Source organism: Bubalus kerabau, chromosome 4 (assembly GCF_029407905.1).
Source record: "Bubalus kerabau isolate K-KA32 ecotype Philippines breed swamp buffalo chromosome 4, PCC_UOA_SB_1v2, whole genome shotgun sequence".
In the NCBI taxonomy this organism is placed as follows: domain Eukaryota; kingdom Metazoa; phylum Chordata; class Mammalia; order Artiodactyla; family Bovidae; genus Bubalus; species Bubalus kerabau.
Window position 1 is genome coordinate 58608479 of NC_073627.1, and position 72089 is coordinate 58680567.

The following is a 72089-nucleotide window of genomic DNA, read 5'->3' on the forward strand; positions in this document are numbered from 1 at the left end:
TAAAGACCTATATATAGAAAACTATAAAACACTGGTGAAAGAAATCAAAGAGGACACTAACAGATGGAGAAATATACCATGTTCATGGATTGGAAGAATCAATATAGTGAAAATGAGTATACTACCCAAAGTAATCTATAGATTCAATGCAATCCCTATCAAGCTACCAACAGTATTCTTCACAGAGCTAGAACAAATAATTTCACAATTTGTATGGAAATACAAAAAACCTCGAATAGCCAAAGCGATCTTGAGAAAGAAGAATGGAACTGGAGGAATCAACCTACCTGACTTCAGGCTCTACTACAAAGCCACAGTTATCAAGACAGTATGGTACTGGCACAAAGACAGAAATATAGATCAATGGAACAAAATAGAAAGCCCAGAGATAAATCCACGCACATATGGACAGATTATCTTTGACAAAGGAGGCAAGAATATACAATGGATTAAAGACAATCTCTTTAACAAGTGAGTTAAGTTTTACTTGAGACAAAATGAGAACTATAGCCCAGGGTTCAGCCTCTCAGATATCTCTGAGGAACTGCTTTGAAAAGTAGGCAAGGGAGGTCAATATATATGTGATTTTAGTGAATGGGGATACAGGAAGTCAAGCAAACATTTTGGCAGAGGGTTTCCACTAGTCTCAGAAAGATTGCTGCTATTCATGTGGAACAGATGTCCAATAATAGTCTTAGTCATTTTCTAGATATAAGAAAAAGCAAGAAATTGGGCTAGTAAAATGTTCTCCTGAAAATATCCAACTATGCAAAAATCTGTTTTGCCAGAACTTCCCAGAGCACCGAATGCTTCATTCCTAATTTCTGCCCTGAACTCCTTGCAAGGTCTACTGAAGGGCAGTGACTGCAGTAACTGGGGACTTCACTCTTGTAGTGCTAGGTGGCGAGTGACAATTTTAGTTGGCAAAGAAAAAAAAAGGATTCATTTTATAGATGAAGGAATGTTTTATAGTAATTTAATTGGCTCCTATAGCTGAACAATTTCTTGGTGAGAAGTTTGGGCATAAGTTCAGTTCAATGCAGTCACTCAGTCGTGTCTGACTCATTGGGACCCCATGAATCGCAGCACACCAGGCCTCCCTGTCCATCGCCAATTCCCGGATTCATTCAGACTCGTGTCCATCGAGTCATTGATGCCATCCTGCCATCTCATCCTCTGTCATCCCCTTCTCCTCCTGCCCCTAATCCCTCCAAGCATCAGAGTCTTTTTCAATGAGTCAATTCATCGCATGAGGTGGCCAAAGTACTGGAGTTTCAGTTTTAACATCATTCCTTCCAAAGAAATCCCAGGGCGGATCTCCTTCAGAATGGACTGGTTGGATCTCCCTGCAGTCCAGGGGGTTCTCAAGAGTCTTCTCCAACACCACAGTTCAAAAGCATCAATTCTTCGGTGCTCAGCTTTCTTCACAGTCCAACTCTCACATCCATACATGACCACTGGAAAAACCATAGCCTTGACTAGACAGACCTTTGTTGGCAAAGTAATATCTCTGCTTTTGAATATGCTATCTAGGTTGGTCATAACTTTCCTTTCAAGGAGCAAGTGTCTTTTAATTTCATGGCTGCAGTCACCATCTTCAGTGATTTTGGAGCCCCCCAAAAATAAACTCTGACGCTGTTTCCACTGTTTCCCCATCTATTTCCCATTAAGTGATGGGACCAGATGCCATGATCTTCGTTTTCTGAATGTTGAGCTTTAAGTCAACATTTTCACTCTCCTCTTTCACTTTCATCAAGAGGCTTTTTAGTTCTTCACTTTCTGCCATAAGGGTGGTGTCGTCTGCATATCTGAGGTTATTGATATTTCTCCCAGCAATCTTGATTCCAGCTTGTGCTTTTTCCAGCCCAGCATTTCTCATGATGTTCTCTGCATAGACGTTAAATAAGCAGGGTGACAATATACAACCTTGACGTACTCCTTTTCCTATTTGGAACCAGTCTGTTGTTCCATGTCCAGTTCTAACTGTTGCTTCCTGACCTGCATACAGGTTTCTCAAGAAGCAGGTCAGGTGGTCTGGTATTCCCATCTCTTTCAGAATTTTCCACAGTTTATTGTGATCCACACAGTCAAAGGCTTTGGCATAGTCAATAAAGCAGAAACAGATGTTTTTTCTGGAACTCTCTTGCTTTTTCGATCATCCAGCGGATGTTGGCAATTTGATATCTGGTTCCTCCGCCTTTTCTAAAAGCAGCTTGAACATCTGGAAGTTCATGGTACATATTGCTGAAGCCTGGCTTGGAGAATTTTGAGCATTACTTTACTAGCGTGTGATATGAGTACAATTGTACGGTAGTTTGAGCATTCTTTTGCATTACTTTACTTTGGCATTGGAATGAAAACTGACCTTTTCCAGTCCTGGAAAAGGCCTGCTTTTCCAGGTGGCCACTGCTGAATTTTCCAGGTGCCACTGTTGTTTTCCAACTTTGTTGGCATATTGAGCACAGCACTTTCACAGCATCATCTTTCAGGATTTGAAATAACTCCACTGGAATTCCATCACCTCCACTAGCTTTGTTCGTAGTGATGCTTTCTAAGGCCCACTTGACTTCACATTCCAGAATGTCTGGCTGTAGGTGAGTGATCACACCATGGTGATTATCTTGGTGGTGAAGATCTTTTTTGTACAGTTCTTCTGTGTATTCCTTCCACCTCTTCTTAATATCTACTGCTTCTGCTAGGTCCCTACCATTTCTGTCCTTTATCGAGCCCATCTTTGCATGAAATGTTCCCTTGGTATCTCTAATTTTCTTAAAGAGATCTCTCGTCTTTCCCATTCTGTCCCCTGACCTCGGACATGGGGTAGTTCCTCTCGGATGCGGTCTGTGCACCGTCGCAGCTGCCTGCGCTCTGTGCCCGGTCCTAGCCGCCCGGGCTCTGCTCTGCACTTTGATGGAGCAGCCGTGAAGAGATACCCCACGTCCAAGGTAAGAGAAAACCAAGTAAAACAGTAGGTGTTGCAAGAGGGCAGACACACTGAAACCATAATCACAGAAAACTAGTCTGTCTAATCACACTAGGACCACAGCCTTGTCTAACTCAATGAAACTAAGCCATGCCTGTGGGGCCACCCAGGTGGGTCATGGTGGAGAGGTCTGACAGAATGTGGTCCACTGGAGAAGGGAATGGCAAACCACTTCAGTATTCTTGCCTTGAGAACCCCATGAATAGTATAAAAGTTTGGGCATATAACCAGATTAAAATGAGGGTATTTTCAGTGTTTTTGTAGCACCACTCAATTGTCCTTGTAAAAATAGGTTTATTTACCAAATATTATCCTAGATCACATGAATCTGGAAAATATTTGGGTTAGTTTCTATATTTCTGATAGTACACTTGATTTGTGTATTTCTTGTTGAACTTCAAGTCAATTACTGGAGCCTTTAAAAATAACTTTGGAAATATCATTCAGAAATACAAAAAATTCACTAGAGCATATAGATAGAGAAAGAAATAAACAGGTATGATAATATGAAACTCAGTGGTTTATAAAAGAAGATATGGGTCCATTGTGATTCTGGAAGATGGAGTAAATCAAGGTTATCTGCTCAGATAGTTTTTTACTACTATTTCCCAGTGAGATTTTAAGATTTTTCCTGCTCCTAATTATCAAAATGGACTTTTTTCTCTCCTTCTTATGAGATTCCTTTGTATCCTAGGGAAGACTATGTAGAATATTTATATGTCAAAGACACAAAGAAAGGATGGAAGTTGCACCAAGGACTTTTGTTCCTTAAGTTCATAACTTTTAGAATATCTGCAAACATTTTGAGATGAAAAGGGTACATTTGGGCATTGGTAAAAAGGACAAGTGGGCTTTGAATTCTTCCTAGAGCCTCCTTTTCAGTTATAATAAAGGCCTGGTTTGTAAGATAATATAGGTTTCTTTAATTCCTCAAAGAAGTGAATGGCAACTTGAACAATATGGAGGACACCCCACCCATCCATCTTTATTATCCTCAGTTTGCTTCTTTACATCAGGGAGAAGATCTGCAACGAAGATGGAAATCAAAAGATTCCTATGTTCTCAACCTAGAGGGGTGGGATGGGGATGGAGATGGGAGGGAAGTTCAAAAGGGAGGAGATATATATATGTATATACCTTTCATGTTAAGGTTTGACAGAAAATGACAAAATTCTGTAAAGCAATTATCTTTCAATAAGAAAATATATTATATATAAAAAAAGATTCCTATGTTCTTGATTTAGAATTGTATGTCTTTGGAGCATTTTGGTAAGTCCATCCAGAAAGACTTCTGAGTCTTTCTTCAAGGGTTTTCCGAATCTGACCCACATTCTACAGTGAAACAAGGCAGTGCATCGCAGAGTGGGGAGAATGGGAAAGGAAGCCAGGCATCAGGCTGGCACCCTTGGGCACAAGGTGCTGGAGAGTGTGCAGGCTTCTGAGATGGAAAAATGACAGACATGCTGAGCAGCAGAAGTTGCGGCACTTCCAGGGACATCATTCATGAACAAAAAGCTCCCAAATCTCTCATAGGTTCTCCTCTGGTACCTCAGGCAGGCATCCTCCAGGTCAGCCAGGAAGCCAGGAATTCCATTCTGCAAAGAAAAGGAGATTGTCATTACTCTGTCCTAACAGCAACTATTCTTGATTCTCAGGATGTGGCAAAGGTGAAGGAAGATGCCTTGGGGAATAATAAATATGAGAATAGGGCTCCTGGTAAGATTTCAACAGAATGTTGTCACTGATGATGAAAAAGGTAAGAATCAGGGCACAGGTAAGTTTGGGGCCACAGTTTTCAGACCTTGCATATTTTAGCTTTTGCTAGTAGAAAGCTAAGACAATTCTAAAACACTATTTTTGAAAAGAAAAAGAAAACTCAGGAAATGGGACTGGGCTGGGCTGCGTGATTCTTCCAAAAAGATGAAAGAAAGGACTTGCTTCACAAAATTAGAAATTGGTAAGAATTGGGAGCAAGAGGCAGGATATGGCATTCTTTACTTAGTGTTTAACATAGCCCAGACTTTCCCCAAATGTTGTTTTGGATACTCCTTCTCTACATTGTGGAAATATCCATCCCCGTTTTTTGGAGGGGAGAAACTGATAGATTCCCTAGATTACATAGTCAGAAGTAGGGACCAGAACTCAAACTATGATGTGTTTTACTCAAGTTTGTGTACTTTTTTACTCTCCCTGTGAATTGGTGAGCCCACCAGGCCATAAGTAGGACCTCAGAAAGCAGACTGAATGGTCTCCAGGAATGATCTGCATACCACTGAAGTCCCTTCTCCTTATAGAAAGAAAACACAAAAATGAAACTGGAGGCTTCCCCAGGCTAGAGCATATCTCATTGTCTCCCAAGCCATGTTGGCCTAACTCCTCCATAAGCAGATACAGGGTCCACAAGCACCCTTGTTCCTACAAGGACCAGGTTATTGTCCAAAGGTTCCAGAGAGTGATGCTGGCGGGATCTTGGTGGGAAAGTAGTGGAGAGCTGATATTCCAGGTAAAGATTTTAGTCTGTTGTCCCAACCTCAGTCTTGGATGTTGGCAACCCCAGTCCTAACCAGTCAGTCAACCATGCTGCTTCGTAAAAGAGCTTCATGAGGCCTGAGATTGCACATCTCTTCAGTCTAACAGGCCCACAGGGTAAGTCAACATTTGTCAAGCACGCTTCCCCCCTGCCTCTGGGGGTCTCACCTTGACAAGCAAGTTGATGAGCCAGGATGGAATCCAGCCACCAGGGTTTATGAAGCAATAAATTAATACTAGAGAGGGAAAGAAAGGATGATTTAAAAGGAGTAAAAATACAGCAGCAAACATCCAGGTTTACATTCAGGCCAAAAACTAAGGAGGGAGGTAACACACAATTCAAGTGGACTCTCCCATCTCCTCATTGGGAGACTTATATACACACTTTGGCAAACAGTCAAAGCACATTCTGCTGCTATTTATTAAACCCATGGCAAGTGCTAGATGGGGAGGGCATGGCAATCCATTCCAGTATTCTTGCCTGGAGAATCCCCATGGACAGAGAAGCCTGGGGGGCTACAGTCCATATGGTTGGACATGACTGAAGTGACTTAGCATAGCATTGCATAGCATAGCATAAGTGCTAGATATTTGGATATGTATCTCACTTATTTATTTCTCTCAATTATCTTAATTATAAAAGTTGATAAAATTAAACTCCAGTTTATAAATGATAAAATTGAGACTTAGAAGACTGGGGTGATGCATCCAAGGTGGCAGATCTAACACACACCAGAACAACTGATCAGATTTTCCTGCAGTCTACAGGCCACGCCCATTCCAGTCCAGCAGGTGGCCACGTAAAGCCTCCCAGATTCTCTCCTGAGTATGGAACTCAAGGCAGACAGGTCCTGAGCCATTTAGTTTTTGTTGAGTGAGAGGTACCTCCTCAGAGATGGTCCCACCGGCCTTCCTGCTCACCTCCAGCCAGAATGTGCAGAACAAGAGCAGCCTGAAGTCAATTCCTAAACCTTGTGGTTCACTTCCATGTTCTGATTTCATTTGCACAATGCAAGAGTAAGTAAAAAATAGATTGATCAGATTTAAACATCCACCTTGCATTGTAGCCAAACTTCAGGGGTGGATTGAGTCTCCTCTGTTTCCTTTGGAGCCATGCCCAGTTCTCTGACCTCAGGGGAAATGCATCCTGCATTTTCTGAGCCTCACAGGGCGTGCCAGCACACCAACCGCTGCCTTCTTTTTACTTTTGCTCCGGTTACAGCCAGGATGAATCCCAGGATGATCCCTCACCCGGATGAAGCCTGGAACTTCTCTGGAAACTGTGGCAGCGAGGTGCTCTTGACCAGGACCACCTGAATCTTCCACCCTCTGAAGTCCAGTTCTCGCCGCTGCTGCACATAGACGCACTACACTGCCAGTGAAGGCAAGGCCAGAGTCAAACCTCTCAGATGGATAAAAGGAAAGCCCACAAGTCAGAAGCAAAAGGCAATTGTTTTGTTGCCTCCACTTGGTGTTTGCTCCCTTAATCTGCCAGTTCACTTCCTGCTTGGTCTGCCTAACTTCCCTGCAGAGCCCTGTCACTCCCACCTGCTGTTCTCTTTTCATAGCAGGCGTGGTGTACATATTCAGTTCCCAGCTGGTCTCTGACTCTTTGTGACCCCATGGACTGTAGCCTGACAGGTTGTTCTGTCCATAGGATTTCCCAGGCAGGAATACTGGAGTGGGTTGCCATGTCCTCCTCCAGGGAATCTTCCTGACCCAGGGCTCAAACCCACAGCTCTCCTGCATATCTTGTACTGGCAGGCAGATTCTTCACCACTGAGCCCCCTGGGAAGCTCAAGAGCATGCATTACCCACCTATCAATGATTCCTTGCTGCTCTAATTATGAGGGGAACCCACTCCTCCTTTCTCCAATAAAGCAATGAGATCTCAGAGGATTGGTCATTTATCAGCTGTGATCCTGGGTAACTTAATTTTTCTGAGATTCGGCTTCACTGTGCAAGAAAAGAGAGGAACACTGCCTGTAGACAGGCTTGGTGGGGGCATTGGAGAAAGACTGGAGCAGAATCTCACGCAGGAAACAATGGGGTCATTGCTCTCTGTCCCCCCTTAAGCCCTAATCATTGACCTCTGGGCACAGAGGATGGTCAAGCAAGGTTAGTTCCACCTGGTGACCACAGGAAGCTATGTGGATATCCAAATAGTAGTAGGCAAATGTCCTCACTGGTTCTGGTTCACCAAGAGTAATATAATCATTTCATTGCAATAAAGATTCACAGACCAGCCACCATGTCTAAGGCACTATTACAGGGAAGGTAATTCAATTTTAAGAAACTAAGCAGGAAACACACACACACAGGGTCCAGAGCCAATGCTGGGGGAGGAGGGGCAGTGGATAGAGATGGAAAAGTGGGGCCCGAGTTCCATCCCCGAGTCGGCTGCTCACCGCCTGACTGTGCGCCTTGGTCACCATAACTCTCTGGGGCCTGGCTTCCTCCTCTACAGACTGAGGGAGTGTATTGAATACTCTGAAGGAAAAGTCGTTTTCACGCCCCCAAATCTGTGGTACAAGGATTTTCTAGGAAAAATCTCAGGAAAGTATGAGCTGCCTTCCCACAATTATAGATGCTCCATGTCGTCAGACCCAGAAATCACACTGAGATCTCTGAAAGCTACACAAGAAGCAACAGCTTTAGCAGATGCTTATGCAAGAGTCAAAGACAATGTTGTGCACACCTTCTGGATGTACCCGCATTGAGTCATGGCCATGAAGAGCAAAGACACTTATAAAGCTGAATAATAGTATGCATTCGAAAAGGATACATCTCTGCTGGATGTTGGCAATTTGATTTCTGGTTCCTCTCCCTTTTCTAAAACCAGCTTGAACATCTGGGAGTTCATCGTTCATGTATTGCTGAACCTTGGCTTCGAGAATTTTGAGCATTACTTGGTAGCATGTGAGATGAGTGCAGTTGTGCGGTAGTTTGAGCATTCTTTGGCATTGCCTTTCTTAATGATTGGAATGAACTCATACATATATATTAATCATTTAAAAGTGTATTGCTGAGTAATAATTCATTGGTGAATATATCACAATTTGTTTTTATCAATTCACCCATTGAAGGACATTTTAGTTGCTTCCAGTTTTTGGCTATTACAACTTAAGATGGTATGAACATTTATGTCAATATGAGCAGTGGTAGTTTTTTTTTTTTTTCTTGGATAAATATCTAGGAATGGAATGGCTACATTATATGGTAGGTTGTATGTTTAACTATTTTTTAAAATTTATTTTAATTGGAGGCTTATTACAATATTGTGGTGGCTTTTGCCATACATGAATCAGCTATGGATGTACATGTGTTCCCCATCCTGTATCCCCTTCCCACCTCTCTCCTTATCCTATCCCTCAGGGTCATCCCAGTGCACTGGCCCTGAGTGCCCTGTCTCATGCATCGAACCTGGACTGGTGACCTATTCCACATATGATAATATGCATGTTTCAATGTTATTCTCTCAAATCATCCCACACTTGCCTTCTCCCACAGAGTCCAAAAGTCTGTTCTTCATATCTGGGTCTCTTCTGCCGTCTCACATATAGGGTCATCGTTACCATCTTTCTAAATTCCATATATATGTGTCAGTACACTGTATTGGTGTTTTTCTTTCTGACTTACTTCACTCAGTATAATAGACTCCAGTTTCATCTACCTCATTAGAACTGAGTCAAACGTGTTCTTTTTAATAGCTGAGTAATATTCCATTGTGTTTATGTACTACAGCTTTCTTATCCATTTGTCTGCTGATGGACATCTAGGTTACTTCCATGTCCTAGCTATTGTAAACAGTGTTGCGATGAACATTTGGGGTACACGTGTCTCTTTCAATTCTGGTTTCCTCAGTGTGTATGCCCAGTAGGATTGCTGGGTTGTCTAGATAGCATATTCAAAAGCAGAGACATTACTTTCCTGAATTAGATGAACAAAGGTTCATCTAGTCAAGGCTATGGTTTTTCCTGTGGTCATGTATGGATGTGAGAGTTGGACTGTGAAGAAGGCTGAGAGCCGAAGTATTGATGCTTTTGAACTGTGGTGTTGGAGAAGACCTTTGAGAGTCCCTTGGACTGCAAGGAGATCCAACCAGTCCATTCTGAAGGAGATCGGCCCTGGGTTTCTTTGGAAGGAATGATGCTAAAGCTGAAACTCCAGTACTTTGGCCACCTCATGCAAAGAGTTGACTCACTGGAAAAGACGCTAGTGCTGGGAGGGATTGGGGGCAGGAGGAGAAGGGGACGACAGAGGATGAGATGGCTGGATAGCATCACTGACTCGATGGACGTGAGTCTGAATGAACTCCAGGAGTTGGTGATGGACAGGGAGGCCTGGCGTGCTGCGATTCATGGGGTCGCAGAGAGTCGGACACAACTGAGCAGCTGAACTGAACTGAACTTGGCAGTTCTAGTTTCAGCTTTTTAAGGAATCTCCATACTGTTCTCTATAGTGGCTGTACTAGTTTGCATTCCCACCAACAGAGTAAGAGGGTTCCCTTTTCTCCACACCCTCTCCAGCATTTATTCTTTGTAGACTTTTTGATAGCAGCCATTCTGTCTGGTGTGAGGTGGTACTTCATTGTGGTTTTGATTTGCATTTCTCTAATAATGAGAGATGTTGAATATCTTTTCATGTGTTTATTAGCCATCTGTATGTCTTCTTTGGAGAAATGTCTGTTTAGTTCTTTGGCCCATTTTTTTTTTTTATTGAATCATTTATTTTTCTAGTATTGAGCTGCGTGAGCTGTTTGTATATTTTTGAGATTAATTTTTTGTCAGTTGCTTAATTTGCTATTATTTTCTCCCATTCTGAAGGCTGTCTTAACTTTTAAAGTAATTGTCAAACTGTTTTCCACAGTGTTTTTTCCACTTCCATTCCCACCAGCAATGCAGGAGAGTTCCATTTCTTCCACATCCTTGCCAACACTTACTTTGGTCAATCTTTTTAATTTCAGCTATCTAAAAGGTGCATATTCATATTTCATATGTGATTTTAACTTATATTATCCTGATAATGAATGATGTTGACTACCTTTTCCTGTTCTCATTTGCCATCAGTATACATTGTTTGGTGAAATGTCTGTTTAAATCTTTTGCCCATTTTTACTGGCTTGTTTTATTAACGCATTTCAAGAAATTATTCCATTAAATGTAACATTCACAAGAGACTTAATTAGTTAATATCTCTTATCCACTTCTAAACAAAACCCTGACTTTGCCCTCCGCCCGCCCTGCCCACCTTATTTCTGTTTTTTGCTGTTTGAAATTTTAGTTTCATTTTGTTTCCATGTGTCTATTTATCTACTTCTCCACCCATCCATCCTAACATCTCTGTTCTCTTTTTGTGAAACTCCAGTCAGAAATGTTTTACCTATCAGTGTGACCTTCATGTCTCTTAATTAATCTTTCATGTTTTCCAGTTCTTTATATCTCTGTGTCCTATCTCTGTGTTGCTTTCTGGGGAATTTTCTTATAGTCACCTTCTTATTTCCCTCTTGAACTGTGGCAGGACAACTACATTACCTCCTCTTTCACACTTCTAATTGCAGAAGTTTCATTTGTAGGCAATAGTTTGGTTGTTTTGGTTCTTTTTTAGATTCATTTATCTTTCTGTTAGTGTTCTATTTCTAGACCTTCTTTTACCTCTTAAATGAATTTATGTATATTATGAATACATATTCAATAATTATTCTCATATCGGTCTGTTATCATGGTTCTTTGGTTCTGACAGTTCCGTTGGCACATCTTCTAACTTTCTGACATGGAGAGTTGTTCCCTCAGTTCTTTGTAACTCAATTTTTGTACATGCACCTTCTGTGGGTATTGTTTTCTCTTGGATAATTTCATGGGTCCTAGTTGTGAAAGTGTCACTGGCTTTGATTCTGGCAGAGTCCCAGGGGTTTCAAAGGTCGTTTGTATTAATTTATCTCCTGTGACTCCCATACAGTTGCTGGTAATGTAAATTTGAATTCCATCTCTGGCATAGGCTTGGGGTGTGATTTCCCCTAGTTGCCTTTCTGTTTCTTTCTCCTTACAGCTTCAAGGAAAGCATGAGTTTCCTTGAAGTCTCCATGGTCTACAGGCAGGGGATTTTCTGGTTTCATAGAATGGAAGCAGCAGCTCCTAGAGGAGCCAGGCTTTATGAAGGAGTCCCTGAGCCAGATTTCCACCACTATGGCCCAGCACTATATCTTTAGCCCACAGTGAGAGTATTAGAACCCTAACTCCAGCCCTTGGAACTTTTGTCCTTTTGGATTTTCAAAAGTGAAAATGTTAGTCCCTTAGTTGTGTCTGACTCTTTGCAACCGCAGGTTCTGTAGCCTGCCAGTCTCCTCTGTCCATGGGATTTCCCAGGCAAGAATACTAGAGTGGGTTGCCATGGCCTTCTCCAGGGGATCTCCCCAACCCAGGGATTGAACCTGGGTCTCCTGCATTGAGGCGGATTCTTTACCATCTGAGCCACCCGGCAACCCCAAATATATTATTCTTCACTTGCCTTGTTGTTGGAAATTCCTCTAGAAAGTGTTTTTCACAAACGAAACAGGCTGGCCTATTACAACAGACAAGTCCTGGAGAAAAACAGGTCTTTCTGGACCCCCTTCCAAGTCTTTTTCAGACTTTTGCCACAAAATAGAAATTATTTTATAATATGATTCTTTCCTTCATTATCTGTAATAAAATAAACATTGTTGTAAATCTCAGTATACTCAAATACATATACATTCACCTTCTGAATTTAGTAGATAAGCACACTTTTAAACACGTGTAATAAATACAATTTAAACTTCCTACCTTATATCTTTCATAATACTATTTATACCCTCATGGTTGTCTTCATTAACCAATTGGTATAAAATATATAGGTGGAGCCTCATCAACACCCACCTTAAAAATAGAATTCCTTGACAATATATGAAAATACTTCATAGTCAATGGCTTTTGAAGAAATTCATGTTTCAAAACAATTGAAATTTTGTCTAAATATGTTTTAAAATAAAACGACTAAACTTAAAAGGCATTACCAAAACAGTAGTCTCTGATCTTTCATGCATTTTGTGTCAGGAACTACCACATCCCTCTTTCCATCCTCATGAAGCAGAACAGAACCAGCATGGAATTGAATAAAGGCGTAATTCATTTATGCTGCCAAGTCTCATTTTATTTCTCTTCTTGGAAATGGGCATAAATGTAGAGTTTGCCATCAACTTCCAAGTCTTCCTTTCAAGTATAGAAAGAGAAACATTTCAGTATAGTCATGTAAGGCAAGTGGAAATTTTTATAAACATGTACTTTGATAGGCACTGTGCAAACATGTTCTATGTTCATCTTATGTGGTCACCTCCTCAATTCTAACTGGTGGCACAATTTTACCCCATTTTACAGATTACAAAAGGGTTGCGAGTTTTCTGGCATCCGTGCGGTGTTATCTGATTTGACATTTAAACTGTCCACTTTATCCAAACCAAAGTACAATGTGGCGGTAAGAAATATAGTAAAACAAAGGGACTTGAGGGAACAAAAACGTCTTTGAGTTACAAAAGATTTAAATTATACAAGCAGCAGAAGTCTTGGATGGACACCACGATACCTTTTGAGATCATCTTTCACCCTCCCGGTGCTGGCACTGTACTATTATGGAATAGGGTTCTTAATCGTTTTTGTACCATGGTCCCCTAATTTAGCCTTCTGGGGAATCCCATGGACCTCTTCTCAGAACAATGTTTTAAAGTGCATAACAGAGCAAACGGAACATTGCTGTAGCATCTGACCTCTGAAATTTTCAAGCATTTCCACTCTTTCCATCTCACCTCCCACTTCTACTCAACTGCTCTGAGACCTTCCCTAACCTTCTTCAGAGAAAGTAAAGGAGAGACATGCAAGCAATTTGGAAAGTATGCAATTTGGAAATTACGTTTCTGAGATGTAGTAGTGTCTTCTTTTTCTCTTCCTGTTGAAAGCCTCCCCATTTCCCAAGCCCTTCACCTTTATGCAGATCAAGTCCGACCTTTCTCTAGTTCTATTTGCTTTGCGTTCCCGCGCAGCCCTGGGTCCGCGGAATCCTCGAGGCCCAGCCCCCTCGAGGCCCTCAAGGCCCCGCCCCTATAGGCCCCGCCCCCAGCCGCGTCCGGGTCCCTCTCTGGTCCCTGCCAGTCGGGCTGGGCCACTCTCTCGTCCCGCCTCCGAGCATGAGCCCCACCTATCCCCTCTTCCTTCCGGGCCCTAGGGCCGCCGCTGCTGAAGGATGGAGCGTGGGGCTGGCGCCTTCTCGGAGGAGCAGTTCAGGGAGGCCTGCGCCGAGCTCCAGCGGCCCGCACTCTCCGGGGCCGCCTGGGAGCTGCTGATGGAGACCCAGGGCATCAGCGTCTACGGGCTGTTGGACCAGGTAGCTGTCCGCCCCTAGAGGAGCGCCGGGCGGGCGTCTGCGGGGGGCAGGGTGGTGAGTGCTCCCCGGGGGTGGGGGTGGGAGTGGGAGGTTCTCCCGGGGGCCTGGGGTGGGGGGACCAGACAGGGCAAGTGTTTTGTTAGAAGTTGATGGCAGAGTGAAAACGTGGGTCTGCGGATTCTTGCTTAGCCCCACCCACTTGCCTGCAAGGGAAGTGAGCCTCTCTCCCACGTGGGTGCCAGTGGTATCTGTGTGGCGGGGAGTATGTTCAGATTGAATCCCGGAAGAAAAGCGACTGGGCTCTTCAGAGAGTGGATGTACAGGGTGGTATGTGTGGTGTGAGGAATGTTGCTGAGAAGGGACCTACCGTCGTCTAGTCATTTCACTAACTTGCTCCTTGGAGTGCTGCCCCATTCCTTGTAAATTGCACCGAATAGCTTTAGCCTGAGAAAAAGTGTGGGGGAAAAGTTGAAGGGTAGGAGGAATGGAGTTGCGGGTGTGCCGGCAGGCCTTTGGAGCCGGCCAGGTGGAATGATGGTCTGTCATCGGTTGCTCTGTGTGCTAGCTGCTGCGTGGTGACTAGGTTAGAAGTCGCCTTTAGGCAAGGGAGTGAAGTGCAGGTTTCCTGGCAGAGACCAGAGTCTGAAACTGTTAGAGTAGGGAGGAGCTCTGAATGTCTGTGTGGCCCAGGGTCACTGGGTACAACAGGATGAGCGGGAAGCTCAGTGTAGAGCAGGCAGAATTAATTTCTGAGTGTCGTTTAAGCATTTACCTGGCTGCAAAAATGGACATGTTTTCAGAAAAAATCCTTTGATGTTCTGGATAAAATTGTTTCATTTTCCGCACCCGCCACATCCAGGCATTTGCCAAATGTTGGCAATTCACAACTCAAATGTATCTGATGTCTGGCCCCTTCCCCTTCCCTTTTTTCCCTGACCTTTGTCACTCTGAGTGCCACCTCTTCCCTAGAATTGCAGTGATCTTCTGACTTGCTTCTTGGCCTTCCACCCTTTCCCTTCCATTCTGCACACCTGAAATCAAACACCTGAAAGAGATTGTGATCTTATTGTTCCCCTTCCAATGGCCCTGTTGCCTGCGTAAAATATAATACCTACAGTCATAGCTAACTTATTGCATGCTGTCTTATGCTCCAGGCATGGTTAAGTGCTCTGCGGCACTGACTTAGTCCTCACATCGGTGCCATGTTGTCAGGCACTATATAGACTATCACCTTAGTTAAGCTGATGGCTCAAGACTCACTCTGGGGTTGGAACTCAGCTTTCTAGCTCCAGACCTATGCTATGATACACTCCTCCACTGACTCTGAGAGGGCAAGTATGCCAGGTGGGCTCTGCTCGGGGGACTAGGCTGGTCCAGGGCCCATGGCTCCTCCACACCGGTCCTGTCCTCCCGTCAGCCCTGACCACTCCCCTCACATCCCCTGAAGGGCTTGTGCTCTTTTGCTTTTGTGCTTTTTATCCCACAACAGCCACTGCCTGAGCTGAGGCAGAATGTCTGGCTTTCTATTGTTTCCATTGTTTATTGATATGGAACAGGGCCCACCTCCCTCCTGGGGGGAGGATGCGTATTCAGAACAGTTCCTATCCTCTGAACCATGATATAAGTCTTATTTCCACCTGTTCTGGGCATGAGGGCAGTTATAGTACATTGATGTAAGCTACAAGTCTTTCCAGAGAACTCGCATAAGTTGGAGGCCATAGGCATGGCCTTGAGCCCCAGCAGCTAGGCTGGGGGCCACTGCCCATGGCCACCATGATCTGCATGTGTATTCAGTGTCTAGGGACCCTGTTGTGTCAGGTGTGAGCCCTTTCCTAGAACCTTAGTTGCACATCCAGTGTTTTTTGCTGCCTGACCCATTTTGCTAGATAGAGCCTCATTTTCATTCCAGGTTGACTCCCATCCTTTACTTTCCTCCTGGAAGAGAATTCCCTCGAATCCCTCAGTTAGTAAATCTTGTCTTCTGAATGCCACTCCATAGCCAAGTGAATTCAGCTTGTCCTGGCCTGCCTAGACCTGCACTTATCTCCCCTAAAACCCTGTGCCCTCTTCGGTCTTGTGATCCAGTGTGGTTTCATCCACCATGCATGCTGTTGATATTATGTGACTCTGTTTCCTCTTCCCCACACTTCCCTGCCTAGAGCCACTGTGCATATGGCCTTGGGTCCCCAGGTCCCTGACTGGAGGTCCAACCAGAAAATCCTGGCCCCTCTGTTAATTTTCACCTTGGTTTACATACCAGACTATTGCCCAGGTCATTCCAGGTCAGGGTTTTCATTGCAATTGTTATCATCTGGCTTTTTAAATTCTTCCGACTGGTGTACAGAGTGGGCTTGTTTGGGGCCCTTTAATGTTAGGGGACTAGCAGAGAGTCTTATTGATCCACCTGACTTTTGATGGAGTTGCATTAAGACCTTTCCTTCAGTCCCATCAATAGACACATTATTCATCTTATTTCTTAATAACCATCTACAGATTTCCACCCTGCTGGAATGAGTCCCTTGCTTCTTCCTGTCTCTTCCTATTTCTTGTTAATGTGAAACCCATAAGCAGAAGCTGAGACAGGTAATCCAATAAGGCTTCTTGAAATGCTTGATTTTGTTTCAGTAAGGTTACGTTTGGTACCCATACAAAAATAACCCTTTTCATCAAAGTTCTTGCTAAATCTTTGTTGAGTAAGGGACATGTTCAATGGATGAATGTTTGCATACAAATCATATTAGCCGTTTCATCAGGGGTGTACCATTTGGAATTTATGGAATAAGAAGAATCAGACAGTCTCCCTTCTCAGACTTTTCAGTGACTTTATCCAGTTGAACCAGGCTGGCTGTTCCACAGGGAATACCTGCTGTGAGTCTGAATCAGGGAGGTGTGATCATGATCTAAAAATGATGCTGTAACAAAGTTACTATCACATGATTTGAAAAGATTGACATAAGCATAGAGGTACTTGAAAGAGTTTGCAGTATGACAGATAAATTGTATTTTAAAGTAAAAAAAATTGTGGCTTCTTTTTAGTAGACTCCAATAATTCTGAATCTTGTTCTTGAACAAATGGCTACTTTTGATACTTTTCCATTTTCTCTTTTCCTATTAAATCACAGAATTTTAGACTTGGAAAGTCTCTTTGCAACCATTCTGTCCAATTACCATCACCCTTTCTTTTTGCTTTTGTCCTGCTTTCTTTGCCTACTCTGTTTCCTTGGTCTCACCTTCTTTTTCTCTCCCCAAGTGTAGTGCTAACTTATCTTTACATGGCCCCTTAATATACAAAATGCTATTACATGTAAGTTTTCATTTATCCCTCTCAACAAATATAGGAGATAGGTAGAGACAGGTTTATTTTCCTATTTTATGGATGGTAGTAAGACCCAGAGCGAGCCACATAAGCCCTCATAGCTAGTAATTAGACACGAACCAGTGTACTTGGATAAACTCAGTACCAAATATATAGCTTGCTTCCATTCAGAACTACATTCTTTTTCTCCAAGCTAAGCAAAGCTAAACCAGTCAATTCTAAAGGAAATCAGTCCTGAATATTCATTGGGGGGACTGATACTGAAGCTAAAATTCCAATACTTTGGCCACCTGATATGAAGAACTGACTCATTGGAAAAGACCCTGATGCTGGGAAAGATTGAAGGCGGGAGGAGAAGGGGACGACAGAGGATGATATGGTTGGGTGGCATCACCAACTCGATGGACATGAGTTTGAGTAAGCTCCGGGAGCTGGTGATGGACAGGGAGGCCTGGCGTGCTGCAGTCCATGGGGTCGCAAAAAGTAGGACACGGCTGAGCGACTGAACTGACCTGAAAGCGAAGCTAGGGCAACACTGCTGTGTGCTATGCTAGTCTATGTGGCGCTGTGGAAAAGAGCATGGATTTTGGAGGCAGACAGTCTTGAGTTATAGTCTCTGCCCTGTCCCACTGTCATTCATTTATTCAGGAGACATTCGCTACGTGCCTCCATGTGGTAGTGCCCTGACAGACACTGGGCATAAGCAGGGAGCAGGCAGTTGGAGCTGCTGGTTCAGTGAATGAGCTTCTTAAACAATAAACAGTATTCACTGAGGATAATAAACATAGTATATAATGAAATGACAGCTGAACATGCTACAGAAACAGTAAAGTGGGATGAAGGGATACAGAGATGTTATGGCGGAGGTGGGGATATCCAGGTGTGCTTTAGATACAGGGAATCTGGAAAAACCCTCTTCCAGAGGTTAACAATTGAGTGGAGATATAAATGAAAGAAGAGATTGCGTCCTGCAAATATCAGAGGAGAAATGGACCAGAGGGTGTTCCTCAAAGCTCAAGAGCTGTCTGGGGAGCTCTCAGGACACCTCTCAGCCCTATTAGAGCCCCATCGTGAACAGAGTTGGAGTGGAGCTTGGACGGTCCTTTTGAGAAGTTCCCCTTTGTCCTAGAGGCTGATTATTCTGTCCTGTCTACTTTGGTGTGTTTGCTGCTGCTGCTGCTAAGTCACTTCAGTCATGTCCGACTCTTTGCGACCCCATACACATCAGCCCGCCAGGTTCTCCTGCCCCTGGGATTCTCAACGCAAGAACACTGGAGTGGGTTGCCATTTCCTTCTCCAATGCATGAAAGAGAAAAAGTGAAAGTGAAGTTGCTCAGTCCTGTCCGACTCTTAGCGACCCCATGGACTGCAGCCTACCAGGCTCCTCCGCCCATGGGATTTCCAGGCAAGAGTACTCTAGTGGGGTGCCATTGCCTTCTCCATTGGTGTGTTTGAAATGCTTCAAAATAAAATATGTTTTTGTTGCTTCTTTTTGTTTTTTCATGTGAAAGCTTCCCAAGAAATTTTAATGAGCGTGCTGTGTTATAAACCATTGCAGTAGAGGGAACGCTGAGTGCTAAGTTCCAGAGCCAGGCTAACCTTCCTTCCTTTTCCAGGAGGGGCCAGAAGGACGCAGGACCAGGGTGAACCTGGTGTTGGAGAGTGGCCCCCACTTACTACTTGGGGGATATTGGCCGGCTGCTATTTCATTTTAAAATCTCAGCTTCCTCATTTGCGAAACAAGTATAATTCTTGCTTTTTAGGATCATTGGCTTCTGACAAACATTGAATGAAATGATCCATGGCAGAGTGATTCTTAACCTTGAGCATACACTAGACTCATCTGCAAAGCCTGTTAACATTCATCTGCAAAGCCTGTTAAATTCACAGTTAATATCCTACTCCGTTTCAGATTCAGTGGATCTGGGTGGAACTTGAGAGTTGGCTTTACATTTCTTTACTTCTCCTCCTCCTTCTTTTTAACATTTTGTTTTTACCGAATGGCCAGGTGATACCGAAACTCCATAGATTATTCTTTGCGAACCACTGATGTAAAGGGAGCTTCTCACATGGTGCTCAAGTTGCACCACCCCACGTGGTGGCACTGAGAGGCAGGAGAAGGAAGAGAGAAAAGGAGGACTATCTTAAGGTGGAAGTCATGTCCACGTGAAGACCATCTCTTCCTGGTTTTTAAATTAGTGGCCACTTGGGAGTGGACGTGGTCCGCTGAACAGCAGGGAGAAGGTTCCCTTGGAGAGAAGGGTCCTGGGTCATTTGCAAAAGCTTTCCCAGAGATATGCAGTCAGGTCTCCCTGGAGCTTTAGGCTGGATACTATGCCAGTAGACACTGTGACCTGCCTGTACATGGTGTGAAACTGGCATTTAGAGGCTCACATCATTGATTTAGACCCAGAAAATGTTGGTCTGGAAAGATCTGACTGAGGGCTTGACTTCTTACGATTTGAAACCAAGTGTCTGGCACTGTGTGAAGCGGCTGCCTTTGTCCTTGCAAAGGTCTTCTCATCAGTGAGTTTGGTCAAGAGCAGACAGTACTTTCCCAGGGACTGTTCTTTCCTGTGCTGTTGCCCTGCTGAACTACTGAGATCCTGGCCTTACTGGGAAAACTAGGTTCAGCCGTGCTGTGTCGAGAGATAGCTTGGCCTTTTGGAAGGAAGCAGTGATTAAACTGCCATGGAAACAGATTTACCTCAGTGGGAGAGAAGCTTCACTCTGATTTCCCTGATGGGATCGTAATCCGACTTGCATCACGGACCTCTTCACTTCTGGGTGCCAGGACTCTCTTTCCTTTTCCCATCCTTCTCGGTACCAACATGATCGATGGAGCAGTTGATGCATTGGGGACACTTACACAGCCATATTTACGAGTGGGTAGGACCACCTTGGCTTAAAGCTGAGCACCATGTGTAGCCTCCTTCTAATTTCTGCCACTTGTGGAGGTCAGCTCTCTCTCTCTCTGTCTCTCTCCTGTCCCATCGCCCCTCTGTGTAACTGGATAGATAATGTTGGAGCCTCAGTTCTCTGTCTCCTCACTTCTCTCAGGATGAGCTTGTGGTGTGAGGCAGCATGAAGATGCTCACCGATCGCAAGGTGCTGGTCCAAGATTTGGAGGCATGCCTTAGCGGGGACGGGGGAGCAGGATCCCCCATGCCTGTCTGCGGGTGTAAGTCAGACTTTGTATTCCACAGCTGGTTTGGGGCTGTTTGAATACACCCTAGTGAGAAGAAACCTCCAAAATACTGCATCATGACCCATTCAAGCAGTGTTTCAGAACTTATTGTGTACCTGCATTTTGGTGATGCCTGACGTATTCATTAGACAGAAAGTTCATACCTTCCACAAACTTTAAGACGATAAAATGGGCACCTTTTATGCAATGTCTATCTGAGTTCCTGACCTATATCATATGTTTTTCTCCCTGAAAAGCTTCTTTTAACATTTCTTCCAGAGCCAAGTCTGCTGCTGATGAATTCCCTGTTTCTGTTTGTCTGAAAAAGTTTTTATTTCTTCTTTACTTTTGAAGGATAGGTTCATTGGGTATAGAATTCTAGGTCAGTGATTGATTTAGTATATATTTCACCCTACCTTTTCTTTTTTTGCAGAGTGGTTTCTGATGAGATGTCTGCTCTAATTATCATCGGTATTCGTCTATAAGCAAAGTGATGGCCCATTCCTTCCTGACAGCTTCTTTTAAGATTTTTTTTTTCTGTTTGGTTTTCTGAGTTTGCATATGTTTTGTTTAAGAGTGTTGTTGCTTATCCTGTATGGTGTGCTCAAGATCAGCAGATTTACTTTGAAGAGTGGTCTGAGCTTAAATGGTAAACCCACATGTGATTTAAAATAAAACATAATATATTTGGGGTTTATAATGTGAAGATTCCTCTCTTGCATGTGGAGTAGCAGTATGACTCTAGTAATCCAGAGCTTTTCTGGACCGTATGTTTTCAGAAGTGGTGGCGGCAATGGTCTAAAGCAGGGATTGCAATTTTTTTTTTTTTTCTGTTAAGAGCCAAATAGAAACTACTTTAGGCTTTATAGACTAAGAGGCTGTATATTGACTTACATAACCACTTTGAAAACTAAAAACTATTGTTAGCTTGTGGACTGTGAAAAATAGACAGCATGACAGATTCAGTAACTCCTGGTCTAAAATACAGTTCTGATGCTTAATTGCTCTGAGGTTTTGGGATTTATGAACCTAGGGCCCTAGCTGAGTCTCAGCTTCCTCATCTGTAAGCTGGAGATAATTCCTTTCCTGCCAGATTTGTGCCAGGGATCCAATGAGAGGATACATTTTGAAGCCCCTAGTAAATTAAATGGTGTTTGCTGTGAGTAGGGTGATCTATGTTCTACTCTACCCTTCAAGACCTGCATTATGCTTGTCCTGGTGAAACACATGACAAAGCTCTTTCACTCAGAACTGTCCGCTAGAATGGTCAATCACACGGTCACCTTGGCCACAGCTCTGTCTACTCTGACAGCTTGTTATTTCTCTAATAATATGTTGGGAGAGGCCAGTGACGCTTGGAGGCGGGATCATAGGCTGTGAACTCTGCCGTCACATCGCTGGCTTCAGGTCCAGGTTCTTTTGCAACGAATGAGCTTCAGGTCATGCTCATTACTTGTGTGACCTTGAGTGAGTTTCCTAATCTTCTAGTGTTAACAGCTGTATTTCTTGAGGTATCATTTAAGTACCTCAAAATTTACTCATTTTAAGTGTATAGTTCACTAATTTTTAGTAAGTTTGTGGAGTCACACATCCTTCCCCGAGTCTAATTTTCAAATATTTGTGTTATCCCCAAAGAAACCTGTTCCCCATTTGCAGTCATCTCCTGTTCCCGTTCCCAGTCTTAGACAGCCACCAAGCTACTTGGTGTCTCTGCAGATTTGCATATTTCTGGGTGGTCTGGGGCAGGAACACTGGGTTAGGGACTGGAAGGAAAGTTTCCCATCCAGGTTTTGCCAGCAGGAGTCATCAGCTGCCTTTTGATGCATCTCTGTCATTTTTTACATAAGGATCTAAGACTCCTTCCAGCTCTGAGAGCCTGTGCCATCTTTACTGACATTCTTAGCTTGTCGTTGGAGCAGTGGCTTGGAGCAAGTGTGCGGAGAGAGTAGAGCCATATTAGGAGCCGTCGTGGGGAGAAGAAGGGGACGGTGTCCTCCTCTCTCTGGCTGTCCCCAGAGCCAACTGTAGAACTCGAGGAAGTATGCCATCTCTCTGAGCTTCATGTCATAGGGACATGACACCAGTGTCCCTGTTGATACCGCAGGGCTCTGTTGAGATTACACAAGATAGTGAACCTAAAACTGGAACCTGCACTGTGTTTAGAGAAATAAATGTTCGTATTATTGAAAGAGTTAGGGCAGAGTGATTGGACAGCTTCCAGCGCAGAATGCATGGCAGCTGTAGTGACGCTGACGGATCACCAAGGCAAATCCATTCTAAGCTGGAAAGCCAAGTGTACACCTTGCATGACGGTTTTCTCAGGCTCAAGAATATAGTGGGCCTATGGTGTTTGTTGCTGTTTTTTTTTTCCCCCTGTGATACATAGTAGAAGGAAGTGGAACTTTCTGTAATAGAGTGTGTGAAGTTTCAGATTTCTATGCAGAATTAAATATGCTGCAGTTCAATGTCCATTAATTGTGTCCATTATCTCTTATTTCTCTTCCTTAACTATTCATTTTAGTAATGCTTATGCATTTTTGTACTGTTTTAATGAATTACATAGTGTAGTATTGTGTACTATTTTAATGAATTACATAATGAATTACATAGTCTTACGTGCTTGGAAATGTTCAGAAGTCTGATCAGTACTATTTTGTCAGTCTACTTTAATGTCAAATAAAAAGCAAACCTGGACTTAAGAGTTGGAGGATATTGTATTAGGAAGAATACTTTGACCATAAGATCCGTGAGTTTCTCAGGAGAGAGGCAGAAAAGTCTTTTTTTTTTTTTTTAACAGAGAGAGAGGAGTCAGCAAGACTGAAACCGCATGTGGAGAAGTGAGATGAAGGTGGTCTTCTGGAGAATGGAACAGAATGTCTTACCCTGGGGCCAGTTCATTCTCAGCAGGGCTGGATGCTGCTTAGACTGAGGCTGGGCCAAAATTTAGAGTCTGGAGGAAGGAGATGCTTAACTAATTTGGTGAACAAGCGTTTTGTGCCTATTGATCCTTGGAATAAGTAGCTTAGCGGATCATTTGTGGGACCGTCAAAGGGAATTTAGAGGTGTTGTGTCTGGCCTTGTGATAGGTAAACAAAGGGTGTGTGTGTGTGTGTAAAAGTGATTCTTTTGTGATAGCTGTTTTTTGAAACACAAAGCATGGGAGAATTTCTTAATCTCTGTTGTTTTTCAGGATCACAGAGCTCAAATAAAATTCTCAATAAGAACCACTTGTAATATGTAGGATTGCTTGTAGCTGCAAGTAACAGAAAACTGGATTAACAAAGTCTTAAACAAGTGAAACGTGAAAGTGAAAGTTACTCAGTCGTGTCCGACTCTTTGGACCCCCTGGACTATACAGTCCATGGAATTCTCCAGGGCAGAATACTGGAGTGAGTAACCGTTCCCTTCTCCAGGGGAGCTTCCCAATCCAGGGATCGAACCCAGGTCTCCCACATTGCAGGCAGATTCTTTACTAACTGAGTCACCAGGGAAGTCCCCAAAGAGGGGTTTCTATTTCTCACCTAGCAAGTAGTCCAGAGGTTAGCAGTTGCTGGCGTTGAATCATTTGATCAACAATGTCAGTAAAACTCTGAATATTTTCACTCTGCTTTCTCATTTTTATTGTCTCTTAATCACAAAATAGCTGCTTCAGCTCTAGACATCATACCCATATTCAAAAGAAGAAAGAATTGCCTTATGGCTGCCTCTACCTGTAAAAGAGATGAGGAAAATTATCAGCTGTGCAATTTTCTTAGTAAGAAAGAGAGTATATGCTATAATGAATCTCCCGTTTCTTCTGGGAATTATATTCTACACATGGTATCAACTGATTCTCTACCACTGACTAATTCTTTTACCACCTGTGGTGTAGGAAAGCACAGTATCTTCTAATCAGTGAGTCATTAGAAAAGTATGTTGTTTTTCTGTTGTTCAGTCGTGTCCAACTCTTTGTGACCCCATGGACTGCAGCACACCAGGCTTTCCTGTCCTTCACTGTCTTCCAAAGTTTGCTTAAACTCACGTCCATTGAGTCGATGATGCTATCCAACCATCTCATCCTCTGTCTCCCCCTTCTCCTCCTGCCCTCAATCTTTCCCGACATCAGGGTCTTAAAAAATAGTGGATATTTGTACAAGTAGTTCACTTTGCTGTACAGCAGAAACTAACCCGACAGTGTAAATCATCTATACTGCAATTAAAAGTAATGTAAAAAAGAAAAGCATGCGTTGCATTTTACTTTGGATAAAGACATTGAGACATTCTTAGAAGTGTTTTTCTGGAGGACCTTCAGGAAAAGCCAAGCACCTCTTGAGTAAACTTGTTTAGAGTCATTTATTGAAATCTTACAACATTTCAAAACGTATCTGCAAAAAATTTTGCACCAGAATTACATCTCTAATTTGAAAGAGAATTACACATTAGTACATTGCCCAAATAAAACTAAGATTTATGCTTCCTCCTACTAAATTATTTGTACAAACAGTGGTACCCAGTCCTGGTGAGATGCATCTTTGCTACTGGTGAGAATATAAATAGGTAAAATTCTTTCTTAAAGATTTATAACAAGTATAAAGAGCATTAAAATGTTAATGTCATTGACCCTAAAATTGATCTCTGAAGAAGCATTTTGCTTGCCTAATGAGGAAGTTAGAATTATGAACCAGGTTTGTCCATTTGGAATAATTTTTCCAGCAGTGTTCATAATTGTGAAAATATATGGAAACAGAAATAACTTACAGAATAATAAAATTAGCTGTGATCACTGTTTCAAAATTATGTAGTTAAAAATAGGAATACAGTCTGTTTATACTAAATTACTCCCATTTTATAACACATAGAAATATTTATTTACTCAAAAAATATGCAAAATATTATCAGTTGGTATTTGAGGATTATGAAGTTACATGTTTTAGTTTTCTTTATTATTTTTGTCACCTACTATATTTCTCAATGAATATGACTTACTTTTATAATTATGAACATTTCGTTTTTAAGAGACATAAAGAAAATGTGAGTTTGTTTCCTTTGAAACAAACCCCTTCTTTTGAAAGAAATGAGAGGTAAAAAAATTGCTTTGACCCAGAATTTGAGTGGGGCTACTCGGTGCTTGAAAAGAACATTTTATGGATGGACTAGCAAAGGTGTCACCAAGCATTTTGCTTCTCTGGTGTTCTGGCATTTCTCAGTCCTGCCATGAAGGGAATGTTTAAAGGAAGTCGTCATAGTAGTTCCTTCTTTGGTATTCACGTAAGTCGCATCACTCTCTTTTTCTCTTTCTAGAGGGCTTTCTGTTTTCTTTTCTGTGGTTTTACTGGAGTGAAGTCACTAAGAGCAGAAACTGCATTCAGAAGGGAAGGAGACTAATTCCAGGAAACACTTTGTCTTCATGCGTCCAGATAACCAAAGCTAACTCATGGAAGCTGAGAAGATCTTTTTTTCTATGCATAATTATCCCTTTTGCTCACTGTATAGAAAATCAGTTCAGTTCAGTCACTCAGTCGTGTACGACTCTTTGAGACCCCATGGACTGCAGCACGCCAGGCCTCCCTGTCCATCACCAACCCTGGAGTTTGCTCAAACTCATGTCCATCAAGTCAATGATGCCATCCAACTATCTTATCCTCTGTCGTCCCCTTCTTCTCCTGCCTTTGATCTTTCCCAGCATCAGGGTCTTTTCTAAGGAGTCAGTTCTTCGCCTCAGGTGGCCAAAGTGTTGGAGCTTCAGCATCAGTCCTTCAGCATATAAGTGATATGCTATCACTTATATATGGAATCTAAAGTAGGACACAAATGAGCATGTTTATGCAACGAAAACAGACGACTAACAGATATAGAGAACAGACTTGTGGTTGCCTGGGGGAGATAGATCGGGGGTGGGAAGGATTGGGAGTTTGGGGCTGGCAGATGCAAACTTTTACATGTAAGATGGGTGAACAAAAAATCCTACTGTATAGCTCAGGAACTACATTCAATATCATGTGATGAATTAAAGCATAATGGAAAAGACCACAGAAAAGAAGATATGTATATCTATAACTGAGTCACTTTACTAAACAGCAGAATTTAATACAGCATTGTAAATCAACTATACTTCAATAAAAAATGGTAAAAAGAGAAGCAATATATCATATATTGCAGTTAGGGATTTGTGGATTTGAGCATTGCATGCCATTTAAATTTTCTTCACATTTTATAATATTTCTTAACGAATATGAATTACTTTTATAGTTATAAAAATTCACTTTATTGTTTCAAAGACAAAATGAAGTTGTGAATGTGTTTGCTGAGGTCCTCTTTCAAAGGAAATGATTCTTTGATGCAGGAATTTGGATGGGGCTGCTAAACACCTGTAAAGAACATTTTATTGATGGACAAGGAAAGATGTCATCCCACAATTTGTCCTCTGGTGTTTTGGCATTTCCCAGCCCTGCCATGAAGACAGTGTTTAAAGAAAGTTGTCATGATAGTTCATTCTTGGGTATTCACAATAATCACACTGTTTTATTCTTCGCTTCCTTGAGGGCTTTCTTTTTTCTTTTCTGTACTATTACAGGACTGAAGTCACTAAGGGCTCAAATGATCAATACATGCAGGAGGGCTGGGAACTAGTTCCAGGAAGCAGTTTGTCTTCATTTGTCCAGATTACCAAAGCTGATTCATGTGAAGTTGGGGAGATCATAATCTCTACAATAGCTATCCCTTTTGCTCACTGGGTGTAGAAAACGGGGCCACACTATTCCTGAACAGAAGCTAAATCTTTGTCTTCCCAAGCTAACTAAAACGTTTGTGGGTGTAGATGTGTGCTGGTATAAAGCCTCATCTTCTGTGAAGTTCATGGGAGGAGACAGGAGGAGGAGGGCTTTTCTCTTGAATCCCTCCCTCCTGTGGGGCATTCACGGCACGGCACGCGTGGAGGTCAGACCTACCAGTCTCTCATTTGCTGATTGGAGACTCTTGGTATAATGCCACATGCTCTCAGAGTGAAAGACCCTTATGAATTCACTTTCAACTTTACTTTCCATTTTCCGCCAGGTACTTTCACAGACATCTGAGATTCCTAAACTGAGAATTATGGTTATGCCACCTAAGTCAGGAGACCCTTGAAGCCTCAGGATCTCTAGAAAGATCTTCACGTTTACACCTTGACTTCACATAAGTTCTTGGAACAGTGTTTAAGGATGTAGGTTCATTCATCTGGGGTTAGCCATTAGGACTGCGTTAGCACCTGGAGGTGTAGGTACATTTAAAAGGTTCATTTTTGTTTCTTTTGTTTGTTTTTGTACTGGAATTAAGTCATTAGTTTAATCTTAACAAAGAACCCTTTGCCAAGAGGGTCAGGAATTGTACAATAAACTTTTTGGCAGGGGTGTCAGGAATTAGTTGCCATTGCACAGAGAGTGAAGTGTATCCCCTCCAGCCTACATCCTCACAGAATATGGCTTGAAAACAAGGAAAATCTCTTGTACTTAGACCTTTAGAAATGATCTTTTTTTTCTGAATAAAAAGGACTAGTATGGTTTGAAGCTGGTGTTTCTTCCCCCACTTCGTTCTTTTTTTAATCTTTTTTAAAATTTTTAATTGGAGGATAATTGCTTTACAATATTGTGTGGGTTTCTGCAATACAATACAACAGCATGAATCAGCCATAAGTATACATATATCCCCTCCCTCTTGTACGTCTCCTCCATCCCTCCCCCTTCATCCCACCCCTCTAGGCTGTCACAGAGCGCTAGGCTGAGCTCCCTGCGTTATACAACAGCTTCCACCAGCTTTCTATTTCACATATGTTAATGTATATGTTTCAATGCTACTCTCTCAATTTGTCCCACCCTCTGATTCTTCTGTTGTATCCACAAATCTGTTCTCTATCTACATATATCCCTTTTTCATTCTTTTATACATGTTTTTTATAGAAAAAAAAAGCAGTTGCTGAAAAATTCCACCTTGGAATTGATAAAACAATAATGTTTTGGGTTTCATTATGGCCCATGCTTATCTAAAATAGTCTGAACTCTGCCTATGTGACATTTCCACATGAGTGTTTAATAAGCACTTCAAACTCAACATGCTCAAAGTAGAACTCTCAGTCAGCCCACAGGTCACCACCTCTGCAAGCTTTCTCTCTCTCAAAAATGGATCTCCCATCTACCTGGTTGTTTAAGCAAATGTTAGAAGATTTGTTCTAGTTATCTCTGTCTCTACAGCCAACCTGTCAGCAATTTCTGTTGACATTACTTCTGAAATGTTACCCTAAAATACTGACTTCTCCCCATCACTATTGTTACCGCTCTGGCCAGTCGTCAACCTCTCTTCTCTGGATCATTGTACTGGTCTTCTAACCCATCTCCTTACTCATTTATGTTCTATTTTCTACCAAGAAGCAAGAACTATTAAAAAAAAATAATTTCCCTATTTGAAGTTATTGACTGGCTTTCCATAGCTACTAGAATAAAATCTTTGTGCCCACTGCCTTGGTTCACAAAGCCCTCTGGACCCAGCCCCCACTACTTCTCTGACAGCAGCTCCTATCACTTTCCCATCACAGTTCTCTGGTCTCCCTGACTTTCTGTTCTTTGAGGAAGACAACCAATCCATCAGCCTGTGGGCCTTCTCCCTACCAGGAATGGGCTTTTCTCATCTTTCCATGGCCAGCTCCTTCTAATACTCAGAAGAAACTCTTCTGATAAATCCCTCATAGAGACATTCCCTGAACATCTGGTGATATGCAACAAACCACCAGCCCTCTAAACTAGACACCATTTATCACATAACCTTCTTTTATCCTACTTAAATTACCTGGGTAGCTATCACCAGCACCTGTGGCAAAGAACAAATAGAACTATGAGAGCAAGATCAGCAAGATCTTCACCTGTTTTTTCACCATTGCATTTCCAAGACTGCATGGGGGATGCCCAGTAGTGAGATGGCACAAGCAACTATTTTTCATATGCTGTGTAATAGCACCTTGGGAATCAATAGGCTGTTTCTATTTGTTCTCATTTTACAGCCAACTGGACTTTATGAGTATAAGCTCATTGGTACCCTGAGAGCCCCACCAGATATTCTTGCAGATATCTGTATGGATTTGGGCTATATAAGACGGCGGATCCCACAAGTGACGGGTGAGTGACATGTATTCCTTAAAAAAATCAGTTAGAAGGTAGAACCTATTGCTATTTTCTCTAACCAGCAGCGATCAATAGGTTTAATTTCTATTATACTATGTTTCATTTTAAATTTTGGCTTAAATATCTGAGGTGCTGTGCTGAAATATGCCTTCAGTATTTCTAGGACTTCCTTTTTATACTTAAATAGATTCACTCTCCTGTTTGCTCCTGTTTGAACTTACTACAAGTTTGTTGTCATCTCATACACACACACACACACATACCAGGAAGAGCATGGAAGGCTTCTTGGAGGAAGTGGTGTCTGAGCTTTGTTTGACAAATTGAATCAAAGTTTTAAGAATATATATACATGGTGAGGTGAAAAGTGAAGGGTGAGTGGGTTAAGGACATTTGGCCCAGGGAACAGTATGAGTAAAATGAGGAAGGCATGAAACAACATGAATTTTTTTTTTTTTTTTTTAATCTGTGAGCAGTTGGGTGCTTTTGGGTTGTTGGGGTAGCAGAATCTGGAATTAGCCTGGGAGGAGAGTCCCGGGACCCAAGGGCCTAGGCTGGTCACCTGGCTACACTTCTTAGATTTTTCCCAGAAATGATGGAGAATTATGAGTGGCATTAGATAGGGGATCTTTCTGGCACTTAGAGTGGGGAGTGATCTCTGCTGTCCCAGGCACAATGGACCAGATACAGCTAGCCCAGGGGCCAGAAACCCTGACAGGTGCTTGCTGTGGTTAGGAATCCTGGTTGCAAGGAAGAAAAGCTAACAAATTGCAGTGTAATGAAAGGAAAAAGTGTTTATTGGTTCATGACATTGAAAATCCACAGTTGTCTGGCTTCCAGGATAGCTGCACATAACAGTTCATTCTCCAGCTGGACTCTGCCTTCTTCTGTATTGACCACATTCTCAGGCAGATCCTGTGTCATGCAGAGAGGCCACCAGAAGAGGCAGGCTTCAGTTCAGTTATGAGTCACTCAGTCGTGTCCGACTCTTTGCGACCCCATGAATTGCAGCATGCCAGGCCTCCTTGTCCATCACCAACTCCCAGAGTTCACTCAGACACATCCATCGAGTCAGTGATGCCATCCAGCCATCTCATCCTCTGTCGTCCCCTTCTCCTCCTGCCCCAGTCCCTCCCAGCATCCAAGTCTTTTCCAATGAGTTAACTCTTCACGTGAGGTGGCCAAAGTACTGGAGTTTCAGCTTTAACATCATTCCTTCCAAAGAAACCCCAGGGCTGATCTCCTTCAGAATGGACTGGTTACATTCTAACCAACTACACAACCCCAGAGGAATAAGAACTTTCCTACTGATGGCATCCAGAGTCTCAGGATTGGCTCTTATCGCCTCAGCCTGGATCGTATATTATTTCCTTTAGCATGTTTGTCATGGTTTAGGGCCACATACTGTTTTCAAACACTCTTACTTTATGGGGAATGGTGGTGCCGTATATTCGAGGGAGAAGCCACATGTTCTCTGTCCATCTCCCTACCAGTTGTGATTCAGTCATGTGCTGTAGCCATTTACAGAGCCTCTGATGTGTGGTACTTGCTATCAACAGTCCACACTATGGAGTATGGTCCAGAGGCTGTGGTAGTTTGACTTTTCTGGAATCATCCTGAGGTTCTTAACCTAACTCTGGTCCTCCCAGATCTTCTATAAGCTACCTGAGAACCTTTACAAAGCCACTTTTGGGCCTAAACTTGCGAGAGTGGCAAGCCAGGATTCTGTCCACATATGCCTTCCCTGAACTAATCACTGTGACCATGTTCTGCTCATTTTCCCAGCCCTGAAATTAACACGGAGTAAGTCTGGGAATACCAGACTACCTTACCTGCCTCTTGAGAAATCTGTATGCAGGTCAGGAAGCAACAGTTAGAACTGGACATGGAACAACAGACTGGTTCCAAATAGGAAAAGGAGTATGTCAAGGCTGTATATTGTCATCCCGCTTATTTAACTTATATGCAGAGTACATCATGAGTAATGCTGGGCTGGATGAAGCACAAGCTGGAATCAAGATTGCTGGGAGAAATATCAAATATGCAGATGACACTACCCTTCTGGCAGAAAGTGAAGAACTAAAGACTCTCTTGATGAAGGTGAAAGAGGAGCATGAAAAAGTTGGCTTAAAGCTCAACATTCAGAAAACAAAGATCATGGTATCTGGTCCCATCACTTCATGGGAAATAGATGGGGAAACAGTGGAAACAGTGTCAGACTTTATTTTGGGGGGCTCCAAAATCACTGCAGGTGATTGCAGCCATGAAATTAAAAGACACTTGCTCCTTGAAAGGAAAGTTATGACCAATCTAGACAATATATTAAAAAGCAGAGACATTACTTTGCCAACAAAAGTCTGCATAGTCAAAGCTATGGTTTTTCCAGTAGTCGTGTATGGATGTTAGAGTTAGACTATAAAGAAAGCTGAGTGCCAAAGAATTGATGCTTTTGAACTGTGGTGTTGGAGAAGACTCTTGAGAGTCCCTTGGACTGCAAGGAGATCCAACCAGTCCACCCTAAAGGAGATCAGTCCTGAGTGTTCCTTGGAAGGACTGACGTTGAAGCTGAAACTCCAATATTTTGGCCACCTGATGCGAAGAGCTGACTCATTGGAAAAGATCTTGATGCTGGGAAAGACTGAAGGCAGGAGGAGAAGGGGATGACAGAGGATGAGATGGTTGGATGGCATCACCGACTCTATAGACATGAGTTTGAGCAAGCTCCAGGAGTTGGTGATGGACAGGGAGGCCTGGCATGCTGCAGTCCATAGGGTCTCAGAGTCAGACATGACTGAGTGACTGAACTGAACTGCACAGTCCTGCTTAAACCACATAGTGGGAGAAGGAGTTAAACGGTGATGCCCTGAAGGAGAATGAGATTCTGGTGCAAGAAAGGGTGAGTCATTGCAGAGCAGGCAAAAGCAGCAGATGTCCACTCATTCCCTTCCTTTCAAGGTCATCTTCAACCTCTTGTAGTAATGGGCTGATAAATTCTGTACTCCATGGTCTGCTTCTAATAGGTTTTCTTTCTTTCAAAAGCTGAATTAAATAACACATTTCTGAGCTGTCAGCACCTTCTCTAGGGATTCTCTTGGTTCCTTCAGAAGCTTATGCTTGGCTCTTCTTCTAAATGGTTAGTTAGAAGCTTCCCACACAGCTTGAGGGCAGAGGCTGTGCACTTCATAGCATCGCTTTGCTCTCTCTCCAAGAGCCGATGCTATTTGCACACAGTAGCATGGTGGATATTAAGGAGATTTGGTCCATGTAACTATGAGATAAAGCAACACGGTAGAGAGGCAAGCATCTTACAGTTAACATAGTTAAGCCACTTTCTAGCTTTTTCAGAAGGACACTAACCTCTCTTGAAACTTCATTTCTAATCTGGGTTGCTCAGTTCCAGGACACCTGTAATATGTCACAAAATTTAAGATGAGGAGAAAGGTTACAACAGAAAAATTATTGGCACTGTAGTGTCATCTGATGATTACCAAGATTTTAGAACTTGAAAATTTATTTTTGGATGCCTAATTTTGTTTCACTGCATTGTGTCTTAGAATGTTGTTTGTGGTATACAATGAACAAGTTTTGTTGGGTTCTTTTATTTCTACTGTGTTTTTCTATCTACTAGACACTGTCCCTGGACAACAAGATTGCAGTGGTTCTAAATATCTGCCTTTCTCTAAAATTCAATGCCTCGTGAGTTAGTGGTTTATCACCCTACAAGGTTGTCATATCAAAGCTTCTTGTGAATTGAAGCCAAAGGGACTTCCAGATGCAATAACGTCTTTTGTGTTGTTTTTTGTTGTTGTTGTTTTGCTTTGTCTAATAGAAGCCTATGAAACAGAATGCAATGGAGAAACAGTGACCTACATGAAAATGGTCTTTTTTTGTTGTGCAGCAGAGATGTATCCTTTTTGAATGTATACTATTATTCAGCTTTCTAAGTGTCTTTGTTCTTCATGGCCGTGACTCAATGGCGGTATATCCAGAAGGTGTGGACAATGTTGTCTTTGACTCTTGCATAAGCATCTGCTAAAGCTGTTGCTTCTTGTGTAGCTTTCAGAGATCTCAGTATGATTTCTGGGTCTGACGACATGGAGCATCTATAATTGTGGGAAGGCAGCTCATACTTTCCTGAGATTTTTCCTAGAAAATCCTTGTACCACAGATTTGGGGGCCTGAAAACAACTTTTCCTTCAGAGTATTCAATACACTCCCTCAGTCTGTAGAGGAGGAAGACGGGCCCCAGAGAGTTAAGGTGACCGAGGCACACAGTCAGGCGGTGAGCAGCCGACTCGGGGATGGAACTCGGGCCCCACGTTTCCAGCTCTCTCCACCGCCCCTCCTCCCCCAGCATTGGCTCTGGATCCTGTGTGTGTGTGTTTCCTGCTTAGTTTCTTAAAATTGAATTACCTTCCCTGTAATAGTGCCTTGGACATGGTGGCTGGTCTGTGAATCTTTATTGCGATGAAATAATTATATTACTCTTGGTGAACCAGAACCAGTGAGGACATTTGCCTACTACTATTTGGATATCCACATATCTTCCTGTGGTCACCAGGTGTAAGTAACCTTGCCTGACCGTCCTCTGTGCCCAGAGGTCAATGATTAGGGCTTAAGGAGGGGACAGAGAGCAATGACCCCATTGTTTCCTGCGTGAGATTCTGCTCCAGTCTTTCTCCAATGCCCCCACCAAGCCTGTCTACAGGCAGTGTTCCTCTCTTTTCTTGCGCAGTGAAGTCGAATCTCAGAAAAATTAAGTTACCCAGGATCACAGCTGATAAATGACCAATCCTCTGAGATCTCATTGCTTTATTGGAGAAAGGAGGAGTGGGTTCCCCTCATAATTAGAGCAACAAGGAATCATTACAGATAGGTTGCAAAGAGTCGGACACGACTGAGCGATTGATCTGATCTGATCTGATCTGAATGCATGCTCTTGAGCTTCCCGGGTGGCTCAGTGGTGAAGAATCTGCCTGCCAGTACAAGATATGCAGGAGAGCTGTGGGTTTGAGCCCTGGGTCAGGAAGATTCCCTGGAGGAGGACATGGCAACCCACTCCAGTATTCTTGCCTGGGAAATGCTATGGACAGAAGACCCTGTCAGGCTACAGTCCATGGGGTCACAAAGAGTCAGAGACCAGCTGGGAACTGAGTATGTACACCACGCCTGCTATGAAAAGAGAACAGCAGGTGGGAGTGACAGGGCTCTGCAGGGAAGTTAGGCAGACCAAGCAGGAAGTGAACTGGCAGATTAAGGGAGCAAACACCAAGTGGAGGCAACAAAACAATTGCCTTTTGCTTCTGACTTGTGGGCTTTCCTTTTATCCATCTGAGAGGTTTGACTCTGGCCTTGCCTTGACTGGCAGTGTAGTGCGTCTATGTGAAGCAGCGGCGAGACCTGGACTTCAGAGGGCGGAAGATTCAGGTGGTCCTGGCCAAGGGCACCTCGCTGCCACAGTTTCCAGAGAGGCCAGGCTTCATCCGGGTGAGCCAGTGCCAGGTGAAGCTGGCCGTGGAGAGCGCTGGCCATAACCGGAGCAAAGGTAAAAGGAAGGCAGCGGTTGGTGTGTGGCGCGCCCTATGAAGGCTGCGGTGACTGTGAGGCTCAGGAAATGCAGGATGCATTTCCCCTGAGGTCAGAGAACTGGGTATGGCTTCAGAGGAAACAGAGGAGACTCAATCCACCCCTGAAGTTTGGCTACAATGCAAGGTGGATGTTTAAATCTGATCAATCTATTTTTTACTTACTCTTGCATTGTGCAAATGAAATCAGAACATGGAAGTGAACCACAAGGTTTAGGAATTGACTTCAGGCTGCTCTTGTTCTGCACATTCTGGCTGGAGGTGAGCAGGAAGGCTGGTGGGACCGTCTCTGAGGAGGTACCTCTCACTCAGCAAAAACTAAGGGACTCGGGACCTGTCTGCCTTGAGTTCCATACTCAGGAGAGAATCTGGGAGGGTTTACGTGGCCACCTGCTGGACTGGAATGGGTGTGGCCTGGAGACTGCAGGAAAATCTGAACAGTTGTTCTGGTGTGCGTTAGATCTGCCGCCTTGAATGCATCACCCCACTCTTCTAAGTCTCAATTTTATCATTTATAAACTGGAGTTTAATTTTATCAACTTTTATAATTAAGATAATTGAGAGAAATAAATAAGTGAGATACATATCCAAATATCTAGCACTTATGTTATGCTATGCAATACTATGCTAAGTCACTTCAGTCATGTCCAACCATATGGACTGTAGCCCCCCAGGCTCCTCTGTCCATGGGGATTCTCCAGGCAAGAATACTGGAGTGGATTGCCATGCCCTCCCCATCTAGCACTTGCCATGGGTTTAATAAATAGCAGCAGAATGTGCTTTGACTGTTTGCCAAAGTGTGTATATAAGTCTCCCAATGAGGAGATGGGAGAGTCCACTTGAATTGTGTGTTACCTCCCTCCTTAGTTTTTGGCCTGAATGTAAACCTGGATGCTTGCTGCTGTATTTTTACTCCTTTTGAATTGTCCTTTCTTTCCCTCTCTAGTATTAATTTATTGCTTCATAAACCCTGGTGGCTGGATTCCATCCTGGCTCATCAACATGGTTGCCAAGGTGAGACCCCCAGAGGCAGGGGGGAGGCGTGCTTGACAAATGTTGACTTACCCTGTGGGCCTGTTAGACTGAAGAGATGTGCAGTCTCAGGCCTCATGATGCTCTTTTACGAAGCAGCATTGTTGACTGACTCTGGTTAGGACTGGGGTTGCCAACACCCAGGACTGAGGCTGGGACAAAAGACCAAAATCTTCACCTGGAATATCAGCTCTCCACTACTTTCCCACCAAGATCCCGCCAGCATCACTCTCTGGAACCTTTGGACAATAACCTGCTCCTTGTAGGAACAAGGGTGCTTGTGGACCCTGTATCTGCTTATGGAGGAGTTAGGCCAACATGGCTTGGGAGACAATGAGATATGCTCTAGCCTGGGGAAGCCTCCAGTTTCATTTTTGTGTTTTCTTTCTATAAGGAGAAGGGACTTCAGTGGTATGCAGATCACTCCTGGAGACCATGCAGTCTGCTTTGTGAGGTCCAACTTACGGGCTGGTGGGCTCACCAATTCACAGGGAGAGTAAAAATGTACACAAACGAGTAAAACGCATCATATTTTGAATTCTGGTCCCTACTTCTGACTATGTAATCTAGGAAAGCTATCAGTTTCTCCCCTCCCAAAAAAACAACACAGGGATGGCTATTTCCACAACGTAGAGAAGGAATTACCAAAACAACATTTGGGGAAAGTCTGGGCAATGTTCAACACTAACTAAGGGATGACATATCTTGCCTCTTGCTCCCAATTCTTACCAATTTCTAATTTTGTAAAGCAAGTCCTTTTTTTCATCTTTTTGGAAGAATCGCACAGCCCATCCCAGTCCCATTTCCTGAGTTTTCTTTTTCTTTTCAAAAATAGTGTCTTAGACTTGTCTTAGCTTTCTACTAGCAAAAGCTAAAATATGCAAGGTCTGAAAACTGTGGCCCCAAACTTACCTGTGCCCTGAGTCTTACCTTTTTCATCATCAGTGCCAACATTCTGTTGAAATCTTACCAGGAGCCCTATTATCATATTTATTATTCCCCAAGGCATCTTCCTTCACCTTTGCCACGTCCTGAGAATCAAGAGTAGTTGCTGGGAGGACAGAGTAATGACAATCTCCTTTTCTTTGCAGAGTGCAATTCCTGGCTTCCTGGCTGACCTGGAGGATGCCTGCCTGAAGTACCAGAGAAGAACCTAAGAGAGATTTGGGAGCTTTTTGCTCATGAATGATGTTCCTGGAAGTGCCTCAACTTCTGCTTCTCAGGATGTCTGTCATTTTTCCATCACAGAAGGCTGCACACTCTCCAGCACCTTGTGCCCAAGGGTGCCAGCCTGATGCCTGGCTTCCTTTCCCATTCTCCCCACTCTGGGAGAGCCTGCCTTGTTTCACTGTAGAATGTGGGTCAGATTCGGTCAAATAAACTTGATTGTTTATTTTTTCAAAGGGGAATCCTCAGGAGGGAATCCAGTCATTCCATTGTTGCATTCTAGGGGGATGGTTGGTGGAGGAGTGGTAACACTGCCTAAGAGTGACTGACCTGAGCAAGTTGTCTTCTTCCCACATGTGAGTTTTTGCAACACAAGAGCAGAGTTGACTTGCAGTACAGAAAGAATGGAAGACTCATGTCCGTTTCCCTGTTGCTTTGCTGACTTGATTTGCCTGAGATGATAATCTCCTAAGCCTCTCCCACTTCTATTTGTAGAGGATCATGAGCAGCTTCAATTTCAAATCATTTTTAAAAATGTTGCAGACCTGACTACATGTATAGAGTGGTGACAGTTATCTCAGTGCTGGTGTCTAGGTTTTTCTCTGCCACTGGAGAAGGCTGTCTGTACCTCATTAGCTCTGAATTTCTGAACACTGAGGCATCAAGACCACTCTGGCAGTTAACAGAAACCAACCTGTTTTAAACACATCATTGAATAAATTGTCTTTTAGGCAAGAAATGGATTTCTCTTCTAGAATGTTTGGAGATGTCGGAGGGATAATTGTTGTTGTTGTTCAGTTGGCTCAGTCATATTTGACTCTTTGCAACCCCATGGACTGCAGCATGCCAGGCTTCCTATCTTACACATCTCCCAGAGTTTGCGCAAACTCATGTCCATAGAGTCGATGATGCCCTCCAGCCATCTCATCCTCCGTGTCCCTGTCCTCCTCCTGCCCTCAATCTTTCCCAGCATCAGGGTCTTTTCCAATGAGTTGGCTCTTTGCATCAGGTGACCAAAGTATTGGAGTTTCAGCTTCAGCATCAGTCCTTCCTATGAGTATTCAGGATTGATTTCCTTTAGGATTGACTGGTTTGACCTCCTTGCAGTCCAAGGGACTCTCAAGAGTCTTCTCCAACACCACAGTTCAAAAGCATCCATTCTTTGGCTCTCAGTCGTCTTCATGGTCCAACTCTCATATCTGTACACGACTACTGGATAGAAAACAGCTTTGACTAGACAGACCTTTGTCGGAAAAGTAATGTCTCTGCTTTTTAATGTACTGTCTGGGTATCCAACTGGGTTGACAGGGGCCTGCTGCAGGTTCAGGGGCACTGGCAGCAGCAGTCCTGGGAGGCACGGCAAGCATACTGCCATAAGTCCTTTACGAGGAGGCTGCCATTACCCCTATCGTAGAGCCTATAGCCTACCATAAGGACTTCAAACTCTAGGACTGGGCTGCCTCAGGCCCAGGGAGGGAGCACAGCCCCACCTACCAGCAGAACATTGGATTAAAGATTTACTGAGCATGGCCCTGCACAAGTCCCAGTTTTCCCCACAGCCGGTCCCTCCCATCATGAAGCTTGCACAAGCCTCTTCTCTTCATCTATCAGAGGGCATGCAGAATGAAAACCACAATCACAGGAAACTAACCCAAATGATCACATGGAATACAGTCTTGTGTAACTCAGTGAAACTGAACCGTGCCATGCAGGGCCACCCGAGAAGCACAGGTCACGGTGGAGAGTTCTGACAATATGTGGTCCGCTGGAGAAAGGAATGGCAAACCACTTCAGCATTCTTGCCTTGGAAAGGGATCCTAGTTCCCTTGTTATTGAATTAGTATTGTGGTTGACTCTACAGTTTTCTCTCAGGAATTCTACCTAAGTTATCCACTTCTCCCACCACCAGAAGACTTTCCCATTTTCTACTTTTCTCTTGAAATCTTACGGGCTGGTGGGCTTTTGAAGGAAAGATATTCTGTGTACAGAGGGACAGTCTTAAAATCTTGGGTAACATTTTAATTACTGTGTGTGATGGTACTAAACCTTGATTAATGGGCATAAAATTTCAGCAATTAATTCCCAGAAGCAGCAAAATTATTAATGCAATACCTCAGATTTTGTCTTTTCTCTTTAGAAGGGGTAGTGCATTGAATACCAAATAAATACTGATTATACTTGTCCTTCAATCTCCTTCCTGCTTTATTCCTTTTGTGTGAATGCATCTGTTAAGTCTCTTCGGTTTGCAAGTCACATCCTATCTAACTCAGGTACTTGAATATAAAAGATATTTTAGACTCACTTACATGTAAGATCAGATATAGAGTGGTCTCAGGTAAGAGTTTATGGGTGCTCAGGCTGGCATTTGGAATCAACTCTGTTCTTTAAGCTTTCTTTAATGTTAGGCTGTTTTTGCTGGCAGGATCACTTCTGTTAGCAAAGGGTAGGCCTGCATCTTCCCAGGTTCATGCCAAGTCAATAAAAGACAGCATTTCTTTCCAGTAGATCCAGAACCCTCCTCTGCTTCCCTCTAAAACATACAGCAATCTCTGCTGCAGTCACTGTGGTCACATGGATAGAACTGTGCAAATCAACAATTCATAAATATATCATTAAAATATCACTATCAGTAAGGTGGCTGGAATTTAATTTTAGGTAAAGTACATGTGAATGTCTCATGTAATTGAGGTCAAGTTACCAGTCATTTGTCATTGAAAGACAAGTACTAAAATTATAGCCTTTGAGTAGAGAGTTGACATGAAATGCTGTCAGGCAAACTGTATATTTAAACAGTATTTGAAGATCTGCTAAAAACACTGAGGTTACTAAGAATCCTAACATTCTAGGTAAGAGATTTTTTAAAAGTCACTAAGCTTGCTCTGATTAGTAGAATTAAGGCCCTCTTGGCATTCAAGATTTCGGAATCAGGAAAGACAGTCCTACACAGCATTGAAATGTGAGGTTACATGGGAAACTAAGAACCCCTGAGCAAACAGTAAACTTCTTGTTGTTCAGTCATTAACACATGCTTAACTCTTTTGACCCCATGGACTGCAGCATACCAAGCTCCGCTGTGCTTCAATATCTCCTGGAGTTTTCCCAAACTCATATCCATTCAGTTAGTGATACTATCCAAATATCACATCCTCTGTTGCCTGCTTCTCCTCCTGTTCTCAATTGTTCCCAGCATCAGGGTCTTTTTCAATGAGTCAGCTTTTTGCATGAGGTGGCCAAAGTATTGGAGCTTCAGCATCAGTCCTTCAAAGAGTATTCAGAGTTGATTTCCTTTAGGATTGATTGGTTTCATCTCATTGCAGTCCAGGGGACTCTCAAGAGTCTTCTCTAGCACCACAATCTGAAAACATCAGTTCTTCAGTGCTCATCCTTCTTTCTGGTCCAACTCTCACATCTGTATATTACTACCACAGAAGCCATAACTTTGACTATATAGATTTTTGCCGACATATCATGTCTCTGCTTTTTAATACTCTGTCTAGGTTTGTACAGCTTTCCTTCCAAGGAGCAAGCATCTTTTAATTTCATGTCTGCAGTCACTATCCACAGTGATTCTGGAGCCCAAGAAGATAAAATCTGTCACTGTTTCCACTTTTCCCCCTTCTATTTGCCATGAGGTGATGGGACTGGATGGCATGATCTTTGTGTTTTAAATCTTGAATTTTAAGCCAGCTTTTTCACTGTCTGCTTTCACCTTCATCCAGAGGTTCCTTATTTCTTCTTCACCTTCTTCCATTAAAGTAGTACCATCTGCATATCTGAGGTTGTTGATATTTCTCCTGGCAATCTTGATTCCAGCTTGTGCTTCAACCAGCATAGCATTTCACATGATGTACTCTGCATAGAAGTTAAATAAGCGGGGTGACAATATACAGCCTCGACATACTCCTTTCCCAATTTTGAAACAGTCCATCTGTTCCATGTCTGGTTTTAGCTGTTGCTTTTTTACTTGCATACAGGTTTCTCAATAGGCAGGTAAGGTGCCTATTCTGGTATTCCCATCTCTTTCAGAATTTTCCACAGTTTGTTGTGATCCACACAGTCAAAGGCTATAGTATATGAAGCATAAGTATGTGTGTGTTTTTTTTCTGGAATTCCCTTGTTTTCTCTATCATCCAATGAATGTATCCAGCTTGTATATCTGGATGTTCTTGGTTCGTGTACACTGAAGCCTGTCTTAAAGGATTTTGAGCATTATCTTGCTCGCATGTGAAATGAGTGCAATTGTGAGGTAGTTTAAACATTCTTTGGCATTTCCCTTCTTGGGGATTGAAACGAAAACTGACCTTTTCCCATCCTGTGGCCACTGCTGAGTTTTGCAAATTTGCTGCCATTGGGAGCAGCACTTTAACAGCATCATCATTTAGGATTTGAACTAACTCAGCTGGAATTCCATCACCTCCACTAGCTTTGTTTGTAGCAATCATCTCTAAGGCCTACTTGACTTCACACTCCAGGATGTCTGGCACTAGGTGAGTAACCACACCATCGTGGGGGTCCGGGTTGTTAAGACCTTCTTCGTATAGTTCTTCTGTGTATTCTTGCCACCTCTTCTTAATCTCTTCTGCTTCTGTTAGGTCCTTACTGATACTTTTCACCCTGTAGAACTCATCTTCCATTGTCATATCTTTTTGCTTTTTCATGCCATTCATAGGGTTCTTTAATCAAAAATCCTGGAGTGATTTGCCTTTCCTCCCTCCAATGGACCACATTTTGTCAGAACTCTCCACTATGTCAGAGCTCTCCACCTGTCTTGGGTGGCTCTGAATGGCATGGCATAACTCAGAGCTTCATTGAGCTATGCAAGTCCCTTATGCAAGATAAGGCTTTGATCCATGAAGGGGCATATAGCAAATGTCAGGGACCTAAAAAACAGAACTGGTGTTTTGGAGGTTGACCTGTATTCCTCAGGGTCTGCTTCTCCTCAGGGGCTCAAAGTATCCTTTGGAGCTCCTTTCTATTGCTAGGATGGATGCTGCCAATTCTAATTGATTTTTGCTCAGACAAACTCTTAAAAATCTTAATATTCTTTAGTTTATCTGTTAACAGCTCTGGTGTCAGAAGAATGAACTGAGCCAAAAGGACCTCAGCAGCACAAACAAGGATACTTGGATGTCTGCTGAGGTTTTGAGCTCACTGCTCTCCCACTGCTTCTGGAAGTGGTGAGCAAGTCCTTCTCAAATTCTAGCTCTGCAGTTTTACATGAGCGTTCATACTTTATTTTAGCATTTGTTTCTCTGGACTGGGGCCCCAAAGTTGTCCAGAAAGAGACTAAATCTGACTTAGAAATTGGTCTGGGTCTCAAACTGGACTTGGTCCAGCTTAGAAACTGGACTCAGTCCAGAGTCAGATGGGGTCTTATTCAAGTTGGACTGAGTCCAGTGTGAGGCCTCAGGAGAATAAACTTTTGTTTTAAGGCTGGAAAAATAAGCTACCCTTACCAAAAATAATCTTGATCTTGGTGGCCACAGGGGAGACATTTTACCCCAGATTTTCTCATCATTTATGATGTTATCTAGAACAAAAGTGATCTCATTATAAAGGGTAGAGGAAAAATGATTTTTCCTTCTCTAAACCTTTTCAGTGATCAGGATGGGACCCACTGGGACATCCTTCTTACTCCAGAGCCTGCAGACAGCAAAGGTAAGGGTTCCTACCAAAGTCAGCTCTTTAATCTCTATCTCCACCTGTGGTGCTTATTTAACAGAGCAAGGTTAAATTGCACTTTCTCCCTTCCTTTCCAAATTTAGATTGACAGGGAGAAAACATTTAAATGTATCAGATCTTTGAACTGTGACCCTCAAATTTGCTTCTGAGTCCACATTCATTGTAGATCCCTTCTACCCCAAAGACACTCATTTCCTTCTTGTTTGTCTAACTTTTGTCGTGAGAACTTGGCTTAGCAAAAGCCAGGTTGGGATCCCCAAAATGTTTGACTTGGAAAGAATGTGGGTTGCGCTCCACGTGCAGCTATGCTTTTATCCCTGTTGCCAGCTCTCAGCCCTTTCTTCATTTTGCTTACCCTTGGGACTTGCTCTAGATCCTGGGAGGATACTGTCTTTTGCACTCTCTTTGGGGACTTCTCTTGTTCCCATGGGATTGTTCAATACTACCAGACATATGTACTGCTTGTCCAGCTCAAACTTGACAATATATTTGGCAGGGCTTTTTTTTTTAAGTAGCTGCCTTTTAGGAAAGTGGCCAAATATGAAGCTGATAATAAGTGCCTGATGGGAATTTGTTTTTAAGCCTTCTCCACGAAGCTAAAATGAAACCGTACACCAAGAGGGCAAAAAAAACTCTGAAGTCTTTGTGTGGACTTACCAAAATGTTCCAAAGACATACAATTCTAAATCAAGAACATAGCAATCTTTTTTTATACATAATTTATTTTCTTATTGAAAGATAATTGCTTTACAGAATTTTGTCATTTTCTGTCAAACCTTAACATGAAAGGTATATACATATATATATCTCCTCCCTTTTGAACTTCCCTCCCATCTCCCTCCCCATCCCACCCCTCTAGGTTGAGAACATAGGAATCTTTTGATTTCCATCTTCGTTGCAGATCTTCTCCCTGATGTAAAGAAGCAAACTGAGGATAATAAAGATGGATGGGTGGGTTGTCCTCCATATTGTTCAAGTTGCCACTCAATTCTTTGAGGAATTAAAGAAACCTATATTATCTTACAAACCAGGCCTTTATTATAACTGAAAAGGAGGCCCTAGGAAGAATTCAAAGCCCACTTGTCCTTTTTACCAGTGCCCAAATATACCCTTTTCATCTCAAAATGTTTGCAGATATTCTAAAAGTTATAAACTTAAGGAACAAAAGTCCTTGGTGCAACTTCCGTTCTTTCTTTGTGTCTTTGAGATATAAATATTCTACATAGTCTTCTCTAGGATACAAAGGAATCTCATAAGAAGGAGAGAAAAAAGTCCATTTTGATAAGTAGGAGCAGGAAAAATCTTAAAAGTCTCACTGGGAAATAGTAGTAAAAAACTATCTGAGCAGATAACCTTAATTTACTCCATCTTCCAGAATCACAATGGACCCAAATCTTCTTTTATAAACCACTGAGTTTCATATTATCATATCTGTTTATTTCTTTCTCTATCTATATGCTCTAATGAATTTTTTGTATTTCTGAATGATATTTCCAAAGTTATTTTTAAAGGCTCCAGTAATTGACTTGAAGTTCAACAAGAAATATACAAATCAAGTGTACTATCAGAAATATAGAAACTAACCCAAATGTTTTCCAGATTCATGTGATCTAGGATAATATTTGGTAAATAAACCTATTTTTACAAGGACAATTGAGTGGTACTACAAAAACACTGAAAATACCCTCATTTTAATCTGGTTATATGCCCAAACTTTTACACTATTCATGGGGTTCTCAAGGCAGAATACTGAAGTGGTTTGCCATTCCCTTCTCCAGTGGACCACATTCTGTCAGACCTCTCCATCGTGACCCGCCCGTCTTGGCTGGCCCCAAGGGCATGGCTTAGTTTCACTGAGTTAGACAAGGCTGTGGTCCTAGTGTGATTAGACTAGTTTTCTGTGATTATGGTTTCAGTGTGTCTGTCCTCTTGCAACACCTACCGTCTTACTTGGGTTTCTCTTACCTTGGATGTGGGGTATCTCTTCATGGCTGCTCCAGCAAAGTGCAGAGCAGAGCCCAGTCGGCTGCGACGGTGCACAGAGCGCATCCGAGAGGAACTACCCCACGTCCGAAGTCAGGGGACAGAATGGGAAAGACGAGAGATCTCTTCAAGAAAATTAGAGATACCAAGGGAATATTTCATGCAAAGATGGGCTTGATAAAGGACAGAAATGGTATGGACTTAGCAGAAGCATGATCCAGCGGATATTAAGATATTAAGAAGATATGGCAGGATATTAAGATATTAATATCCACCCTATTAGATATTAAGAAGAGGTGGCAGGAATACACAGAACTGTACAAAAAAGATCTTCACGACCCAGAAAATCACAATGGTGTTATCACTGACCTAGAGCCAGATTCTGGAATGGGAAGTCAAGTGGGCCTTAGAAAGCATCACTATGAACAAAGGTAGTAGAGGTGATGGAATTCCAGTTGAGCTATTTCAAATCCTGAAAGATGATGCTGTGAAAGTGCTGCAATCAATATGCCAGCAAATTTGGAAAACAGCAGTGACCACTTGGAAAACTCAGCAGTGGCCACCTGGAAAAGCAGTCCTTTTCCAGGACTGGAAAAGGTCAGTTTTCATTCCAATCCCAAAGAAAAGTAATGCAAAACAATGCTCAAACTACTGCATAATTGCACTCATCTCACACACTAGTAAAGTAATGCTCAAAATTCTCCAAGCCAGGCTTCAGCAATACATGAACCATGAACTTCTAGATGTTCAAGCTGGTTTTAGAAAAGGCAGAGGAACCAGAGACCAAATTGACAACATCCGCTGGATCATGGAAAAAGCAAGACAGTTCCAGAAAAAAAACATCTATTTCTGCTTTATTGACTATGCCAAAGACTTTGACTGTGTGGAACACAATAAACTGCGAAAAATTCTGAAAGAGATGGGAGTACCAGAACACCTGACCTGCCTCTTGAGAAACCTGTATGCAGGTCAGGAAGCAACAGTTAGAACTGGACATGGAACAACAGACTGGTTGAAAATAGGAAAAGGAGTTCGTCAAGGCTGTATATTGTCACCCTGCTTATTTAACTTATATGCAGAGTACATCATGAGAAACGGTGGGTGGAAGAAGCACAATCTGTAATCAAGATTTCCAGGAGAAATATCAATAACCTCAGATATGCAGATGAGACCACCCTTATGGCAGAAAGTGAAGAGGAACTCAAAATCCTCTTGATGAAAGTGAAAGTGGAGAGTGAAAAAGTTGGCTTAAAGCTCAACATTCAGAAAACAAAGATCATGGCATCACTTCATGGGAAATAGACAGGGAAAAAGTGGAAACAGTGTCAGACTTTATTTTGGGGGGGCTCCAAAATCACTGCAGATGGTGACTGCAGCCACGAAATTAAAAGATGCTCCTTGGAAGGAAAGTTATGACCACCCTAGATAGCATGTTGAAAAGCAGAGACATTACTTTTCCAACAAAGGTCCGTCTAGTCAAGGCTATGGTTTCTCCAGTGGTCATGTATGGATGTGAGAGTTGGACTGTGAAGAAAGCTGAGCGCCGAAGAATTGATGCTTTTGAACTGTGGTGTTGGAAAAGACTCTTGAGAGTCCCTTGGACTGCAAGGAGATCCAACCAGTCCACTCTGAAGGAGATCAGCCCTGGGATTTCTTTGGAAGGAATGATGCTAAAGCTGAAACTCCAGTACTTTGGCCACCTCATGCGAAGAGTTGACTCAATGGAAACGACTCTGATGCTGGGAGGGATTGGGGGCAGGAGGAGAAGGGGATGACAGAGGATGAGATGGCTGGATGGCATCACTGACTCAATGGACATGAGTCTGAATGAACTCCGGGAGTTGGCGATGGACAGGGAGGCCTGGTGTGCTGCGATTTATGGGGTCGCAAAGAGTCGGACATGACTGAGTGACTGAACTGAACTGAACTTATGCCCAAACTTCTCACCAAGAAATGGTTCAGCAATAGGAGCCAATTAAATTGCTATAAAACATAACTTCATCTATAAAACAAATATATATTTTTTTCCTTTGCCAACTAAAAATTGTCACTCGCCACCTGGCACTACAAGAGTGAAGTCCCCAGTTACTGCAGTTACTGCCCTTCAGTAGACCTTGCAAGGAGTTCAGGGCAGAAATTAGGAATGAAGCATTCGGCACTCTGGTTTTTGCATAGTTGGATATTTTCAGGAGAAGATTTTACTAGCCCAATGTCTTGCTTTTTCTTATATCTAGAAAATCACTAAGACTATTACTGGACGTCTGTTCCACATGAATAGCAGCAATCTTTCTGAGACTAGTGGAAACCCTCTTGCTAAGTGTTTGCTTGACTTCACGTATCCCCCTTCACTAAAATCACATATATATTGACGTCCCTTACCTACTTTTCAGAGCAGTTCCTCAGAAATATCTGAGAGGCTGAACTCTGGGCTATAGTTCTCATTTTGTCTCAAGTAAAACTTAACTCACAGCTCTCACATGGTGCTTTTTTTTGTTGACAACTTTGGCAATCAACAAAGAGACCCAGAGAAGACTTTTTGCCCTCTTCTGAACTTTATGAAGAACCCGAGGTTGATACCCATAGAGACCTTCTGTGCCCATCCACCTTCTCAGAGAGTTCAGATGAATTTAGAGTGAGTCTCTCTTGCTTCTTGCATCTCACTTATAGGTTGATGATCCTGAGTTCTATTTGGTGGTCTATAATAGGTATCTGGCCCCCAGTTGAAAGATACTGGGGGGATGGGGACAATTGAAAGACACTGGGGAAATTGCCTACCCAGTTGAAAGAAATTAGTTTGCTCAGTTCAAAGACACTGAATGACCTGGGACTGAATGTTAAGATGGGACGCTGATCTGACACATTTCCTCAATTGACTCTATACATGGACATCACCAGATGGTCAACACCGAAATCAGATTGATTATATTCTTTGCAGCCAAAGTTGTAGAAGCTCTATACAGTCAGCACAAACAAGACCAGGAGCTGACTGTGGCTCAGACCATGAACTCCTTATTGCCAAATTCAGACTTAAATTGAAGACAGTAGGGAAAACCACTAGACCATTCAGGTACGACCTAAATTAAATCACTTATGATTATACAGTGGAAGTGAAAAATAGATTTAAGGGCCTAGATCTGATAGATAGAGTGCCTGATGAACTTTGGAATGAGGTTCGTGACATTGTACAGGAGACAGGGATCAAGACAATCCCCATGGAAAAGAAATGCAAAAAAGCAAAATGGCTGTCTGGGGAGGCCTTACAATAAGCTGTGAAAAGAAGAGAAGCAAAAAGCAAAGGAGAAAAGGAAAGATATAAGCATCTGAATGCAGAGTTCCAAAGAATAGCAAGAAGAGATAAGAAAGCCTTCTTCAGCGATCAATGCAAAGAAATAGAGGAAAACAACAGAATGGGAAAGACTGGAGATCTCTTCAAGAAAATTAGAGATACTAAGGGAACATTTCATGCAAAGATGGGCTCGATAAAGGACAGAAATGGTATGGACCTAACAGAAGCAGAAGATATTAAGAAGAGATGGCAAGAATACACAGAAGAACTGTACAAAAAAGACCTTCATGACCCAGATAATCAGGATGGTGTGATAACTGACCTAGAGCCAGACATCATGGAATGTGAAGTCAAGTTGGCCTTAGAAAGCATCACTATGAACACAGCTAGTGGAGGTGATGGAATTCCAGTGGAGCTATTTCAAATCCTGAAAGATGATGCTGTGAAAGTGCTGCACTCAATATGCCAGCAAATTTGGAAAACTCAGCACTGCCACAGGACTGGAAAAGGTCAGTCTTCATTCCAATCCCAAAGAAAGGCAATGCCAAAGAATGCTCAAACTACCGCACAATTGCACTCATCTCACATGCTAGTAAAGTAATGCTCAAAATTCTCCAAGCCAGGCTTCAGCAATATGTGAACTGTGAACTTCCTGATGTTCAAGCTGGTTATAGAAAAGGCAGAGGAACCAGAGATCAAATTGCCAACATCCGCTGGATCATGGAAAAAGCAAAAGAGTTCCAGAAAACATCTATTTCTGCTTTATTGACTATGCCAAAGCCTTTGACTCTGTGGATCACAATAAACTATGGAAAATTCTGAAAGAGATGGGGATATCAGACCACCTGACCTGCCTCTTGAGAAACCTGTATGCAGGTCAGGAAGCAACAGTTAGAACTGGACATGGAACAACAGACTGGTTCCAAATAGGAAAAGGAGTTCATCAAGGCTGTATATTGTCACCCTGCTTATTTAACTTATCTGCAGAGTACATCATGAGAAATGCTGGACTGGAGGAAACACAAGCCAGAATCAAGATTGCCAGGAGAAATATCAATAACCTCAGATATGCAGATGAGACCACCCTTATGGCAGAAAGTGAAGAGGAACTCAAAATCCTCTTGATGAAAGTGAAAGAGAAGAGTGAAAAAATTGGCTTAAAGCTCAACATTCAGATAACGAAGATCATGGCATCAGGTCCCATCACTTCATGGGAAATAGATGGGGAAACAGTGGAAACAGTGTCAGACTTGATTTTGGGGGGTGCTCCAAAATCACTGCAGATGGTGACTGCAGCCATGAAATTAAAAGACACTTGCTCCTTGGAAGGAAAGTTATGACCAACCTAGATAGTATATTGAAAAGCAGAGACATTACTTTTCCAACAAAGGTCCATCTAGTCAAGGCTATGGTTTTTCCATTGGTCATGTTTGGATGTGAGAGTTGGACTGTGAAGAAGGCTGAGCGCCGAAGAATTGATGCTTTTGAACTGTGATGCTGGAGAAGGCTCTTGAGAGTCCCTTGAACTGCTAGGAGATCCAAGCAGTCCATTCTGAAGGAGATCAGCCCTGGGATTTCTTTGGAAGGAATGATGCTAAAGCAGAAACTCCAGTACTTTGGCCACCTCATGCGAAGAACTGACTCATTGGAAAAGACTCTGATGCTGAGAGGGATTGGGGGCAGGAGGAGAAGGGGACGACAGAGGATGAGATGGCTGGATGGCATCACTGCCTTGATGAATGTGAGTCTGGGTGTACTCTGGGAGTTGGTGATGGACAGGGAGGCCTGGCGTGCTGCGATTCATGGGGTCGCAGAGAGTCGGACACGACTGAGTGACTGAACTGAACTGAACTGAACTGATAAAGGCAGTCCCACTCCATTCTGGATTTCTTTAGAAATGTCCTGTTTGGGGCCTCACTCAGTATAAGCAAGCTTTCACATTGGGATTTACCAGGATCAGGTTAACTAGAAAATCCCTCATAAGTTTCTGAAAGATAGTATCAGTAATTGTGTGAATGAGTAAGGAAAATGTTTGCCAAATAAGTAAACAAGTAAAAGGATGACTCTACACTGAAGTCAGAGATAAACTTGAAAACTGAGATATTATTCAAATGGATTACTTCAAAGTGTCCAGATATTTAGTGCTAAGTACTTTAGTTATTTAGTTGTAACTAAATAATTATTCATTTATTATTTGCATTTTTCCAGGATTCTTTGGGTCATGGGCATCCTGTAGACTCTGCAATGGCTTTACGTAATAAGAAACACATATTTATTGAACACTTAATTTGTATTATATTGTTATATACTTTTTATAGGTTTATTTTTTATTCAATATTCATAAGTAATCCGACAGGTAGGTGTCAGACAGTGTTGATATACAAATGAAGAGATTAAATGACTTGTTTGGGGAAGTCACCATTTGGAAAATGGTGAAACTAGAACCACAGCCTGTTTAAAGATTGCCTCCTAATTCCTGTGCATTATCGTTTCTGTGTTCAGATGATATGCACTCTTTCTGTTGCTCATAGGAATTTACAGTCACAACAGAATAAACTCTGGGTTTGGACAAGCTTGTTTTGCCAGAAAAAGAATACAATCACCTTCGCACAGAACCTCTGTAGTGACCCATTGATGAGAATAGGATCAGTTCAAGAAACTGTTTGGAAACATTTTTATTCACTTAAAAAACTTTGATGTTCTTGACATGGGTGGATGGTGGGAAAGGGAGCCATTTTCCAAGCAGAACTGACGTCAAACTAGAACTATTTATTTTAACGAACTTATCTTATGGAACAGTGCAGAGAATAGATCTCTCGCTTTCTTTCTTTTGATAGAAATTTTAAAGTCTTGTTTCACGAAGGTACCTTTCTATCTCCTTCTTGTTTACTTAAATAAACTACATAGGAAACAGGCATTATTGTCTTTGTGAAAGCAATTGTAAAACTTGGTAAAATGAAAGACCCTAAGATAGCACATGGCCAAAGAATGAGAACGCATTTTCTTTGATCCTTCTCACTGAGGGCTCCAAGTCCACTTTGAACTCCAATGGACCACAGAGCCTGGTCAGTAAGTCTGCCATTGGCATCTCTGGATGACTTCTAACTTGAGGGACTCGGTGGTCTCAGCGGGGCCTCTCTCCCCTGATTTATTTCTATTTATTTCCTAAGGTAAACTTAGTTTGGAAAATTTTCTTTACAGTTCTGATATGACTTGTTCTTTCTTTCTAGGGTTACAGGGTAAGGTTTTGGATCGCTTCCACAACAAAATTAACATTTCTGACTCTTCACTCTTGTGCAATGAAAGCAACCATAAACTGAAAGTCAGGAAATCTGAGTTTGAAGCTTTTTTCCTCTTTGTGGCCCTGGGCAAGACACCCAACTTCTCAGAGTCCCATCTGTCAGATCTCAGGGTCCTGTCTTGTAGATTCTTTACTATGCTTTTCTTTCTATTTTAAAAATCCTATTTGGGCTTCTATAATTTCCCATATCATTATCAGAGCACATAGATGAGACAACTAAGGGAAAGAGCTAACAAAACTACCCAAGCTCTCATGATATGACTGATGGGGAAGCCCAGGGATGAGTCTCTTTGGGGACAGGAAGCAAGTACTGCTATGTCTGCAAGGTTTGGGGATACAGAATTTTTCAAGTTGGAGAGGCAATTGGGACCCCCAAGAACTGCCCAGAAAGTGTCACATGGAGTGTGCAATTCTTCAGTGCTTCTCCCGTCCCAGGAATCCAGGAAGAGTAGCTCTCCCACTGTATGACTTGTACTAAAGCAGTAGATTCTTATATGAGCACCCAGTTCAGAACAGAGAAAAGAATGTCTACTTGGTTAGTCTCTTTCTGAAATTCCTTTTTATTTTCTTTGAGTTTGCAATTTTACCACTGTCAAATATAATCTGTATACCAGTGAGGAGTTGGATTACCTGCTTTAGACTTGCACGGAGTACTTATAAAAAGTACTGGTTTCAGGGCTCTACCCTAGACCTACTGTGTTCCTGCATCAGGATATTTGTGCATGTGTGTGTATGCTGGTAGATCTGGAATCTGTATTTTTTATTCATACCCCACATGAAGTTTGAGATCTTCTGCTCAACACTAATATAACAATCTATTGAGTGCATGAGCCTACACGTCTCTGGTTAATACCATCAATGGTTTCCCTTCATTGAAGAGTCACCTTCAGCTTAGATCAAATATAGATATCTGTACAATAGACTACGTCACGTTCCTCTCGCCTGTTGGTTCTTTTGGATACTCGGGATGCTCTTTACTCATTTTTCCTGATACTTCGAGCATCACCTGCTCCCCTGATAAATCCTCCACCATCATAGGACCAGGCAGAGTTGAGTTCCTTACACTGTATCCTTATACTGCTCTATGCTAGGGTTTCTCAACCTAGGCTCTTTGGACATTTGGGGCTGGATAGCTCTTTGCTGTGGGAGGCTGTCTTGTTTATTGACGAATCTTAGCAGCATTCTTGGCTCTACCCACGAGATGCCAGTAGCAGCTCCCGAGCTGTGAGAACCGGAAATGTCTTCAGGCACCGCCAAATGTCTCTTGAGGAGCAAAGCTGTACCTGGTTGAGGGCACTGCCCTAGACTTACAAACATCATAGCCCGAGCCAAGTCATGTGGGCAGTTGCTGCTCGTTTATCTCCTCTGAGATCCCGAGTTCCAGAGTAGGGGTTTTGCCTAGTGTATCCTTGTGTCCCCGGTGCCAACGCACAGCGCCTTAACCCTTAAAACTTAAAAAAAAAAAAAAATGTCTATTTATTTGGTTGCATCAGTCCTTCACTGTTGACTCCTGTTGTGTCATGAGGGACCTTTCGTGCGGCGCATGGACTCTCTGGGTGTGGCGCGTGGACTCTGGAATGTGAGGACTTCAGCAGTTGCCGCGCACAGGCTTCGTTGCTCCGAGGGTTGTGAGAGCTTATCTCCCCAAACAGGGATCTCAGCTGTGTCCCCTGCACTGTGAGGTGGGTTGTTAGGCACTGGGCCTCCAGGGAAGTCCCCTTAGCAAAACTTGACTGATGCACTAGGTGTCAGAAGAGCTACATTTTAGCTTATCTTGGTGGGCTCTATGTTTCAGGTGTGGCGACGGTGGACAAACCAGTTAGCATCCCTGTGCCTCAGTTTCCCTGACTTGTAACCCTCAGCCTTGTGCCTTTGCATTGCCCATGGATGGAATGAGAACAGGTCTATAAAAGTGCGAAGTGAAGAAGGAAGCCTGCTGAAGACAACGTGAGGAAGACAGGGTTCTCTCATGTTTTCTCCAGACACAAAGCTTGGGGAGTACTGAAAATTCAGGTTATGCAAACTGTACAGTGCCCTGTACCAATATCTGGAAGAGATCTTTAATCTGGAGCATTATAAACACAAGGAACTTTGTTAAAATGAAAAGACTGTGGAAACCTTAAAGGCTCAACTCCCTGCCCCAGATACGCCTTGTGGGTTTAATAAGGACCCAGCCGGGCCTGAGGGGGCCCTCTCTGCCCAAGTCCGGTCCAGTGTTCTGTGGCCTTCAGGGGCTGTCAAACCCTTTCCTTAGCCCCATTCTGTTCTGTTCTGTGCTGGGGCTCCCTTGTTTCCTGGCCTTGAATGTCAGTGCAGGAAGTTACCAGGTTTTACATCTGTAATTGCACAGAATACATGGCATTAATAAGGGAGCCTCTTCACTCTTTGTAAAGAGTTTTTCCTCTAGTACAGCCTATGGAATTCCTCTCCAGTTATTTATTATCTTCAGGAAGGGTCTCCCCCCACTCTGTCTCTCTCTCTTTGCTTACCTACTTTATGACTTCCTTTTACATCCTGGGCATTCCATCACTGTGGCCTCTGTGCTCTCCCAGCACTGTGGTGGGCTGGTTTATATACCTCCCTCCCTTTTTTAACAGAATGAATTAGTTTCCATGTTGAGTTCAGCTGAGAAAAACCTCTGCAGCATGGAAACATAGGCTCTGACGTGTGTGTGTGTGTGTGTGTGTGTGTGTGTGTGTATGCCACCATCAACTCCCCTCCAGCTGCAGACGGCCAGAACTTCCCCATTAATTATTTCACATCCCAAACATGAAGGCTACAAAAGCATTCACAAATTGTAAAACTACACAGACATGTCAAAAAGTCCTGAATGCATATACTGTTAGGGCTACAAGAGAGCTTGGTTACCATTTAATCTAGCTCTTCCATTTGAAGTTTGTGACTATTGAAGCCTGACTTCCTCAGAGTATTTTCTTTGCAGTCTGACCATCTCAAAAAACCACCCTGAATCATTCTGTTCCTCTTTAAATGCATCACAGATAATCTCTATATTCCAACTTTTTCTGTACTTCATGATCCTTTCTCTAAGGTTAAAATAATAAGTTCCTTTCAATACAGGGCTTGGAGACATCTCATCTGAAAGAAGTGGTAGGTGTTTCTAAAATGGTGAGGTCTATGTATTTTTACAGTAACACAGGGTTTAGAGCAATGAACAGGATGTTTTTCCCATTGTCGTCATTGTTCAGTCCCTAAGCAGACTCTTTGTGACCCCATAGACTAAAAGCATGCCAGGTTTCCCTGTCCTTCACTAGCTCCTGGAGTTAAATCAAAGTCATGTCCATTGAGTCGGTGATGCCATCCAACCGTCTCATTCTCTGTCATCCCTTTCTCCTCCTGCCTTCAATCTTTCCCAGCATCATGTCTTTTCCAATGAGACAGCTCTTCGCATCAGGTGGCCAAAGTATTGGAGCTTCAGCTATGGCATCGGCATCAGTCCTTCCAATAAATATTCAGGGTTGATTTCCTTTTGGATTGACTGGTTTTATCCTTGCAGTCCAAGGGACTCTCAAGAGTCTTGTCCAGCACCACAATTGGAAAGCATCAATTCTTTGTCCCTCAGCCTTCTTTGCAGCCTAAATCTCACATCTGTAAGTGCGTACAGGAAACACTATAGCTTTGACTCTATGGACCTCTGTCTGCAAAGTGATGTCTCTGCTCTTTAATATGCTGTCTGGGTTTGTTATAGCTTTTCTTCCAAGGAGTAAGCATCTTTTAATTTTGTGACTGCAGTCACTGTCTGCAGTGATTTTTGAGCTCAAGAAAATAAATTTGTCACTGTTTCCACTTTTCCCCATCTCAGTCATTCAGTTGCTCAATTGTGTCTGACTCTTTGTGACCGCATGGACTGCAGCATGCCAGGCTTCCCTGTCCTTCACCAACTCCTGGAGCCTGCTCAAACTCATGTCCATCGAGTCGGTGATGCCATCCAACCATCTCATCCCCTGTCATCCCCGTCTCCTCCTGCCCTCAGTCTTTCCCAGCATCAGGGTCTTTTCCAAGGAGTTAGTTCTTCGCATCAGGTGGCCAAAGTATTGGAGTTTCAGTTTCAGCATCAGTCCTTCCAATCAATATTGAGGACTAATTTTCTTGAGGATGGACTGGTTGGAAGTCCTTGCAAGTCTCTCAAGAGTCTTCAGCACTCAGCTTTCTTTATAGTCCAACTCTCACATCCATACATCACAGTTGGAAAAACCATAGCTTCGACTAGATGGACATTTGTTGGCAAAATAATGTCTCTGCTTTTTAATATGCTATCTAGGTTTGTCATAGTCTTTCTTCCAAGGAGCAAACATCTTTTAATTTCATGGCTGCAGTCACCATCTGCAGTGATTTTGGAGCCCCCCAAAATAAAGTCTGTCACTATTTCCACGGTTTCCCCATCTATTTGCCATGAAGAGATGAGATGGGATGCCACCCACCTGCTACTAGGTTATCTGAAGAGCGCATGGACAGTTTTTGGGTCTTATTTTTTTAAAAAGGAATAAGCAGTCTGTTTTACTGAGTGCTCAAAGTAGGAATCCATGGGTATTGAGGATCTCTGGGAACTTGTAAATTTCCTTCTCTGTTATTTTGTCCTGTTTGCATAGCCTCATGAGCTGCTGCTTCTTGTGGAAATAGATCTTGACCTTCTTCCTCTTCTCCTCCAGGGTGGCTGTAACTGCCTGGTTCTCCAGCCAGCCTCCTGAGCCAGGTGCCCTAGGTAGGGAAACTTCTGCATAAGGTTCAGAAGCAGGACTCAGAGAGCAGCAGGAACATCATCCACTTTTTTGTCATGGAGTGCTGGGATCCCTGAAATGCCCCGAGGCAGTCCAGAGCAGCCTGGCCTCGTGTCGTCCTGGGGGCAGTATGCCTGTGGGCAGAGGACAGCGGGCTTGCTCAGTGGGGCATGCGAAGACATTGCTGCCCCTGCCAAGCAGGCGGGGTGGTGGCCACGGATGGCAGTGCCTGTGGACTCATCTCATGAGCGGGAGACTTGAACATGCCTGGGGAAAGTCCTCATCGCTGGCCTCCTGGAGAGCTTGACTGAGAAGCCTGGCAGCCTAAGATCCCAGTGGTATTCATTGCTGATCAAGAATAGTGTGTGCTTGGGAATTTCAGACCAGTAAAAATCAAAATGAGGAGGGAGAGACTGGTATAGCATTTCAAACTTTTTTTGAGCACCCACCTTGAAGAAAAAGCTGAGAATTAATAGTCCTCCCCCTGCCCTGTACACTATTCCAAAGTCATTCTTCCAAAAAATTCTTCACATTTATGGTTTTATTTTTCATTTTTCTTTTATTTATTTATTTTTTAATTTATTTTAATTGGAGGCTAATTACTTTACAATATTGTATTGGTTTTACCGTACATCAACATGAATCCACCACGGGTGTACTCTTGTTCCCAATCCTGAACCCCCCTCCCAATAATTACATTTTAAATTAGGTCTTTAAGAAAGAAGTTGGTGCCTCTTACACTTTTCAGAGTGGTCTGAGAAATGCTATATCAATGCATGTGAGGAAAAAATAGGAAAACAAGATTTTTTACAGTTGTGTTTTTCAATCAATTCCTAAAATAATGACCAGAAAAAATAAATAAATAAATAAAATAAAATAGTGACCAGAAGCAAAAAGTCACTGGTGTATCCCCAAGCATGATTCTAAGCCAGTCAGATTCATCTTCTCCTACCTCCTCAAGTTGTGGACTCCACGCCACCTCTGCAGGCCCCTAGAACAGATAAATAATGTAGGACGAAATGAGCAGACTTATGATGGGCTTCACTGGTGACTCAGATGGTAAAGAATCTGCCTGCAATGCCTGAGACCTGAGTTTTATCCCAGGGTTGGGAAGATCCTCTAAAGAAGGGAATGGCTACCCACTCCAGTATTCTTGCCTGGAGAATTCCGTGGACAGAGGAGCCTGGCAGGCTACAGTCCATGGGGTCCCAAAGAGTCAGACATGCCTGAACGACTTTCATTCACGTCACTTCACTTCATGATGGCAAAGAGCATCAGGAAGAAAATATCCACCACTGTGGCAAAGAGGACTCTGGATTCCTGAGAGATGTGAGCTGTGAGTGTGGAGTTTGCAGTCAGTGGAGAGAAATGACTCACTCTCCCCTGTGCTGCTCAGCCCCCTTTGCCCCTCCCCTCCCAGGGCCTTTGACAAAGGGATGCTGCTGCCCCTTCAGCTGACTTCCCTCCTCCCTCCCTTGCACAGCCAACCAGTCACAAATCCGGGGAAGTAACCAGGGAACTGCTCCATACAGACCAAGCAGAGGTGAAGAGACTAAATTTCTCACTAGGAACCCAGTCCCATCCCTTTGTATCTACATGAAGTCTGCATGACATGCACATAGGAGGAGATCTCATCTGTATCCAGATGCCTTAGGAATGATTCCTCCTGAATGAGTTTCTTCTCCCTGTTCCCTCTCACACTCTGGGAAAAGTATCTGAGAACAATGATGGTTGGGAATTGGAATGGGCCAAGAATTGGCAAGCAGTAAATGTCATGTCACAGCAGACATTGAAAAAGGTCCCATGTGAGTCTCAGCTGGCATCTCTGGGGATAGAGTTAACACTGATGGGACAGATTTTGCGTAAATGGTATAATTTTTTTTTTTTTCAAAGAACAATTTGACTTATTTAAATCAAAATGAACAAAAAAGTTCCAATTCACCTATGACACCAGATCCAAACACAAATCTGTCCTCTGTATCTATGAGCTTGCTTTCTTTTGCTAAATAAGTACTTAAAAGAACAAGATTACCACCATCCACAATCATGATTATTTTTAAAAAGAGAGACCACTTTAGAGGAAAAACAACAAACAGGACATATCCTCTCCACACTGCTTTTATTTTTCATATTTTTTTTCAGTGCATCTCTCCAAATCAGCTCAGGTCAGTTCAGTCGCTCAGTCGTGTCCTACTCTTTGTGACCCCATGGACTGCAGCACGCCAGACTTCTTGGTTCATCACCAACTCCTGGAGCTTGCTCAAACTCATGTCCATAGAGTCACTAATGCCATCCAACCATCTCATCCTCTGTCAACCCCTTCTCTTGCCTTCAACCTTACCCAGCATCAGGGTCTTTTTCAGTGAGTCAGTTCTTCCCATCAGGTGGCCAAAGTATCGGATTTCAGTTTCAGCACCAGTCCTTCCAATGAATATTCAGAACTGAGTTCCTTTAAGATTGACTGGTTTGATCTCCTTGCAGTCCAAGGGACTCTCAAGAGCCTTCTCCAATACCACAGTTTAAAAGCATTAATTTTACACCACTCGGCTTTCTTTATGGACCAACTCTCATCCGTACATGACTACTGGAAAAATCATGGCTTTGGCTAGACTGATCCTTGTCAGCCAAGTAATATCTCTGCTTTTAATATGCCATCTAGGTTTGACATAGCTTTTTCCTAAGGAGCAAGTGACTTTTAATTTTGTGGCTGCAGTCACCATCTGCAGTGATTTTGGAGCCCAAGAAAAGAAAGTCTGTCACTGTTTCCATTGTTTCCCCATCTATTTGCCATGAAGTGATGGGACTGGATGCCATGATCTTCATTTCTTGAACGTTGAATTTTAAGCCAGCTTTTTCACTCTCCTCTTTTACTTTCATCAAGAGGCTCTTTATTTCCTCTTTACTTTCTGCCATAAAGTTGGTGTTATCTGCATATCTAAGGTTATTGATATTTCACCTGGCAATATTGATTCCAGCTTTTGCTTCATCCAGCCTGGCATTTTGCATGATGTACTCTGCATATAAGTTAAATAAGCAAGGTGATAATAAACAGCTTTGATGTACTCCTTTCCCAATTTGGCACCAGTCTGTTGCTCCATGTCCCGTTCTGTTGTTTTTTGACCTGCATACAGATTTCTCGGGAGGCATGTAAGGTGGTCTGGTATTCGCATCTCTTTAAGAATTTTCCACAATTTGTTGTGATCTACCCAGTCAAAGGCTTAGTCAGTGAAGCAGAAGTAGGTGTTTTTCTGGAATTCTTTTAATTTTTCTATGATTCTACAGTTGTTGGCAATTTGATCTCTGGTTTCTCTGCCTTTTCTAAATCCTGCTTACACATCTGGAAGTTCTCGGTTCATGTTCTGTTGAAGCCTAGTTGGAGGATTTTGATCATGACCTTGCTAGCATGTGAAATAAGGGCAATTGTGCAGTAGTTTGAACATTCTTTGGCATTGCCTGTCTTTGGCATTGGAATTAAAACAAACCTTTTCCAGTCCTGTGGCCACTGCTGAGTTTTCCAAATTTGCTGGCATATTGAGTGAAGCACATTAAGAGCATGGTCTTATAGGATTTGAAATACCTCAGCTGGAATTCAATCACCTCCACTAGCTTTGTTTGTAATGATGCTTCCTAAGGCCCACTTGACTTCACAATCCAGGATATCTGGCCCTTGGTGAGTGATCACACCATCGTGATTATCTGGGACATTAAGATCTCTTTTGTATATTTCTTCTATGTATTCTTGCCACCTTTCTGAATATCTTCTGCTTCTTTTAGGTCCACACCATTTCTCTCCTTTATTGTGTTCATCTTTGTATTAAATGTCCCTTGGTATCTCTAATTTTCTTGAAGAGATCTCTAGTCTTTCCCATTCTATTGTTTTCTCTACTTCTTTGCATTGATCACTGAGGAAGGCTTTCTTATTGCTCCTGGCTGTTCTTTGGAACTCTGCATCCAGATGGATATATCTGTCTTTTTCTTCTTTGCCTTTCACTTCTCTTCTTTTCTCAGCTCTTTCTAAGGCGTCCTCAGACAACCATTTTTCCCTTTTGAATTTCCTTTTCTTAGGGATAGTCTTGATCACCACATCTTGTACAATGTCCCAAATCGCCATCCATAGTTCTTCAGGTACTCTGTCTATCAGATCGAATCCCTTCAATTTGTTTGTCACTTCCACTGTATAATCATAAGTTACCTGAATGGTCTAGTGGTTTTCTCTACTTTCCTCAGTATAAGTCTGAATTTTGCAATAAGGAGTTCATGAGCTGAGCCACAGTCAGCTCCCGGTCTTGTTTTAGCTGTCTGTATAGAGCTTCTCAATCTTTGACTTCAAAGAATATAATTAGTCTGATTTCAGTATTGACGGTCTGGTAATGTACATGTGTAGAGTCATTTCTTTTATTTGTGGAAGAGGGATTTTTCTGTGACCAGTGTGCTCTTTTGGCAAAACTCTGTTGGCCTTTGCCCTGCTTCATTTTGTCCACAACGGCCAAACTTGCCTATTACTCTAGGTATCTCTTGACTTTCTACTTTTGCTTTCCAATCCACTATGATGAAAAGGACATCTTTTTTTTTTTTTTTTTGATGTTAGTTCTAGGAGGTCTTGTAGGTCTTCATAGAACCATTCAAATTCAGCTTCTTTGGCATTAGTGGTTGGGGCATAGACTTGGATTAATGATATTGAATAGTTAGCCCAGAAAATGAACATAGATAATTCTGTTGATTTTGAGATTGAATCCAAGCACTGCATTTCGGATTCTTTGTTGACTGACGGCTACTCCATTTCTTCTAAGCGATTCTTGCCCACAGTAGTAGATATAATGGTCATCTGAGTTAAATTCACCCATTTCAGTCTCTTTTAGTTCACTGTTTCCAAAAATGTCAATGTTCACTCTTGCCATCTCCTGTTTGCTGCTAAGTCACTTCAGTCGTGTCCAACTCTGTGTGACCCCATAGACGGCAGCCCACCAGGCTTCCCCATCCCTGGGATTCTCCAGGCAACACTGGAGTGGGTTGCCATTTCCTTCTCCAATGCAGGAAAGTCAAAAGTGAAAGTGAAGTCTCTCAGTCGTGCCCGACTCTTCGTGACCCCATGGACTGCAGCCCACCAGGCTCCTCTGTCCATGGGATTTTCCAGGCATGAGTACTGGAGTGGGGTGCCATTGCTATCTCCTGTTTGACCACTTCCAATTTATGTTGATTCATGAACTTAACATTCCAGGTTCCTATGCAATATTCTTCTCTATAGCATCGGATTTGTTTTACCACCAGTCTCATCCATAACTGTGTGTTGTTTTCACTTTGGCTCAGCTTCTTCATTCTTTCTGGAGCTATTTCTCCCCTCTTCTCCAGTAGCACATTGGGCACCTACCATCCTGGAGAGTTCATCTTTCAGTGTCATACCTTTTTGCCTTTTCATGGGGTTCTCAAGGCATGAATGATGACGTGGTTTACTATTCCCTTCTCCACATTTTATCAGAACTCTGCACCATGATCCATCTGTCTTGAGTGGCCCTACATGATATGGCTCATAGTTTCACTGAATCAGACAAGGCTGTGGTCCATGTGATCAGTTTGATTATTTATTGTAGACCATCCTGAGTTTCCTGCTCAGGTTCTCACAAGGCTGCCATCAGGGTATCAGTGGGGTGTATTCCTTTCTGGATCTCAGGATCCTCTTCCAAGCTTGTGGGGCTGTCAGCAGAATTCAGTTCCTTGTAGCTATAAGGCTGAGGGCCCCTCTTTCTTTCTAGTTGTCCCTGGGGTCCTCTCTTGAGCCTTCTCACAACACTGACTTTTGGAAACCACCAAATCTATATTAATTAATCCAAGAGTCAGAGATGTGAGGTATCATGTCAAATCCTATAAAAAAAAAATGGAGAATATAAATCCTTTGATGTATGTTGGTATTATTTATTGCTAGTGTCATGAGCTTCTTTCATGAAGCCAAGGTGTTGTTTATGTCTGAAGATTTCTTGATTATTTGAGAGACAGCATGAGGAAATCAGCATACCCAGAAATAAAAACCTTGCTGAGAGAATCTCTAATCTTGACACACCTCCAGAAACCACCCCACCTTCATCTTTAAAAGAAGAGTCTGTTCTACAGAATGTTGTATGAAAAGAAATAGTAAATCTGAAAGCATTTAATAACTACAAAGTGATCTGTAGCTGTGAGATTTTGTCAGTATCTCCAAGATTTATAGTTTAATCAAGACTGTGTCAATCTGCTTGCAGTGTCTGATGCAATATCAAAATATGTTCTATGTAGCATACTACAGTGTATTATGTATATGTTAGTGCCTGGCACAAAATAGGCACTCTATTATTTTCTGTTCCCTTTACCCACTGAAAGTATATGCTTTGACTCTCTAGCTAACACCAAACATTCTGCAGAATGATAGTCAAGCTGCAATTATGCTTCTGTGATCCTTTTGAAATTTTCTTTGATAAACAAATGGAGAGAAAATCAGAATAATCTTTGTTATGAAAAATTTCATCCTACTCATACATCAGCTTTTTCACCTCACTTCTTGCGCCCTCTACTGACTGCAAGTTTGTATAGATTTAGCAAATTGAACTGCCTTGAACAAAGTGAAAGTGAAAGTTGCTCAGTCCTGTCCAACTCTTTGAGACCCCATGGACTATACAGTCCATGGAATTCTCCAGGCCAGAATACTGGAGTGGGTAGCTGTTCCCTCCTCCAGGGGACCTTCCCAACCCAGGGATCGAACCCAGGTCTCCCGCATTGCAGGCGGATTCTTTACTCAGGTTTCCTGCATTGCAGGAGGATTCTTTACCAGTTGAGCCTCAAGGGAGGCCCAAGAATCCCTTCTCCAGGGACTCTTCCAGAACCAGGAGCTGAACCGGGGTTTCCTGCATTGCATACGGATTCTTTACCAATTGAGCTATCAGGGAAGCCCCATTTTGAACAGAAAGATTACAGTTCTCCAGCCTGTGACTATGACTAATATGTATGCTACTTTTCTCACAAAAAATAGGATCAGGCTGCATATGTTTTCAAAAATGTGCTTTTAGCACTAACTGTATATAGCAAACATCTTTCCATGTCAACAAATGTATCATCATAACGGCTACATGGTGTTGCATTGCAAGGATGTCCCATCCTTATGAGAGCACTTTGAGTCTGCCTCCGCTTTTCTCATTGCTATTTTTGCATAATATTTATGCCTCATATTCTCCATGAAGATGTTAGAAACTAGAGCCAAAATTGATAACACTCCATAATTAACCCTGGAATCTAAAATAGATACATCAGTACTAAGAGTCACAGTACACAGTACTGCCGAATATTTCTCCTGTCAGTTCACATTCCCGGCGCTGCTTATCTTTTCCTACTAAATTGCACCAAAATGTGTCACAAGCAAACAGCAAACATTTTAAAAGATTTAAAATATTGTTTGCAATAGGACCCAGGAAGATAGTTCATCTCCAAAATGGGGATTGATTATCATGAGTAAGGAAATAATTGAGGTCTGGAAAGATTGAGTGAAAATTAGAAATGTCTTTGGTATGTTCACCCTCTGCTGAAGGAATGAATGCCCTAAATCATACTGGGGGAAAAAAAATCAATTAATGAAGTTGAAAAAAAAAAAACTTGAGAGCTCTCTCAAGACTCACAGGAAAACAACCAATAATTGAAAATAATGAGAAAAAAGATAAGAAATAAGGAATCCAACAGATGTAATAATGCAAAATAGGAATTCCAGAGCAGGAAATGAAACCAGAAGAACACAATTAACAATTAAATGACAGAAGACATTTTTGAGTTAAATATTTGAAGCTTTACAAAGATCCATTAGTGAACTGTGGGAGTTGGTGATGGACAGGGAGGCCTGGCGTGCGGCAATTCATGGGGTTGCAAAGAGTCGGACACGACTGAGAGACTGAACTGAACTGAACTGAACTGAAGACTTCCTTGGTGGCCCAGTGGATAAGAACTCATCTGCCAACTCAGGAGACACAGGTTCCATCCCTGCTCCAGGAAGATTCCACGTGCTGGGGAATAACTAAGCCCATGCTCCACAACTTCTGAGGTCACGTTCTGGAGCCCAGGAACTGCAGCGACTGTACCCGTGTGCCGCAGCTACGGAAGCCTGCACGCCTAGAGCCCGTGCTCCGCCAGAGCTAGGCAGCAAGAGAAGCCACTGCTTGAAAAGCCCGCGACCCCAACGAAGAGTAGCCCCCACTCACCACAGCTGGACAAAGCCCGCATGCAGCAACAAAGACCCAGGGCAAACAAAATAATAAATAATCTTTTAAAAAGGCTCACTAAAAACAAATGAAACACATGCCTAGGTGTACTCAGGCAAAATTCTTGAATATAAAAGACAAAGCAAGCTTTTCGCATGAATTGAAGCTTTTAAAAAACAGAAAGTCATGCATTCTAGAGAGGAACACAAATCAAGCTCTTCTTCCTAAAGCTAAATGCCAATCATCAATGTTTACAGAACTTTGAGGATGGGTCAAAATTAAGAATTCAAGAATAGTAAAGACATAGCTTAAAAGAGCTAAAACTGAACAATAAAAGCATGGTTTTGAAGCATTCTGCAAAAGTAAAAATATAATTCTTTAAGGAGAGGATTGACGTTGTAAACCACAGCAGTAATAGCTTAGTGAAAGGTAGCATAAAATCACTGTATTTTTTTCTTTGGGGGATGAGATTAATATTTTATATTGAAGTCTAGTTGATGCACAGTACTATGTAAGTCACAGGTCTACACTACACTGATTCACAGTCTTAAAGCTTATACTCCCTTTTTAGTTGTAAAACATTACCTGTGTTCCACATGCTGTCCAATATGTCTTTATAGTCTATTTTATCCCTAACAGTTTGTACCTCTTCACCCCCCTCCCAACTTTTCTCTCTAAACTGGTAACCACTAGTTTGTTCTCTGTATCTGTAAGTCTGCTTCTTTCTCATTATAGGCATTAGCTTGTTCTACTTTAGATTCCACATATAAGTGATCGCATACAGTCAGTCTTTCTCTGACTTATTTCACTTAGCATAATGCCCTCCAAGTCCATCCATATTGCTGAAAATGGCAAAATTTCCTTCTGTTTTATGATCAAGTAGCATTTTATTGTATATATAAACTTCCTCTTCTTCCTTTTTTAAGAGACAAAAATCTTTTACTGTCAAGCACCATGCATCACCTGGAAACCACGCATTGTGAGGAGGTTGAGGCTGAGGTTCAGGGAATCAGAATCCAGCCCCCAAAAATACATCAGACAGGTGAGTCCTGCCAGGTGGAGGGGAGATCTTGTAGGACTCACAGGGGTATCAGAGGAGGAGTAGTGCATCCCCTGATGTGAACTGCGGGGAGACCATGTTACATGCCAGGCCACCCACAGCCACTGCCAGATCTCTCTGCTGGCTCCCGGCCTCCCATCACCGTCCGTCCCAGTGAGTGGTGCCCAGGGCCTGCCGTAGTCTCTTCTCCAGCACCGGGAACTTTGGGGACATGGATTGCCGTGCTGTGGTCAGTCGCTCAGTCGTGTCTGACTCTTTGAGACCCCATGAATGTAGCCCGCCAGGCTCCTCTGTCCATGGGGAGTCTCCAGGCAAGAATACTGGAGGGGGTCACCATGCCCTCCTCCAAGGGATCTTCTGAACCTAAGCATCAAACCCGGGTGTCCCGCATGGCAGGCGGACTCTTCACCCTCGGAGCCATAAGAGAAGCCCTGGGACATGGATTATTTCTTCCAAATTCAGGAAAATACACATTGCAGTAAGAGCTCTACAGTGAATGGCTCTGTACTCTGGGAAGCTTCACTGCATTTAAGTAGGGGTGACATTCATGGAGCAGCTACGAGAATTCGCCTCCAATCACAGTCTGTAGCAGGGTTCTGAGCGCCAATCTGTGACTGCGCTGAACACACCCTTAGCAACACCCGTGCAAGGACTAACTCTGAGAGGGGGAAAAGCAAGCTCAAGCCTCAATGCTGAGTTCGTTACAACTTCTCAAGAATCTCATCAACAGTCCATGTGGTATAGTTTCAAAAAATAAGCATCTTAAGGTAAGCAGATAACTCTTTTAGAACCCCAAATATATTTTCAGGCTATATTTATGTGGGGCTCTCTGTCTGCAATGGGTGGCCTGGAAGAGGCTCTTCCTCGGCATGGGATCACAGGACTTGGGTGGCCTAGTGGGACTGGGGGGAGCTGAGTACTTGGAAGGAGGCTCCCTTCTGGTTTCAGTTGGAGACCAACTTCTAAGGCACAGTCCAGGGCCCTGCAGTCCTCTCCCTGTATCCTCTGGTGTAACGCTTAATGTAGTCTTCCCCTTTATTCCAGAAGACCTCCTTGTCCCCTACACGATGTTCTGCAGCTTCTATATCCAGTGGATCACCAAAATTCAAAGGATCAGTAAATAAAGAGTTTCGTCCCCAAACAACATCCTTCAGCGTCCTTGTGGGGGCCCAGTCGGTGCCCTGAGACGTATCTCTCCTTTTCCTGTGGACTTGGGGTGCCAGACCTGGGTCAAGCAGTTCACTTTGGGAGGCACCGTGTTGTATGCATCGAAAACGTCAGCTTCAAACTGAAATTTTCCAACCTGTTAGTAACCCTTATCTAGGGTGACAGCTGAAAGCAATGAAGCTCGCTTGGGTCGGAAAAATGCACTTTACACCTATAAGGTAAATTAGCCTCAAGTTCTGCAACATCTTTAACAAACAGCCTGTCTGTCACAGAAACCCCCTGAGTGGAGTCAGAGGCTGTGGGTGACACCCAGGACCTTTAAGACTGTCCTCGCGCTTCAGTTTGTTTGCCAGCATCAGCATCACTGCTATATTTATCCTGGACCTCTGGAGACAGGCAAGGCAGGCCAGTGCCCAGCACCACAGTGGGTAGGGGATGCTGAGACTCAGCACCTCGCCTGTGCCACATCTTCTTTGTCCTTCATCTATTGACATACACTTAGGTTGTTTCCATGTCTTGGCAGTTATAAATAATGCTGCTATGAACATTGCAGTGCATTTGTCTTTTTGAATTAGTGTTTTGGTTTTTTTTTTATATACACCAGGAGTGGAATTGCTGGATCATACGGTAATTCTATTTTTATTATTTTAGTAATCTCCTTACTGTTTTCCACAGTGGCTGCACCACAGTACATTCCTGCCAACAGTGTAACAAGGTTCCCTTTTCCCACGTCCTTGCCAACATTTGTATTTGTGTTCTTTTGGATGATAGCCATTCTGACAGGTGTGAGGTGGTATCTCATTGAGGTTTTGATTTGCATTTCCTAGATGATTGTCGAAGGTGAGCATCTTTTCATGTGCCTGTTGGCCACCTGAATTTCCTCTTTGGAAAATGTCTATTCAGTTCTGCTCATTTTTCACCTGAGATTTTCTTTTTTATGTTGAGTTATACGAGCTGTTTATATATGTTGGATATTAACCCCTTATCAGTCATATCATTTGCAAATATTTTCTCCCATTCAGTAGGTTGTCTTTTTGCTTTGTCGATGTTTTTTTATTCTTGAAACTAATACATATAATCTGTATATTCAAAAACCTTAGTGTTAGTAGAATTTTTTCACCTTTTCTGGTGTATAGAATGTCTTCTGTTTTAGTTATCTATTACCTTTTAACAAACCACCCCAAAGCTTAGTGGCTTGAAACAACAACCATTATTTGTTTTGCTTGTGTATCTGCAACGTAGGCAGAACTCAGTGAAGCCAGCTCACCCCTGCTCCATGCAGTGTTTGCTGGGGCAACTCAATGGAGTATGCAAACGGTGGGTTAGAGGATCTACTTTCAAGATGACACACTTGCATGGCTGGCAAGCTAGTTCTGCCTGCCAGCCAGGAATTCAGCCCGGGCTGTGGACTAGGGCCTTTGGATCCCCTCCAAGGCTTCTTGGCCTTCCTCACATCATGGTGTCTAGAAACTGAGGCAAGCCTCCAGAGGAACAGGAAGCAGTGTTGTCTTCTGTGACTTGGTCCTAGGAGTTACAGCGTGTCACTTCTGGGTGTGGGCAGAGGTCACCCTGGCTCACGATGAGGGGACGTAGGCACTGCCTCTCGCTGGTGTGACTGTCACAGTCACGACACAGGGGCTTATGTGGGATGAGAGGTACTGTCGTGGCCGTGTTTTAGAAAGTACAATTTCTCAAATTACTAACGGGGAGAAAGTATTTCAAAATCTCCTTATATAAGGCCTTATTTAACTTCGTAATTATGAGAAACGGCTAGAATTACAAAGATTTGAATTTGAATCCTGACTGTAATACTTACTTTCTCTGCATCTATGGACATTTCACTTAGTCTTTTAAAAGCTGTTGTTAAAGGGAAATATTGATATACAATGCCTAGAGTTTGTACCTGACTCATATTAAATAGTCAATAAATGATCATTTCTAAAAAAAACAAGGATGACTGGGATACCACTGTTCATATTGTTTCAGAAATTCTAGCCCAGTGATTTTCACATTTAGTTTTGAGAGTTCAACCGTTTTCCCCTAACTCTTTTGCAAAGCGATTAGAAAATCAACAAAAGCTTAGCTTTTAGTTTTGAAGCAAGACTGGGGCTCTGGAGCTCTCCCTGCTCATGTACTCTACTTCCCATGACGGAGCTGAAGACATCTGCTCAGATGTTTCAGTCCATATGATAACACGGGAAAGGAAAATAATTGGTATAGTTATTGGATAAGCTGTGAAACATTTATCTTCCCTACTCCTGACAATATGATTGTCTGTGTAGAAAACTAAAAACAACTTAAAAACTAATGGAACTGACAAAAATAATTAAGTATACAATTCATATTCATATATATATATATACATGTGAATATATAGGAAGATCCACAGAATTCTTATATTAATTCACTCAGCAGATATTTATGTGTAAAAGTGAAAGTTGCTCAGTTGTGTCCAACTCTTTGTGACCCCATGGACTATACAGTCTATGGAATTCTCCAGGCCACAATACTGGAGTGGGTAGCTGTTCCCTTCCTCAGGGGAACTTCCCAACCCAGGGATTGAACCCAGGTCTCCACATTGCAGCTGGACTCTTTACCAGCTGAGCCACCAGGGAAGCCCTATTTACATGCAGGTATGTGCTTATAACTGGGGATACAGTGCTGAAAGGGATGGACAGGTCTCTGCTGTTGGACTTATGCTCTGATGGAGAAGGCATGTGCTCAACTAACCACAGATCAATATCATTAATGGAGAGTGAATAGCACTTATTTGTTTACTTTTCATTGCTTTTCCACTCTCCCCACTGAGGGAGTACATTTTATATAGGAAAAAAGGTAAATGGCTGAGATAACAAATAAAAGAGGCTGAGGAAGAGTCTCTAGAAGGAAGACTTAGGCTGAAACCCAAAAGACTGGAATGAGTGAAGGGTGTCAGGAGAGCAGCTGAGGCAGAGAAAAGAGTGAGGGCTGCATTTCTGAGCTGAGGAGACACTTGGTAAAACCAGAACTAAAGAACAGCAGACTGTGGCCTAGTGAGTTAAGGGAGGGTGGAGAAGATGGGGAGGAGATGCAGGAAGGTCCAATCAGATGGCAGAGGCCTCTACAGGCCAGGGAAGAAATGTTAATGGTATTTACTGCACCCTGAAGCCCAGGAATGGTTACAAGGAGGCCAGGGGGTGGGGTGGGATCACAGGATGACTCAGCATTTTAATGCAGCTCTCTGTCTCTGTGTCAGGAGTGGACTCCAGCAGGGAGACCATCAGCAGGTCACTAGGACATCAGGAGCAGTCGTGCGGTTTTAACGAGGTGAGAAGTGCAGATAGCAAGAAGTGGACAAATCCAAGCTCACATGTGGGAAGTACAAATGGCAAAAACTTGAAAAATCATACTTTGGTTTTGAAGGAAAGAGAGTAGTATCATTGTAAGTTTTCTTAACTTCCAAAGAAATCTGCTCTACCCTCATGGACATGCAACCCTAGTGAGACAGTGAGCAGAGAGGACCTGAAAGAGACCTTTTCCAGGTGGAAATGGTCTAAATTAAGTTGGTAGAAGTTATGAAGAACATGGTCTACAATGCCAGTCAGGCTTCGGATTCCAAACTTGAGTGCTCTACTCTAAGGGGAAGATTCAAGGCACCAATTTTTATGCCGATTAATATGAGAGTGCAGCTTTTCAGTCTGGGGATCACAACTGAAGTGAAACCCTAGACTTGGCCTGAAACATCCCCTGTGGTGATTAGTCAGGGCAACAGAAGGGGCTTTGTAATACAACACTTCCAGGTACTCTCTGAATCCCTTTACTGGAAGATGGTGGATAACTTTATTCTCTGATCCCTTTCAGGAGTCAAACAGATCTAGTTTTGTGAACTATCATTTTCATTTAATAAAGTTCACATAAGGTATATATTTCAACAAGCAAAACTATAAACTCCTTTCCCTAGCAGCTGATTTGTGTGCATTGTATTTGTATTAGCAGGTGGAATACACTAGGGACCCTTAGTCTTCATTGGATCGGTGACAACATGATTTGACTAACTGGATAATCTAGTTATTATTCAAGGTATTACCTCTTTATACTACAATTTTCTCACCTATAGAAGTGGTGGACTAGATAATAGGTAACATACACTAACTACTTTCTACAGTAAATTGTGTTTTTGTGAACGGCAAGCTAAAGATAAGAATTTGCACTTCATGCATCTTTGTACCCTATAATAGCTATTAGAGCCATGAAAGCATAAAATCTCACCTTGTTCTTGTTCAGTGACTCAGTCATGCCTGACCCTTTGCAACCCCATGGACTGTATCCCACCAGGCTCCTCTGTCCATGGGATTCTCCAGGCAAGAATACTGGAGTGGGTAGTCATTCCCTTCTCCAGGGGATCAGTACTTAAGGAGAATTCTTATTTATTTATTATTTAATTTTATTCTTTTATCTTTTAACATAGCCACTTTGATAAATATTGATCAATAAACATCTATAAACAAATGAGTATGTAAATAAGTAAAAGAATAAACTAAGGGTGATATCTAAATTCTTCTTCAGTATTAAATTTTATAGTTTTATGGCTATGATTCATTAGTCTTTTAGGCATAAAAATATTGGCAGATCTAATTGGACTAGAAGTTATGTTCTCTGCTTCATGTCTGCTGCTGCTGCTGCTGCTGCTCCTAAGTCACTTCAGTCGTGTTCGACTCTGTGAGACCCCATAGACAGCAGCCCACCAGGCTCCCTCGTCCCTGGGTTTCTCCAGGCGAGAACACTGCAGTGGGTTGCCATTTCTTTCTCCAATGCATGTAAGTGAAAAGTGAAAGTGAAGTCACTCAGTCATGTCCGACTCTTCGGGATCCCATGAACTGCAGCCTACCAGTCTCCTCCGCCCATGGGATTTTCCAGGCAAGAGTATTGGAGTGGGGTGCCGTTGTCTTCTCCGGCTTCATGTCTTTAGATCCCATATCAGTAAGAGGTGACCTAGAAATGAGAAATAGGTTCTAGAATCGAACAGAACTGGCTCCAAACCTCAGCTCTGCCTCTGATCTACTCATGCGAACTTGGACAAGTTACTTTATTTTTCTAAACTTCAGTTCTTCATGTAAAATCTGGAGAGTGTAATAGAATGGATTTTAAAACTGGTATTTTAAAGATTAAACAAAAACTCTTAGCACAGTTTCTGTTACAACAAGTATTCAGCAGACTTAATCTACTCTTAACCAATTTATAGGTTACTGTTTTATGAGCTTTGGAGCCTGGCAACAGGTTCATCACCCTACTTTGCCACTCCATTGCCCTAGTAAGATAAAACTCTTGAGTATTTTAGCAGGAGCAGACATTCAACATTACAAGTTG

General features: G+C 42.7%; 1 long non-coding RNA gene, 1 other non-coding gene and 2 pseudogenes across 3 annotated transcripts; 1 reads left to right on the forward strand and 3 right to left on the reverse strand.

The window, feature by feature from the left end:
- Window positions 1-4105: 4105 nt before the first annotated feature.
- LOC129651440 (uncharacterized) lies at window positions 4106-13535 on the reverse strand. Of its 2 annotated transcripts, XR_008714141.1 has the most exons (4): window positions 13436-13535; window positions 12546-12741; window positions 6568-6884; window positions 4106-4578 (listed from the first exon to the last, which is right to left on the reverse strand). It is a non-coding gene; the product is annotated as an uncharacterized LOC129651440 (long non-coding RNA). The 2 variants fall into 2 exon arrangements; XR_008714142.1 differs by lacking the exons at window positions 4106-4578; window positions 6568-6884 and adding an exon at window positions 12026-12192.
- Window positions 13536-13690: 155 nt separating this feature from the next.
- LOC129649767 (phosphatidylcholine transfer protein-like) lies at window positions 13691-37566 on the forward strand (annotated as a pseudogene).
- Window positions 37567-56515: 18949 nt separating this feature from the next.
- Window positions 56516-56600, reverse strand: LOC129651907 (small nucleolar RNA Z195/SNORD33/SNORD32 family). The gene has a single exon (XR_008714404.1). It is a non-coding gene; the product is annotated as a small nucleolar RNA Z195/SNORD33/SNORD32 family (small nucleolar RNA).
- Window positions 56601-66538: 9938 nt separating this feature from the next.
- On the reverse strand, window positions 66539-67105 carry LOC129650884 (NEDD8-conjugating enzyme UBE2F-like; annotated as a pseudogene).
- Between the last annotated feature and the right edge of the window lie 4984 nt (window positions 67106-72089).